This window comes from Mytilus trossulus, chromosome 9 (genome assembly GCF_036588685.1).
Source record: "Mytilus trossulus isolate FHL-02 chromosome 9, PNRI_Mtr1.1.1.hap1, whole genome shotgun sequence".
Lineage (NCBI taxonomy): Eukaryota > Metazoa > Mollusca > Bivalvia > Mytilida > Mytilidae > Mytilus > Mytilus trossulus.
Window position 1 is genome coordinate 11166670 of NC_086381.1, and position 72089 is coordinate 11238758.

Genomic DNA, 72089 nt, shown 5'->3' on the forward strand with positions numbered 1-72089 from the left:
TTATGTATGCAACATTTTGTCATGACGAATGTTTGAAATTAAATGTTTGAAGGGTAACAATTTATTTTTGCTTTTAACGACTATGCCACTTTTACCAGAAGTCCGTATTTAAGTGGCATCAAGCTGTTGAGCTAAATTAGAACAAGGTGTCATGTTAGCTTATGTTATTACTTTGCGTCCGTCGTGTTCGTCTGTAAACTTTTCACATTTCAAATCAATACTAATAAACACTTGAAAATAAGAACAGAAAAACAAACACAATATAAATTTCAAAAATACAAAGATAGTGAGTTGTACAAGTTATTATCTAAGATTCTTTTTCTCCACAAAATTTGTACAGGTAATTACTTGTACAATTATATGTATACAAGTTATAACCTAAATGATGGCATCTTACAAGTTATTACTTGTATAAAGTTTGTGTACAAGTAATAACCTGTACAAAATGATAAAATGTACACAACATATATATTTTTTTATCTTGTTGTACGTGTATTATTCTTCTAATAATTTGTAGGACAATGTAATCGTAAAATCTACATTGTTTACATCTTAGATATTGCGATGTACACTATACCGAGTCAGCATCATGTTTATATTGTATAACAAGTCCAAAACTTTGTGTTTGCATCGTTCACATCATAGACATTACGATGTTGAAAATAGGGAGTGAATATCGTGCTTAAATCCTATACCGATTTACCTTTGTGTTTATATCGTTCTCATCGTCAGTCAACATCGAGATATTATATTGGTAGAGAACGACGAACAAAGGAAATAAGCTGATGCAAAACAAAATACAATATTCACGTATGAAAGCATGTCAAGCAGGTAAATTTTGCAATGTATGGCAGATATATTTTTAACTATGGTATTTAAAAAAGGGTCTCAGTGAAGTTATCTTAATTGTTGCAATTGGAATCGCGACAAGTCAGAAACAGCTTCTCGTCTCCTATACGTCTACATATTTTTGATTATAATAATAAGATATTTTTAATCAAATCTTTCTTAAATCATTTCAGATTTTCAAGACTTGACAATTTTTCTATGTTTTGGAATATTAACGTTATCTTTTTTGGTGCTAGTTACATCTGTCATATGCAATATATGCATTCATCTACACTGCAAGACACTATCAAAACTATCACCCCAAACAGTCAACAACGATGACTCAATAGTAAATATAGAGATGACAGACATGTTCAACGGATACCATACTATCAATGAAGAAGCCACCAGACAAGCGGACAATGGAGTTCAAACCAATGCTGAAATACGAAATACTAATGACTCGTTGTCATATGACTCTGGTGATCAATCTGCTGAATCAGATGCGGATGAAATAGGGCTGATGGAATCGGATGATTATGTAAATCCTTACTGTACAATGATTCACAATACAGTTGAGGTTGACAATTATAAAACTTTGGGGGGAGCAAATAATGAAAGTGATACTACTGCTATTAATGTGAACATGAAATTACACAGATCGTATGAAAATTTGAAATTTTGAAATGTGCAAAAGAAGGTCTTTAAGTGTTAAATTCTCTTTTAATTATATGTGTTTTACACACACAAACGAAATGAAACGATAAAGGTTAGGAATTTGATAAAACTTTTACAACCAAGACTGATATCGATTATATGACTCTAATTATAGAGAGAATTTGGGTTGATAAAGATGGGTCCGGATATGGGTCCGTCAATTTTGTAATGATTAAATTATTATGTCGTTTTCTCTATTCTTTGTATATCTCATCTAATATTCTCTGTTCTTTATCTTTAAGCACCCCATTTTTCTCTATTATAAATTGTTTTGCCTACATTTCTCTATTCTGCTTTTATTTTTATTTGATACGTTATTCGGTAGTAAATTAAATATAATACTGCATTATTCTCTATTCTGTAAACCCCATCCCTACCCTAATAAAGCGTTAAAACATAGACTGCTATCGATTACACGACGTCATACACAAACATTGATTCAAATAGAAAACTATTAATCAACACCTTTTCTCACAACAATACTAATTTATCAGAATAATAGCCTTATAGAAATCATTGTATATACTATAACTTTTTTTTGAAGAACATTTTATACCCCCACCCCTGTTTCTATTTTCAAAGGATTTGAGAACAATACTTTAATTATTATCAGCTTACCATATGTGCATGTTTTCTGACAGGTTATTTCAAGAACCTGTTTGAAACTATTCTTATAACAAATTAAAAGCATTTAAGAAAACTAAAAAGGTAAAGATGCCTTATTAATCATTCCAACATTCAAGATTATACAAAGTATCCAATCATGCCTTTGTCTCCAGTCCACATCATACTTTATGCCTATTTGTCACTTAAAATTAACAATTTCTACCTCAAATGGTCAATGTAGAAATGTTGGTACAACAATATCATATCTAACCTTATATCTAACATAATTCAGCTAAGATATGAGTTGGAAAAAGTTGTATGAATGAAGTTACCAGTCTAATAATGACGAGGCTAAAAGATTAATAGAACTGACTGTCTGTTTTTTGCAAAATTTCAAAGCAAGTTTATGTTTTCTATATAAAAGGCCTTTATCATAATAAAATCATAGAATTTTCTGGTAAAACTATCTATTTTGTGACCCATGGGGTAGGCATTTTTCTGCCTTTGTAGCCACTGGGGCCTCACATTATTCTAAATCATTCTGTGTTTACTGTTAATATGGATAATTCTATACATATTATGGATAGAACACACTTTTGTTAGTTTCATTGAGAAATGTTTGTATTTCTAGCTTGTAATTTTATATGCCGCGGTCACAAAAAAGCACATTCATGTTTTACCCTCACCGAAAAATAAGCCCTGCAAGTTTGCAGCAAATATTATCTGCAAACTTGCAGCAACCATTTCACCATGCACATAAAAGTTGCGGCAAGCTTGTTGCAAAAAATTATGCAAATTAGATTTGCCGCAAGTTTGCGGCAAACGTGCAGCAATTGTTTGTTGCCAACTTGCAGCAAACTTGTAGGAACTACATATATACCAATGTCATATGTGTAGACACATTCAATTTATTTATTTCAAATTACTCAGCAAAATTTAAAAAAATATATTGCTGTATACAAACAGTCATTGCAATAATTCATATTGCAAACTTATGAGATTTAAGGAAATACTGCATGCATTTGAGTTTTGAAAAAGGGGACAGGGGTCATTCTCAAATGGCATCATATACCCGTATTAAGAAATGAGAAAGCATAAATCTCAAATGTGTATTGAGTATAAAGCTAGCTAATAATTGCATTACAGAATTCAATACTTTGATAAAACATGGTACAGTACACATTTATTCAGTTACAAAATTGTGGGTTAGTTCATGTTGCAAAATTTAAGCTTATAACTGCTGAAGTTTTTTCAAACACATAGTTGATTACTTGATTAGGTATGATGGTGACATTAAGTATTTTATTAAAACATGCAGTTCTATAAAATGATTTGTACTTACAAAATTACATATCATATATCCTATATTATTGAACCAAAATGCCTCCTTAATCTCTTATATGTGAAATGTATTTATCAAACACAATCAACATGACCTACCCAAAATTTCAAATTGTTGTTTCCAAGAAATGCCAACTAGGCATGCCCAATCAATATTGTGTAATTCTTGCAATGTTTTGGTAAACATGTAGAATTGTCAAAGTTTTTCTGTAATCTTTCGGCAAGCATATAGAATTGTCAAAGTTTTCTACAATCTTGTGGCAAGCATTCTTGTGGCAAGCATTCACCTCAGAAACTATCAAAACCTTTAAATAGACTTATTAAGGAGGTAAATAGTTACGATACTGTTGTCAGGTCATTAAAGATTGCATATTTTCGCGTCAATATTGATTCACTTATAGGGTTTTTGCATCGGAACTAAACACATTTATTCAAAAACCAGTTGTTGGCATGACACGGGTTATGTTCTTCTCATATATGTTATGATGGTATGATACTAAACCCCTAACGGGAAGGATTGTGCCTGATATTCATATGATGAAATCATAATCTTTCAATCAGTTTAATCGAAGTCTGGAGCTGGCATGTCAGTTAACTGCTAGTAGTCTGTTGTTATTTATGTATTATTGTCATTTTGTTTATTTTCTTTGTATACATCTTCTGACATCAGGCTCGGACTTCTCCTGAATTGAATTTTAATGTGCGTATTGTTATGCGTTTACTTTTCTACACTGGCTAGAGGTATAGGGGGAGGGTTGAGATCTCATAAACATGTTTAACCCTGCCGCATTTTTGCGCCTGTCCCAAGTCAGGAGCCTCTGGCCTTTGTTAGTCTTGTATTATTTTAATTTTAGTTTACAATTTGGAAATTGGTATGGCGTTCATTATCACTGAACTAGTATATATTTGTTTAGGAGCCAGCTGAAGGACGCCTCCGTATGCGGGAATTTCTCGCTACATTGAAGACCTGTTGGTGACCTTCTGTTGTTGTTTTTTCTATGGTCGGGTTGTTGTCTCTTTGACACATTCCCAATTTCCATTCTCAATTTTATTTATTATCTTAACTTTCTGGCAATCTTACGGCAAACATTGATGTTTCTACAAACTTGCTGCAAGCTTGCAGCAAAAAAGCTGCAATGTTTGCGGGAAGTTTGCAGCTAGCGCGACAAACATCTGCAAACACTATTTTATGTGTTCCTGCAATCTTTGTGTTTGCCGAAAGATTGCAGCAGGTTTGCGGTAAACATTTCAGTTACATAAAAGGTACGGCTTATTTTTGTGTTATCGACAAAACAAAAACACCACAAAACAATATTCATGAAGGATCTATGAGTTTCAATGACTGCCAATCGTAAATATAAGCACTTCTGAACAATTCAAATCACAATTATGCATACATTAAGAATTTATTTTGAATTCAGGTCTTTAAGTAAACTATGCATATTGTAAATTGTGAATGTATGCTGAGTCATCATAGTTAAGGCCCATAATTTTCTCAATCTTCATAAAAAATTTATCAAACTTTGCATTTGAGTTAATTTTATTTGAATGTCTGAGATAAACCAGATTTGGTGAAATTCTTCACGTTCTCCTTTTTCACCCTATATAGGTTGCAATTCTGAAATTATGAACAATATAATTTTCCATAGGAACTCCCTTTGCAGCTAAAGCTGTGCCACTTTTACTATGAAATGTTATTAAAAATTATATAACCAGACCGGAAAGATGATCTGCCCTTCTATTTTATTCAAAGGTCAAAATATAGGGCTGTGTGGCATATTTTCAACATGTATATGCCCTGAACTTCGACGAGTTAAAACTTATACTATAATTATAAACTACCCCTACCTCATCTTTTTGACCTCCTAAGAACTATATTTTAGGCGCTACTATGATTTTCTATACTGGTTACATTCCTAAGTGATGTCTCTATGAGATGATATACAGAAATCATATCTGGGAATCAGTATGTTAAAAAAATAACATATCTAGGAATATAATAGATCTCCCCAAAAGAGGCGTGCCTTACAACAGCTGTATTTACAAAGTCCAACCTACAGATAAGTGATTTTAACAAGTCTCCTTTCCAACGTAACTGCCATCGATTGCCATTAATTATTCTATACATGCAGTTGTAGTTACTATTAGTATGATAAAAGACATCTGTAGAGTTCTTTTGTATGACGCATGACAATCCCATCATAAAAGAGGGATAAGAAAAAACAGTACCATCATTATCAAACCGATCAATCCCGTCCGATTATGTACATGTAGTTTGTATCAGCGGAACACAGTTTGGTGGTATTAATTCTTCCTTCATTTGCGTTAAATGTAAATGATGATCACAATTATGTTTGAATATTATGCTTATCTTTATCAATTTTGTGAATTCTTCAAAAGAATCTGCACACGCTGCCATTCATTATATCGAATAACAATTATTGACAATTTTTTATAGAATAAGTTATGTAAGTCAAGTATTGCGATTGGATTGTGAAGAATGTGCTATTGTTGATTCTCCTTTTTCTGCATGAAGATTTGTGTTTCTTGAAAATGAAAATATATTAGATAGATAAAACATCTAATACAAAAAAAATGATAAGCAACATAATTTTAAAGCAATCTTCAAAAATATTAAAACTACTAAAACCATGTTTCCACTTTATCTGTGAGGCCTTGTTCTTCGTGAATATAACTTAAGGGTTAAAATATAAATAAGAAGATATGATATGAGTGCACATGCGTAAACTCCCCATCCAAGTCACAATGTGAAAAAGTCGACAATACTTTTGAAAACTATAAAGATAGTAGAAGAAAACCGTAACCTCCAAAGCATTCAAACGTACAATTCAAGATGGACAAACATTGAAATTGAATCCTTATAGGAGTTATAATCTTTACATGAAGAATTTTAAACCTTTTAGTGTTTCTAACTATTATATTAAACACTAAAACAGGTAAACATATTGGATTGGTATGATTTATGTTTGTATGTATGTGCATGTTAATATCAATATAAAATAAATAGTTTGCTCTTTTCTTTGACGAGTAGTAGCATATTATTTGATGAAGTATATAAGTTTCGGTATTTCGGTTTATAATTTATTTCAATTTGTCCTCTCGCCGACGATTATCCTACATCTTTTTCTGCTCACAAGGAAGATATTAAACGAATAGTTCCAAATGGTGAAATTGGGATCATCCATTCATAAAATTTTACATATACCATAAAGAGTTGGTTGACCGTTATGGAATAACCGTTTAAATAATGATATCGGATATGTTCCTAATGTCGTAACTACAATCCCCTTCCATGTCATGATTGTGACCTACCGAATTAGACTATTGATATGTGTTTGTGATAACATGAGCAACACGAAGGGTGGGTGACACATGTGGAGCAGGGTCTGCTTACCCTTCCGGAGCATCTTGGATCACCCCCAGTTTTTGGTGGGGTTCGTGTTGCTAAGTCTTTAGTTTTCTGTGTTTTTGTTGCGTACTATTATTTGTCTTTTTGTCTTTTAGCCATGGGTTACAAGGAAAAAACATGAAACACATTAAATCTGCAGTTAATGGCGAGTGATGCATGCATATCATGAGATGCAGTCCTAATTGACACATCTGGTTCGCACTGTTTTGATTTCATGCTATTATTTCGTGGTACAAAAATGTAGAATGCTGCTTCATTTTTTTGTATGAGCGTCACTGATGAGTCTTATGTAGCCTAAACGCGCGTCTGGCGTACTAAATTATAATCCTGGTACATTTGATAACTTTTTACACCACTGGGTCGATGCCACTGCTGGTGAACGTTTCGTCCCCGAGGATATCACCAGCCCAGTAGTCAGCACTTCGGTGTTGTCATGAATATCAATTATGTCATCACTTTTACAAATTTTCTGTTTACAAAACTTTGAATTTTTCGAAAACTTAAGGATTTTCTTATCCCAGGAATTACTAGTACCTTAGCCGTATTTGGCACAACTTTTTGGAATTTTGGATCCTCAATGCTCTTCAGTTTTGTATTTGTTTGGCTATATAACTATTTTGATATGAGCGTCACTGATGAGTCTTATGTAGACGAAAAGCGAGTCTGGCGTACTAAATTATAATCCTGGTACTTTTGATAACTTTTTGTAGGCTTATTCAAATAAACAAGTTCTATATTTATTTATTGGGAAAAATATATATATAAAAAATACAAGCTAATAGATACCCACCGGAATATATTTGTTTTTCTTCAAAAACTGAACTTTATTCAAAAGTCTAGGAACGGTAAAAAATGGCAGAGCAAAAATATGTAGAAAAAAACTTTCACCAGTACAGAAAAACTATAAAGAAAATCAATCATAAGAGAACAAAGAAAAACAAATATCTAGTTAAAGGTTTACCATAACATAGTCAAACTAATTTACGCTTATATGGAAAGGAGTGAGTAAGTTTAAAAAAAAAATTGGAATCCCTTTTCTAATAAATTTAAAATTTGTAAAAAGCAACAAGGCAAAATTTCCGAACTCAAGGGAAACGTCAAATCTGAAAGTCTTTTATCATATGGTAGAAGCATAAGCTTAAAAACACCAAACGAATGGTGAATATGCATATGAAGAATATTCATCAGTGATAGCGTGCTCGAAAAAAAATATGAATCTTATAAATTATTTTAGCTTTATTCGAAACTATTGGCTCTGATTCAAACGCTTAAAAACTCCCCAACTTGAATAATGCAGATCTAAACTAAACTACAAAATGAACAGGTTTATTATCAACACTTCACCACATTTGTCTTTTCTTGGAAAAATGGTAATTGCTTTAAGTTTCTTCATATTAAAAGTTCAATCAATTTTTGGAAGTGTACAAGTATCATCGGAAATATATTAATATTTGAAGATATCTTTCTTTACTATAACATACTATTTCTGTAAATAACATAAAACGATGAATTAATTGCAATATTTAAACATTATAATATTAATTGAAAATATTGAATCTGACTAACGATTCAATGTTTGATATCACACTTTTTTTAATGAAAAATCACAGATATTTAAGATACTGAGTGAACACTGAAAAAATATTAAAAACAGATCTAAATAAAATATAACCAATAGTAACAATATTCTAAATAACCGGTATATTCCATAAACATTCAACATGAAAATATTGATATTTATCAAACATAAAGCATTTGATACTGTTTTAATATCAATAACAAACTTAATGTATCTTAATAAAAACGCCATAAAAACACAATATTTTAAATTAATGAAGTGTTTTAACAGTATATAAAATATATGCATCTGTAGATCTCTTCTTTATTTACCTTCCAAGTTTACTACACCAGATGTAAATTTCGACAATAAATTTATTTTCAGTGCTGCTCATATCCGAAAGAATTGAAAAGCTAAAAGAGGACAATCATTCAAGAGCTGATAAAACTAAAGGAACGAAATAAAAGCAGAACCCGAATAATGAATGAGGGATATACATTCCTTCCTTGATTTTAACTGATTAACAAAATAATACAACCCGTACAAGGAAACCAAGCCTCGTATGAGGGAGATTCGTTTCTTAATGTTTAAATGATTTATAATATTATTATAGCAAAGTTTGATAAAACTCTGTAAATACCTCAACGGTAGGACTTGATCACGAAATAGGACATACAAATAAAAAATCCTATTTCATATCCTGGTTTATAAAATAATCATCTATTCCGTTAACAAATCATTTCAACTCTACACGCAGCTAACATAATTGTAAAGCAATATGACAATATAAAAAAGGAAGGGCACAAGTAGAATTTTTTTTCAAAAATAAACTGTCAAAAAAATGAAAACAATACGTTTAATAATTTCATAGGTCCGAAGCGCTTTTGTGGATTTACCTTTATTAGGAACGCTCAAAGCCAAACATTTGAAATCCGAGAATGTATAAGTACCGAAAAAGGCAACTTTGCCTGAGGAAGTGAAACCAAATTTTCTTAATAATTTCAAAATTTATAAACGGACAATTTTAGAAAGGTTTGTCAAATTACGAATACATTTTCGAAACAATATGACGCTGGTATCCTTTTTTCATTAAATAATTATCAGTTTCCGTATGGAAATGTGTATGAAATGTTAACCCCTTTGCTATAGCTATATCAAACGTGTGTCCTAATTAGCAAATATCATATAGGAATATGTATGTAATGCAAAATCCTTTTTAAAGAAATGCAAATAATCAATGTTGAAATAAAAAATGTATTAGATAGTCTTTCTTGTGATAAAGTATAGATTATAAGATTTCATTACCACTTATTTTGTTTCCAAATAAATGTACTTAGATAGTACAATATTCCATATAACATAAATAAATAAAGATAAAAATATAGAAGTTAGTTCAATAAAGAATACTATTACTATATAGTTCAGCAATATCATGGTTTTACTATATATTTGGTCAAACCATGATCTTCCGAGTACAAATATTGATATTTGTAGAAACTAGAATTTTGATTTGTTCTGAATTTGAAAAAGTATAAATCAGAATTCAAATTAAAAAATTACATGTAGATATTAGAATTTCACTTTAGATTTGGAAGATTCTGGATTTGAGTGATTTTCAATTTAAATTGTATAATACTCAAAGTATATCTCATTGTAATAAAATAAATGTCTAAATAAAAAGTTTAGGATTGTATACAGAATGAAAATGGAATTCAAACCAGCATCATAGTTTTATACATTACTAAAATATAGTTTATGTCGTGTTATTCAAACAAATACATAATAAAAGTGTATAACATGTATAAGGCATCATATTAATGTGCAAGCTACTTAATTTTGTGTAAAGATGGAATGTGAAAACAAGCTCTTTCATGTGAATAGAAAAAAAATATCAAATAAGAACAAATAAAAATGGTTAATATCTTTTACAATAATTTTTAAGGAGGGACTTTAATTTAATATACAATTTTGTATTCAAGTCTTTATTATTTTCTACAATTTACTTCTGCAGCAAACCATGACGAACAAACAATGTAATATAACAATACACGACACATAAATAACAAAGTACAGGCACAAAATTGATTTGATTATATGCCATAAAGGCAAATCATACTATAAAAAGAAATGTACTTTTTAAGCTACAAAAAGGTTAAACTATAGAAATAAAAGACAGCATATAATTTGGACAACTGCTAGTTTAATGCTATTGCCTAATAACATAAGTATAAAATAAAACTCAAAGCACGTTTCGTGAAATCCAATCATATACTGTTAATATGTGATAGAAAATGTAATTCGTATAACTGGAGCCGTTTGTAAGGTAAACATGTCAGTATAAGTTAATGTATATCTTGAACTTTAGTTTTAAATCAAAACAAAAGAATTTGTATATTTTATTTAAGCGTTGTATTTCACCTTGAAAGGACATGGGTTTTGTATCGTATAATCATCGTTTATATACGAGGGGGTTTTCTTCTTAAATCGATGCGAAACTGAAATAATTTACCTTGATCATAAACGCGTTAGGGCAAACGATTTTAAGTATCATGTATGAATACAAACGGTATAAATAGACTAATTGTTGAGAAATTATTGATAAGACAACTGCATGTATCATCAAAGACCAACATACAAGGATTTAGATATAGGTCTCAGAGCAGCATTCAATAATGAGTAAAACTCAATACAGCAACCTATAAAAGACACCGGGATAACGAAAAATGATTCTATTCAAAAGAGAAAAACAACATACTGATTTATGCCTAAAACAATAAACGCAAAATATTTAAGGTGGACGGACAAAACAACATCCACTTGCTTAAGGCTCCTGGCTTAGGACAGGCACATACAAGATGTGGCGGGGTTAAACATGTGTATCAGCGCATAAACCCTCCCCCTTAACTGGAACAGTGGTGTTACAGTACGGAAAATGGAACTGTAGAAATAAAATAAAATTAGTCTAAACCAACCAGATAGGTACAAAGCAAAACAAAACAAAAATAGACACAAAATAAAAAAAGAGAGACAAAATAAAAATAAATAAATAATAAATTGACTAACCGTAGAGAACTAACAGACGTTTTAAAAGAAAAGACAAAACAAAGGAATAACAAAAAGAAGGAGTTGAAACATTAGAATGCGCACAAATTGCAGAAAACTAACCGAGCTGGGAGATACCATTGGATAAAACGTTTAGCTACAGGGTTATTACAGCAGCAGTGATGTTTGTACAGTAGAGGCAGATAAAATATAATGGTCGGATTTGGAATGTTCTGCTTGAACACTCAGAAATTTCATTTTTAGAACATAATGAAACACAAAGTAAATAATTTGGTAACTCCTGAATATATAAATATATAGGTTCTCTTGTTATTTTACAGAATGAATATTTAAAAAACAAATCCATTGAGATGACAAATTTTAGTGTTTTAAATCACCATTTTCTATCACAAGACTTTAGATTAAATAAGCGGACCTAAGAAATGTTCTTTATGTGTGAGAATGTTTTTTCTGTATTATGATGATATTTATGTTTTACTATTACCCCAAAATGTGTTTAGAAAATATGTCAATTTTGCATAAATTGAAGCTTTAACATATTATGTGTATATTGACCTTTTATTATATTTTTGAAAATTGCACGATATAAACTACGTAATGAGGTATGTACAATTTTGTTATTTTTGTTGCTACCAACGTACATTCTTAAAATGTACGTCTTCAAAAAAGGACGAATCAAAATAATTGTATACCTTTTAAAGTTTTAAGACAGTACAGCACAAATAAACAATCCCGCAAACATATTTTTTGAAACAATACTGGCACTGCTCTAGTAAATGTGTAAAAAAAACGACGCAAATATTAACAAATATTCAGTATATATGAGAAGACTAGAACCATTAAATAAACATTATTAAACAAAATTTCAACAAGATAACATTCATACATCTTAATTCAGGTTACTTTAAATAGCATCATCTTCGAGCCTCGAGTCTCGGCAATGTAATGTATGTCAAATATTCCGGCTCGGATTGTTTCTGTTGCTAGACTGACATTCCCTTTTCAATTTGTAGTTATTTGAAGACTTTCTTCATCTACTAAACCAAATTTAACGATTAGAAGAGAACTGCTTTCCTTGTTCTAAATAAAACATATGTTTAATCGTTATCAAATACCTCACTACTATTGATGGGGTTCGTGTTGCTTATTCTTTAGTTTTCTATGTTGTGTCATGTGTTCTATTGCTTGTCTGTTTGTCTTTTTCATTTTTAGCCATGGCGTTGTCAGTTTATTTTCGATTTATGAGTTTGACTGTTCCTCTGGTATCTTTAGTCCCTCTTTTATTACCATTAAAGAAATGATATGCTTAAAGTTTAAAAATTAACAACATTAACAAATAAAACCAGTTTCCTGTTTGAATTGAAATACATCACTTGCAATAATGAATGCACTTAGCAGAGCGTTCATTTCGCTGAAGTAGTATACATTAATGATAAAATGCCAGCTGAAGCCCGCCTCCGGATTGGAGATTTTCTCGCTGCATAAAAGAACCATTTTTGGTCTTAGTCTGTTTTCTTCTCTTTTGTTGGGTTGTTGTCTCTTTGACATATTTCCGATTTTTTTTTTTTTCTATTAAGCATATAGATATACACTTGACAGTGTAATGCACAATTTACAAGTAATCTTTCTCAGGGTTTAATTGACTAAACCTGCCATAATTAAAGGTATTGCTTTCGATATGCAATGAGGAAGCAATATATTTATTACAGGTATGTCTTGCATAATACGGTGGTATTTTATTTTAAGATTTGTACAGTGGAACATAGTAATGGAGGTACGTCTTATATAGTAACAAGATTAAGGCTTTTGACATTACAAGAGCATGTAGTTTTAAATATTTTTTGGGGTTTTTGGTGTATATCAACGCTTTTACAGCATTTAGGCCGACAATCAAAACCAAGGAGTAAACAAAGACTCCCAATTAAGTTGAAAATATTACTCAGTGCATAAAGATTTCATAAGCAGTATGAGAACAACATGGCTTTGTTCAATCGCAAAATATGGGGATGGACAGGATGTTGGAGCGAAAGTGTCCATTACTGTATGGAAATATATTCTTAGTTATGCTTATTATATTATTAATAAAATCTTAAGCAATGAGATCAATATTCCAAGATTTTATACTAGCCTCTTATTGATAATCCTTTAAGTACTTAGAGAAATCCCTGACTTAGTAGTTTGCCTATGATGAATATACTTGAATCTCGTATTTCCATTTTAAATATATATATAGTTGTAATGACATAAGAAAAATTTCTGTTTTCAAAGAATTTCATATCAACTGATGCGACAGGAAAGACGTAAATGGAAAATGATTTTATTTATATTTCATCCCGTGAGCTACTTCAAATATCTAGTCATTTACATTTTATATGGCAAGTCCAGACGTCAGTGTTACACCATTTGAATAACACTTCTTGTAAATGAAAAAGACGTTATTTATCGTTTATTTATTGCAAGACAAGAGGTCGACAATACACGTGATCTGGCCTACCCCCAAAGCCCTTTAACATTTACAAGGAGAAAGAAGGGACCAATAAAAGCATAAATATAGTAAACCAGGCTACACAGTTGCCAACAAGAAAATGGCGAAAAGACAATGTACGGATTGAAAGATTGATACTACTACTAGCAATGCATCAAATAACGAACTTACTCTGCCAAGTTCTTGAGTATTTAACTTGTTTTCGCAAAACGTGTTTTGCCTCTTCTCCAATACCTGAAACAGAAAAATAAAATATGTTCTTCATATTCCTTATTTAGCCATTGACCATTACACACTGTCGTTTATATAGAGCTGATAATTCTGGGGTGAAAGAATATACATGAATGAATAACTTGAGTTACAATAAAGGCAGACCACAACAACCCAGCCTGTTATGTGCCATTGTTGTATTTCAACAAAAAAATACATTCTTATTCATATCTCCAAATTTTCCTAATATTATTGATACAAATTAAGTTTTTTTCTATAATTACACCTTATGTAAGAATCCTTGGTTTTGATTGGTTGATAGCCAGTGTATTTTTCACCAATGTACTGTTATCAACATCTTCACTAGCCAAGGGTTACTTTCCAATCGTAACCCAATCGTAACCCTTGGCTAGCGAAGATGTGTTATCAAATGAATATCGTTCATTTTTAATGCCGCCGGGGTATATTCAAAAAGGATATGCCTTTTTTACCCTCTCTGCCGTAGTATTTGCCAAAAAATACTCTATCCGAATGGACGCTTGTATTCTTGATCATCAATGCGTTTTTGAATGTTAACATTCCGTGTAATTAAACAGATATGGCATGTTATTGCGGGGTATTTGCGAAAAAGTACCTGTCTTCAGAATGAGTTTCCCTCGGCTTACGGCTCGCGCGTAATTTAACATTCCCTCGACTGGTATTTTTCGCAAATATCCCTCCTTAACATGATATATCTGTTCATAATTCAATACATTGCATCTCAGCATGGTTAACTTCAGTATAAACGCAATTATACCAGAAATTGAAAAGGATTCACTTAGAAATTCGTCGGTCGCAGTTGGTTATCACTTAAGACAAAAAGACATCATTTGTAAAAAAAACAACTGGCAACCACGATTTTAATACTATAAGTGAGGTTTAACACAACCATCAATCAATAAATCTTGGAATTGGTAGAGTTAATTCTTTTCTAAATTCTAAATATACCAAATGTAGATTATGAAAGTTTGTAGGTATTGATACTTAGTCTTCCGCAAACGTAAACTTGGGCAACACATACCAAACAATCAATCATGAACTGTTATAGATGTAATCATATTTCAAAGCGTTTCAAATTTCTTCAACAACAGTTTTTTTTAATAATTGGTAACACAATTGGCCATGGTCCAGGTATGAGCACTTGTTAACATTTTAAACTCAGTCAGTAACATTTTCGTTAAGTAATCTAAACTGGGTATGGTCCAAGGTCTTACTGTATTGTAAGAACCAAAAAGACAGGCACTAAACTGAATTTTGAAGAGGGGAAATATTTCAGGGATTGAGCATAGACTCTTAATCACTAGTAATTTCCAGATAAGTAATTTGAGATAAAAAAAAAAAAAAAAAAAACAATTTATTAACAAACGCGATGACCATTAATATTTGGGTAACAGGTTTTCTAAAAACTGCAAGTAGTCAGTACAGATAGACACTACAGGCTGTGTAGTTCCATTGACCAGATTTTTGTTCTCAGGAAATTGAAATATACTCTTACAGAAACAAATTTCCTAATAAGATATACTTCGAATACAAACTTCTCCTTTTAGAATATGCATGCAAGCTATGGGATGGGTTCTTTGATAGAGATTCGTAAATAATAGAGCGCTTGCATCTTGAGGCAGACAGAAATATCACTGTACTTCCACAATTTACTAGCAAAGAATCTCTTCTATTTAAACTGGATTGGAAACTTTGAGTTCCAAGAAATATACGTAAAGTATGTGTATTTCATAAATTACATAATAATAATGTTTAAAAATATCTTATGAATTGTATTTCAGTTGATGAAAATAATAATTGTCATAATACTATAAACTGTTCTAACTATAGAGTACCGAGATGTCGATTGAACACATTTTCTAAATCATGCATGAAATTGTTTGCTGTCATATATTATATCAATTTAATCATCTCAAATTTTATAAAATACAAACCAGCGAAATAATTTGTGGTACCTAAATATTACCTTATTGGAAATAGGGTGGAAAATATATGGCATACAAAATTACGACACAGATGTAGTCTTTTAACTTTTAATAGGTGAATAATACAGACTGTTAATTTAATAAATGACCCAAGTTGTGAATGTGTGTGTCCATTCGATTCATCGTTTTTTAGAATGTCCACTCTACAAAAGTTTTAGAAATCAGCTCTTTTAAAATATCTGATGCTTAGTTGCTATTTCAAAGACCATATTTTAGTAGGAACATATTAAGTTATCCTTTTCAGAAATATGAGTAGTTATAAACACCGTGCAAAATGATTCTTTGATTGATATTGCTGTACTCGTATCAAACTGTTTCCGTTTGAACATAATAATTTTTGTTCTTATCTTTTTTTCTTTTTTTCTTTTTTTGTGTATTTAGTGCTACCTAAGCTTACATCCATCCAACATATTTAAGATTGCCTAACAATTTAATTTTAACACACTATTTAGTATGAAAATACAAGAATGTTAAAAATATTTAAAAAATGATGAAAATAAACGCAATATTTCGCTAGACCAACTAGCTTTATCAAGCGTGCATCTATCCAGGTGAAATCGGATGTAGATGATAAGAAACTTTTGCAGCTCAATGTATATGTTGCACTTGAATTTAGCTGCCTTGAAAATAATAAAATTTTGCAGCTCAATGTATATGTTGCACTTGGATTTAGCTGCCTTGAAAATGCATAAGTGATAGTTGAAGTTAGCAACGTCCATTGGCCAATATTACGGGATAAAAAGGACGATGCTTTGTATTAAATTATTCTTTATCTTTCCTGTATCTTTTCTAGTCTTTTTTGTTAAGACCATCAGATTCTCAAGTGTGGAGTTAGGGGATCCAAAAGTTTTCTCTTCTCCTTCTCGCCGTGGTGTCCCACTCGGTGTTGACTTCTTCCAACATATTTAATATATAGATTGTTCTTATGTACGATCTTAATACGATCTTTTATTCCTTTTTTTAAACGATAGCAAATATTTGTATTCAAACATTTCATAATACATTATACCTTAGTGGCTGAGGTCGAAAACTTAGGGACCCCCTTATTTTTAACAGCCTCACCAGGGAAAAATTCAAATGACTTTAAACTCCCATAGTTTTACATACATATATTTAACTACCCAGTATAATTGTTTTTAACAGATAAGTATCATTGTGATACATAATTGTTGTGAATTAGTTGTGTTCAGTTCAATCTATTTTATACTCTTTTAGTTGGTTAACGTTTTACCGCGATTTTACGTCACAATGGGCCCGCAACGTCTTCATTTGCCGACGGCTCTATGTATATCATTGACTCCAAGTAAAGCATAAGAAACATTGAACACGTCTTACGATTACGATATCCGGTTTCGTTGAATCCAACAAGAAGGTTGGAAATCTACAAATTGCTACTATCTATCTAAAAGGTCTGCCGAACACGCTTATTCCTATTGAAGTTCTTCTGGTACCACATAATGCTTATCCAATTCATACATACGCAAGGAACCAATCGAGTTTTCCGCATTTGAATGGATTGAAATAGCCCACCCAGCTTTACAGGACGAAGATTTTGAGGTATCAGTCTTCGTTGGCGCGGATTATTATTGGGATATAGTTGGAGACAGAGTTGTTAGAGGACCAGGACCAACCGCTGTACAGTCCTAAGTAGGATACTTGCTATCAGGACCTCTACAATTAAATTCTAACAGTACTAGTCAATCAAAGTCATCGATCATGAATATTATGACCTCGCACAGATTAGAAGAATGTGAACTACATTTATTTTGGGAAATCGAATCCATAGAAAGAGAAAAGACAGCGAAGTGAAAGCGAAAACTGACTTACAAGAAATGTCCACTATCCAAGAATATAACATTCATTTGAAAGACAATAGGTACATCGCCAAGTTTCCAAGGAAACCGGAACATCCGGAGTTGCCTAGCAACGAGATGATCGCCAGAAAGAGAACATAAAACGTGATAAACCGACTCTCTAAAGAACCAGTGATGCTTAAGATAAACGGTGACATTATCAACGACCATGAAAATAGAGGTTTTATCGAGAAGGTTGAGACCCCGGATGTGAATACTAATCGAGTGCATTATAATCAAGTAACTTCTTGAATGACGAGAATCTGGATAAATCAATTGTTTTCGAAATTCCATTAAATATACGCAATTTTATCTTTTCGCTGTCATCTGTTGTCGTTAACAAATGAGCTTCTTGTTTCACTTGCTTTGACGAAATAATTGTATTCGAATACGATAAATAATTACATCTTTTCTTCAAAATATTTATATTTCTTACCTTTATTTTTGTTAACATTTTTAGACTTGGGAATATGTATCGTTAATAGTTCCAACTTACTTTTATATATGTAAAACATAATCCAAATAACTCCGATAACTAATAAAACTATTACCATAACCATGCTAACTACAATTATTGCTACAACTGGAATTCCTCCATGAAAGCTGCCTATTCCTTCAAGGGTCTTTGTGTCTGCAACAAGTATTATTTAATTAGAATGGTTGGCCAAAAAAAGAACTTACATATTTTTCGGAGATAAATATCGTAGTTATCACATTAAGAGTTCAAACTATACAATTAGATTTTTTAGCTATGATGGTAACAACTTATTTGATTTGATATATTTTTTGATATAATATTCTATATTTAATCATTTTGAGTAAAAGAAAAAAAGATAGATTATTAATTTTATTTGTTTTGTTCAACTATTGAGTTTTTAAACATTCATATATGTGTGTTTTTTTATATTTGATATTCTCCTTTTGTATGTAAAAAAAAACCTTTTTGGGAGGCATTCAATGTCCACTAAGAGTTTCGATTTAACATCATTTATTCAGTAATCCATTTGATTTTTCTGCACTTATCATTACTATTTCACACTCATTCAGGTATCTATTACGGTTTTGCGCTTTGACACTGTTCTTTTCCAGCTATGATTCGGTCTACACAATCGTATTTTGCACATGCATGTCGTATTAAATCATAATCCTGGTATCTTTGATAACTATTTACACCACTGGGTCGATGCCACTGCTAGTGGACGTTTCGTCCCCGAGTGTTTCACCAGCCCAGTAGTTTGCACTTCGAATTCGGTGTTGACATGAATATCAATTATATGGTAATTTTTATAAATTTCCTGTTTACAAAACTTTGAATTTTTCGAAAAACTAAGGATTTTCTTCTCCCAGGAATAGATTACTAGTACCTTAGCCGTATTTGGCACAACTTTTTAGAATTTTGGGTCCGCAATGCTCTTCAAGTTTGTACAGGTTTGGTTTTTGTAATTATTTTGATCTGAGTGTCACTGATGAGTCTTATCTAGACAAAACGCGCGTCTGACGTATTAAGTTATAATCCTGCTAATTTTGATAACTATCATAACATTTACACTCCCATTTTATCTCATTTACATGTCGATTTTTCACTTAAATGTTCAATATTTTTTTATAATTTATTTTAAAATTAATTTTGGTTTTTAAATAGCATTCATATTTTTTTTTTTAAACGGTCAGGAATAAAAAAAAAAAATATATTTGATTTTCCTTCTTAGATGATTTAAATTTACAGTTGGTTCTTCCATATTTAAATTTCAATAAAACAGGTAAAGGGCAAGTGTCGTTATTTTTCCCTTTCGTTTAAAGAATATGAAATAAGATGGAGTGAATACTATCCTCGAATTCTTTCGTAACATTACATCTTTCTATGTTTTAAACATTTCCAGGCTCAAACAACCGTTTACCATCACAGCTGTTAGAATATTGATTTAGGCCTCATGTGAGCCAGATTTTGCGTTATCGTGTTCACTAGAACATAAATACTTTTCTTGTCTTTAGCTGCATTTTGTAGAAGTTTTATTTCGTTTCATCAACTTTTGACGATACTTGGTTTCAGTCTGTCTTTTTTATAATCCTTGTCATAACCTTATTTGTACTCTGGTGGGGAACTTGTATGATTTGCACTCGTGTCACGGCATCCTTTTTTTATTATTCTAGCGTGGTTACAATTATTGACAGGTTTGTCAAATCTGTTGACTGCTTGTCAATCAATTCATGTTTACAAGAATTTTCGGTATTTCCATAATGGTTCGTCTTGGTAAGATTTCCTTATACTGTTTACCACATTTACATTGTAGGAGAGACACATTAGCATTGCTAAACATGGTGCTCTCTGTGCCAGTAGAGTGATGGTCTGGGTATTCTGTATTTGGTTACCAGTCAGACATCGCTTGCAAAAGCCCACCGATGAAGAGGATAAATCAGCTATCACCAGCAACCTATTAAGTCTTTAAGGCTTTTAAGCCTACTAATGGTCAGTGCGGGTACCTCATGAATTATCTTGGATCGCTTTTCTATTTCTTTTCAATTTTCGAGGTTAAGATGTGAATTTAGGATGGTAAGTCAGCACGCACAAGTCTTTTCGGTTGACCTTTTTTTCTAATTTTATTGTAAAGTTTATCTCGGCTGATGTTGTCAGCATGTAAGAAATCTTTATCAATGTATTTTCTTCTGTATAGCTCTCATCTTTAAGGTAACCTTGAAATTTTTGAAATCGCCTTCTAGCAGTATCATTGATGGAGCAAATCGGATGGCCATGAAAATGAAGTGAAGGTTATGTGAACCCTGCCAGACAGACATGTCAACTTCCAAATCATACCATACACAAAATATAGTTAGCCTATTGCTTTGAGAAACAGACCTTACAACGACAACTAAACATAGTCCCATCTATCCAATGCAACCAATTCATACACTAACTAAATAACACCTATTTCCTTAAGTATCTGAGAAAGAACAATAACCACAACAAACATGTGCAAGGTCAGATAAACTCTGCCAGACAGACATAAACAACGTATAAAAAGGGCAAAAAATACCAGAGGGAAAGTCAAACTCATAGATCTAAAATAAGCTGACAACGCCATGGCTGAAAAAAAGACAAACAGAAAAATTATAGTACACAAGAAACAACATAGAAAACTTAAGACTAGGCAACACGAACCCCACCAAAAACTTGGGGTAATATCAGGTGCTCCGGCATGGTAAGCAGATCCTGTTCTACATGTAAAATCATTCTATACACTAATCATAGCTGTCCGTTTGCTGACAGAATCAGATAATGGAATGTCTACATTTCATTACATGTATGACAAGGTATATCTGACTATGAGGTATCAGAGGCAGGTGAAACATAACAGACGGAAATGTTCACCTTGCAATCATTACAGACACCAAATACAGCTGATATATTGCTGATAGTATCTGAGGAACAGACCAAACAGAAAAGGTTAAATGAAACCTGTCAGTCTAGTCGGAGATGTACACTTTAAAATCATTCAATACACCAAAAATACTCGAAGTTGACCTATTGCATTTGATATCTTAAATGCATTCTTCACTACGGAAAAATAACCATTATCCTAATATATGAAATGAGAACAAGGTCAGATGACCGCTGTTCTACGTACATGTACACCATGTAAGGACACCATACACCAAATATAGTTCTCCTTTTTCTCATAATAAGCGAAAAAAAAAACACTATATTTTCTTTGTCAATATGATAAAAAGCACATATAAAATATAAACGTAATGACAAATCGGGATTATCAAATATCTATTTTGTACTCAAAATCAAATTACAAAAACAATGTAAAAAAGATTATGTAGTTGTAACTGTTTAAACGTCACGGTTCAACAAGCGAATATCGAATGCTGAAATAAACAACTAGTAAGATAATAGAAAAAGTATCAACGTATTAACATAGAACAAAGTGGTAAAACTATTGAATGTATAAGCTTTTTCTGTAGACATCTATTAAAAAAATTTCTTCGTACTTTTGCATTCTACATGTGAATTTCGCCCAGTTGAACAACATTTTAACCGATGGTCGGCCTTTTGCTATTTTTTGGAAAACGGAAGTTTATTTATGATCTCCATGTACAGTATGAACGGAGTTGTGCCATAATTGTATGGGACATTTCGATTCTATTACGTTTATGCTTTAATTTGGTTGACATAAGGCATATAAAACTTCATTGAAAACTGTACATGTTCCTTCTTGTTTTTAGTTATTATTAAAACTATTGCAGGGAATTGATTAAATAAGGCAACAGTAGTATGTCGCTGTTCGAAAGCCATAAATCAATTGACAGAAAACAAAACCGAGTTACAAACTAAAAATGAGAGAAACACATCAACAAAACGAGGAAAACAACGAAACAACAGAAACACTGAAGTGCAACAAAAAACCAAACAACAATGCAACACACATAGAAACGAACTATAAGATAACAACTGTCATTTTCTTGACTTACTACAGGACATTTTAAGAAAAATGGTGGGTTGAACCTGGTTTTGTGGCAAGCAAAACCCCGCGCTTTTATGGCAATGTTACATATCACAGTAAAAGGACAACCTCACACGACACGACTACAATACAAATAAATGCAAGAATATTCAGGACAAATAAAAACACAAATAAACAATACAATAGTACATTTCGACATGTTAATAGTTATCAAAGGTTCCAGGCTTATAATTTAATTCGCCAGACGCGCGTTCCGTCTACATAAGACTCATCAGTGACGCTCAGGACCTTGCTTTTTTAATTTTTGACAAAATAGGTTTAAATTTTCATGCTTCCTGTTCAACTCGGCGAATGTCTCCAAAGACCAGTATAAAATGTTTTTACAGTTTTGTTTTCTTTCAAATTCCACATCACCATTATATGCTGGTTTAAATATAAGAAAATAATATTAATTATGATTGTCAAACAATTATATCCAGTATGATACACATGGTCCCATGAACTTATTGTTTTAGTTGAGAAAATTATGGGTTTTCTTTAAATTTGTTCACTTTTAAATTTAATCTTCTCAAATGGCTTCAAAGATTCCATTAACATTGTTACATTTATATCGCATACATAAAGATTTTGTTTAAAGGTCAGTTAATTTATAAAACGGACTTACCTTTTTTCTCATCTGTTTCCATTGATAGGTTTTCTAGTCTGACATTTGCTATGAACACAGTATCACTATAATTGAGTTTGTATATCATATTGACGTCCCCTGTAGAAACATTTTTTATCGTTAAACTTAACCCATCGTCTTCTTCTTTTTCTAGGAACTTGTCTTTATTTGACAGGATTTCGTCTTCGGTACTTTTATCAACCAAATGTCTAGACCAGAAATATTGACCATATGTATTGTTAACAGGAACTGCAGATATATTTGCGAAAATTCTTGCGTCTCTCATTAGTTTTGGCTTCTCCACTTTTAAACTATAAACCGCTGAAATAGACACTTCTGTACAATTTGTTTTCTTTGTAACACGAAAAATGCGTTTTATATTAGTAAACATACTAGTTCATGCCTTGAAGTCAAAATATTTACCAAATGTTTAACTGAAAGGTATGTGTATTTATAATGTAGTAAAAGAATTCTAACATGCGAAAGCATATGAAAAGTTATTGTTTTAGAATATGTTTGGGTAGTAATTTGTACAACAACATCCCTATTTGACCAGAATTTGTACTTCCATCATAAAGCTGTTGACAAAAATAGCATGTGTATGTATACGTCTATAAAAGAGACTGTAGAAAAAATAGTAGTCCATATCCTTTTTTGTGACAGTCGTACAATAAGCAACATGATGGGTGAAACTGACTACTCTTTACATGATATATATGTTGAGTGTACTAACATAAAAAGAAACCATGCCGCAATTTAAATGCAACTTAATGACAACTGACCGAATTCTGTAAGTAACATGCGAAGATTTGTTTGTTCCGATTTTATAAAAAAAAAAAAAAATCTCGGCTCCTAAGGTAAGATTTTACAATTCTATGCAGATTCATATCATTCTACGGGAAAATAATTAATGCCACGCACTTCAATTAAATTTTGCTAATATTTTGCTAATTTTTCAATCTAATTTGGTATTAAGGTGATTTGCATAAATAGTTGCCTTTTAAATCTACACTAAGAACTTACGCTTTTTATCCTTTAAGATTTCTGCATATTTGCTAAATCTGACATGACACACAAATTGACTGTTTAGATGTTCCTTCGTAATACTTAGAATCTTTAGTGTGTATTTACCAGGAGAACTGGATATTTCATACTTTTTGTTATCAAATACAGTGTTACCAATTGATATAATCTGATGTTCAGGTCCACCTTCCCATCTTGGAGTCCCAGGGCAGAGATTTTCATCTTTTATGTCACATTGCAACTGTACAGCCTTGTCTAACTCAATAGGTTTAGTCAAAATATTCCAATCAACTGAAAGATTTATAAAAGTATTGTATTTAAGGAAAATAAATTGAATTGTTAAAGCAATAGTTTGTTTTTTTTCAAATCATTGTTTTTTAACTACTGTACTTTTTGACGGTTTGTACTTTTTGCAAAAAGATTTATATGTTGTTTTTGATAAGCCAGTAAGTCCTTGTATTATGACTTCTCTTCCAAAATTTTTTTTTTTAAGAAACATAGATATTATGTAGATGTATAATTCTTTCTTATAAATCAAAGGCTTACATTTTTTATGCTTGATATTAACAGTTGCTAGAAGGCATCCAATGAAAACTAAAAGTTCTATATCAAACACAACTAAAAATGTGAAAATATGAAAATACGTCTTCTTTATGAAAAACAAAAATATTCAATTTTCAATATAAATTTCGAAGATTCAACAAAATCAGGATGTCTTTTGACGTTCTGTATGCATCCTTTTGGTTGTTTTCTGAATGCAGATGCCTTTAATTTCATTTCATTCATAATTTTCAGGACATAGCACTTTACTTAACACTGAACACTAAAAAACCTCTGTGATACTCACTTTTACAAGTATCTGCCCCGGTTGAAATGCATTGATCAAGAAGAATCATGTGTATAATTATAATCAACAGACTAAGACGTGGACCTTAAAAATATTTATGTATTGTCAATATAAAAAGGTTACAAACTAGATTTCGATTACACATACCCCTAAAAATAACAATTGTAATATATCCTAGGATATATATATTTATTATTGGTATATCAACTTTCGTCTGTGGTCTGTACTGTATTTCTATTTCTCCTTTTTCGTTTCTTTTCTATTTAAGAATGTACGAAAATCAACAATTCAACAGAGATGAAAATTCAACAAAATTGCCAAATGATTAGTCGAAATTTAGTTATGACGTCTAAATGTTTGGTTTTCTTCTGAATTTTCCTATTGTGTCGTCATAAAAAAAGGCGACAATGCCGTATGACATCGCATATATAAAGAACACAAGTTTCTAAAAATCTTTGAAAAAGAAGGATAAAAATCATTAGAGAAACAGATTCCGACACTATAACTCGTGTATTACGATATTTCTCCACTCGACAAGCCTCGCGCTTTAAATAATAAAATTTAACTGTCTCGAGTGCAGAAATATTGTAATACACTTGTTGCAGTGTAGGAATTTATATGTAATGTGTTTTTTTAGGTTTTACACCATGAAAATGAAGTTTGAGAAAATTTTGACGTTTTACATTTGTAACAATAATAAGAATCGACAGGATGTAGAACGAAAGGTTTAAATATACCATATAGAAAAGCGTTGTACATGCAATTGAGAATGGAAAATGTGAATATATCAAAAGGAGAACAACCCGAACATTAAGCAGATAACAGCCGAAGGCCATCAATTACTATACAGTACTTGACCTAAAATGGTTAAATTTCATAAATTGTGACTTGGATGGAGAGTTGTCTCATTGGCCACTTATATCTCTCGAAAATCACGCACCCAGGGTTTGGCCTCTACTGGTTAATATTAACTGAATATGCTTCATGGAAGAAAAACAAACATGTTACAAATGTACCCATAAAAGCAATATGCAAAGACTACAATTAAAAATAAAGAATAAATGTATTCAAAGGAGTGTAAAAATAGTGATATACTCTTTGATATCTAAACTCACAAAACAAGAGTTTCCACAGTTCACCTTCTCTTGCGATTATGATTAAAGACTATTTTGGTTGGATTGATTATTATCAGCATATTAGGCATAAAGTAAATCTTTTGCACCTACTCTTTTCCGGAAAAAAATAATTTTTGTTTGAGAAGTTCAAAAATGTTCTTACCTTTGTTGTTCCCCGAAGAAATACGAACAGGTTTCATCACATTTCTTCAATTGCATGCAGGTTGCCTTCAAAAGAATTTTTCTATCTTCTCTGAAAAGATATTTACATATTTTGTATGAAGTAAATTGAAGTATCGTTGGTTATTCATAAACTAACTTTTTTTTTGGTGCTTATATTGATTCACTCATACATGCAGGGTCTTGGTATCGGAAATAAAAACATTTACTAGTATTCTAAAAAAAAAAAAAAAAGTGTTGACATAATACGGGTTATGGTCTTCACATATATTTTATAATGGCATGATACTAAACCTGTAATAGGAGGATTGAGCTTGACTTTTATATGATGGAGACAATATTGTTATCAGTTAAATTGAGGTCTGGAGCTGGCATGTAAGTAACTGATTGTAGTCCTTTTTAATTTTTGTATCATAGCCATTTAGATGTTAATGTAAGTAATGATGTGCGTTTGTTTATTCTTAAATGGCTATAATAGGAGGGTTGAGATCTCACAGACTCCGTAGCATTGATACACCTGTTAAAAGTCAGGAGCCTCTGGCATTTGTTAGTCTTGAAAAACAAATTTAGTTCATCTGCAGGTTTGGAAAAAAAATATAACAAAAACACCGACCTTTAAAATTTATTTTGTTAGTGGTTTCAAATAATAAATCATCAAAATAATTAGGTCGTTCCACTTTTTCGTGTAAAAACCTATTGATTTTGTTCTGATTATGATTTTTTTCTTTCGCCTATTTTTTTCTCTCCGCTGTATTGTTGTTTCCAAATATGGTATATGATATTGTACAGTTAATATTCTTTTGTGACTGACACCGCGAAACAAAAGAACTTTACTTGATATTAGTGATAGTTATGTGAAACTTGTAAAGTCCTTGGTTTAAAAAAAAAAACCCACACAGGTCAATGTCATATTCTAAATTTTGATTTTGTCATATTTTCACTTCTTTTAAAAAAACGTATGATATCGACAATATATTTTCACTCAATTGTTAGTGGCGACTTGTCGTAAATTACTTTTCGGTACGCTTTCATTAAATTGAAGTTTCCTTCACCTTTATATTTGAAATAACACGTATAGTGAAATAACTCATTAGTAATATATAATTAAAACCTAGGGTCTTTTGATTTGAGGTTCTTGGGCATTGATATTGAGTTCAGGGTCATTTGTAAATTAGACGTTCTGGATTTTTACCTCTGCTTTGACGTCATATGTATACACAGAGACATGTATACTAAAGAGATTAGCGACTTGTAAATCTCGCTGACTTCACGCGTGTAAACTCGTACCCAGCATCCTCTAATCATATGATAACGAGATTAGCGGTAGTCTAATAATCGATAATAATCACTCGGAAGACCCTTTTGTATTTCTTTGTATTAAGGACCAGGACAAAGACTCTCAGAATTAAAATCTTGTATTGTAAACAAATTCGCAGGTGAATAATAATGAGACTGTTTACATGTAGCATCAATCGGTCTGTTAATTAGAGGGTCTCATGATTTATAGGTGTGTATGTGGAAAATTATTACCTTTGCAGGAAATAACTGTGTAATGTCGAAGATGTCAGCAAGCTAAATTTCCCCTTTTAAAATTGAATTTCATATCAATATTTATATCTATATTAAAATTGATGATTGGTGGTTATTGTGATATTCACGATGTCCAAGACAGATTTTTTATCATGGGACGAGGCTATTTAGATTTAGATATATTGTTAGGGGAATACACAGACACTAACCTAATTGTAGATAGTGACGACGACTTTGTTCTAGCGACAGGTGTGCACTAGAAAAAAAAAGGGTCCGTAAAAAGACTAGCTACATCGTAGACTTATATGCACGTGTAGTAAATTAAAAAAAACTGTTATAAAACAGACACACATCTATCTATGATTCTAGATTCGAAATAAATATATTTAGGTCGACCTCTGATGAGGGTTTACCTGGGATAATTCCCGAAAGATCCCGAAACATTGCATATTAAATTCAAAAGAATTAAGCAATACAAAGTACGTAGTGTCAGGTCAGAAATATTGATACCATACCATGAATAAGTGGGTTTATGATCAATTTATAAAACTATATGTCTTAGGCCGTGTTCACATTGACCTAAATTCGGTGTTGTGTTAGTGTAAATCACACGTAAACTAAACACAATTGCGTTCCCATTGATAAAACTCAATGTTTACATGTAGTTTAAATCATGTTTTATCTACACACAGTCGATAGTCAATGTAGGCCTTGTTTAGGTTAAGTGTACACAAAACTAGGCATTAAGGACATTAGTTGTATCGTGTATATATTTAAGGAGGAAACTATTTTTGAGTAAAATTGATATTTTTTGATAAGTATTAGTATAGTTCTTTACAGAAATTGTTGTCTTAATTTTACAGATATTTTTTTTGTTAAATTTTTTTAACGTACTTTATTAACCCCTGATCAAGACTCTAAGCAGCATCATTGCCAAACCCATAATTGACTTTCGGCGGGGGGGGGGGGGGGGGGGGGGGTGCTATTATAGTTGAAAACAAAACATAAAGGCAGGGGAGTGGGGTGGTGGTGGGCCGTGGATTTGTTTAAAAAAAAAATGTTTCCAGTTTTTGGCCATGATTTTTTTTTGGTTTCTTTCACCCTCAGTTGCCACTTTATACAATGCTAAATTTGATTTCGACTTGTCATCAAATTTTTTCGTGAAAAGATCTATAGCCCACGCCCCCTATCCCTCGACACCCCCCCCAAAAAAAAATGAAATAAATAGTTGCTGCCTAATTCATTTGAAAAGGTCTTCCGGAATCGACTTGACGTACACAGAAATATTCGCGACTGGTCTTTTCTCAAACAACGATTCACGCATAAATGCATGACTAAAAAAAGTGTGGGGTAAATGATATGTTTGTCTAGTATCTCAGATCCATAAAATAACACTTGAAATAAAATAAAAACGTTACCCTATTCCTTAACCAAATACTCCTTGGAGAAGAAATACCATTTGAAACAAACAGAAAAGATAAAAATGTAGTGATCCCTAATATCTTTTTTTCGGCTGTAAGCACGCTGCTGCAGCTAACGTTTTTTGATGCGTAATCGAGACATCACTAGTTTATTCAAAGTACTACAAATTATAAAAATGGCTGTCATAAAGTAGCAACATCTTAACTCAAAAAAGGGGGACAGTTATTTTTTTATCTGAGTCAGATTTTTTTTCCGCGCGTACGTTTTTATTCCGGTTTTTGTTCGATGCTGGTGAACAAATACTTTTTTCAGTATTAACCACTATAATGTATGGGAAAACTCTTGATTCAGAATATTTTTTTTATCATCTGTATGAACAGATTTTTTTTTTATCAAATTGGGGATCGGAATATTTCCATCCCCCCTTTTGAAGTCAAATGATCGTTCTCTAACCGCTAGAAAAAATGTCAAAAAACTTTGAATTCAGTTCTACGTATTTAACATTTAAATGACATATAGTTTACAAGTGTGAACAAATCTTATGTACAGGTAGCTAAACAAGGTGTATAGATGTGAACAAATGTAATGTAAAACCAGTGTATATTACGGTAAACTAATTGTAAACATGTTTACTGTACACGGCGTTTGGTGTGAACACGGCCTTATTAAGCATAACAACTTGACAAGATATGTTGGGCTACTTTACACTGTGGTAAAAAGTTTCAAGTTTTAACACCAGGGGTTCACACTACCTTGTTTATGATGTTAATAATTAATCTAGAAAGACTTCATCAATTTGTTAACAACAGGTGACATTTCTTCATGTCCAAGTGGTTTAATTACATGAGTTACTAACTTATTAAGAGGAAGAATTATACAGCTACTGTTAACATAACATGTTTGATCTTTACTTCACGTACCTTACAGGATGTTTACTTATTAATAGGTGTCAAATTATAAACAGTTTTATTACCATGATCAAGATTTTTAATTAGCAACACTAAAACCTGAATCAATGGAGCTTACTATAAGAGAGCCGTGGTGTAGTGGTTAGGACATCGGACTACTAACAGGCAAAGGTTCCTGGTTCGATTCCCATTCGGGATGAAAATTTCAGGAACTCAATTTTCGACTCTCCCTTGACACCATTTGCGAGTATGGTCTTGAGGAAACGATGATAGTCCTTCGGAAGGGGACGATAAATGGCGGACCCGTGTTAAGAGAGAGCCATATCTCTTGCACGTTAAAGACACCCTTGTAGATTTCGAAAAAGAGTAGGCTAATGCCGCTACAAGGCAGCACTCGCACCTGCAAAGTGGAAAGGGATTAATATAAGTTGCAAAACTTGTTTCCCAATCCACTATAAATAAATATGTTTAAACAATGGAGCTTAACAACAAGAACATTAGCATGTGTTTAGTAATTTAATTATCATTGCTTTAATTTTCAAGTCAAAGAACATTATGACTCTGAAGCCATTTTGAGACCATTCAAGTAGTGTTGTTATCCAACGATCATTTTATTCAGGATTATCCTAGTCGAACTATGATAGAAGAAACCGTTTTAAAGACCTTATATGTCATTGATTAAACAAGCACAACCTCGAAATATTGCTTAGTTTTATTTATTTTTGTTCCAAAACTCGGGAGCTTTTAATATCGAGTACTGAATCTAAAATTTGGGCTTCTTGAATCGGGATATAAATTCGCCTATAATTTTATTAACTATTACTAAAGAAAGCTTAAAATTACAAATAAACTATGCCTCTACATAAATGCAAGTTATTCTTAACTGAATTGTGTTTATATAGATTGTATTTTATTATAATTTGGTTGTTTTCTGTACGTTAAAGCTGTTTGTAAATAATCAATATGGCGGATTGTTTGACGAATTTTCTACTCTCGAGAAATCTCGTGCACACGCGTGAAGTTGACCGCTGGTTAATAGCCGCAACGATAAGTTGCCGATCTCTGTATTTATATGTCTCTGGTATACATGATAAAGTCATGGAACTTTTTGAATTATCATTAGAAGTTGGAAAGCCAACCGGAAGTTACCTTGACAATGTGTAAACCAGAAGCTATTTTTGTACATATGTTATGTAAAAGTATATAGAACCATATATTATTGGAATCAGTGTCAAGCAAACTATCAAAGTAAACCGAAAGTGTCAGTTTTCAAACCGGAAGTCGCAAATTATCTCCCTTATTAAACAAAATTGTATAGAAACCATATATTTTTTAAATTAGCATACAACAAGCCATCATTTGACGCTGTAACTGGCATTTCAAACCGAATTTGAATATTTTCATAGAAAGACCTTGATTTATTCGCTATACAATTGGTTTTTAATAATGTTATTACAATTCTTTTCGAAAAGCATTGATCAAATTATTGTGTCCGCTCCTGTACTGAAACCACATGCCCAATTGACCCAAACTTTGCAGCCACTAGAGTAAAAGATGTTCATCTAGTTGTGCAGTTACCTCCCAAGAATTTTCGTAGCAAAAAGAAATTTTCATGCCGTAAAATTCGCTTGCTAGCTCAGTAATTATCAGTGAATTTCTACAATAAAATGTCTGCTCCTAGATTAAAATACAAGCTAGTCTGTATTACAAGCTGCTGCTGAGAAATGTACATTGTATGGAATTATTCATTAACATGTTTTAAATTTACACAGGATCAATTTAATCAAAAGAATGCAGTGCTCGTGAGCTGTGATCAAAACATCAAGTATCTACAATTACAAAAGCAATACATTGTCTGTCGTTTTGCATGTTGTCTGTCCTTCTCCACATAAAAAGGAATAAATATACTTTTCGCTATTATCTTCCCGCGTCACGTGATATTTAAATCTGGCATGAGAGACGCGCTCGGGACCTGAAATAGAACAAAAGCTTTCTTCACTAAATATGGAAACTAAACCAACACAATAATATTGACCCTTGTCTGAAAATGAACACTTTGATCCTTCCCCTCTTTTATTTTTTTTAAACCGGTTTCTTTCTATTACTTGTGTGGGTTTTTTTCTTTCTTTCTCTCTCTCGCTCGTTATGTGAACAATTGATTGGTAGACGGTAAAATATTCATTGAACAAATGAAATAAACAAACAAACAAACAAACAAATAAATCATGTTTTGGAGGGGATAGACCTTTTAAACAAATGTTTTATATTTGTAATTTATTATACTTGTAAATAAACGCACGCTAGTCACAAACTACGGACTATAACAGCAGAGACAAATAAGATATTCACCGTCTACTACTACGTTACCATATCACGTGGTTGTATAATCTAAAAATAAAACCATGTAATGGGAAATGTATGATATACTTGGCAGAAAATCAAAAATGTAACATTGTAAGTGGTACATCATAAGGTTAAATGTTAAGGCTAGAAAACAGATTGTTAGTTGATTTTATTGTCTAGTGACATGAAATTAAATTAGTATTGTGACAAAAAGGTATTTATAGATACTCGTAAGTAAACAGATGAAGTTTGACGTTAGCATATAATGGGTGGAAGTAATAGTTATACACCTAGGGTAAGGTATGTCTGGATAAGAAACCCCGTCGGCCGGAGGCCGTAGGGGTTTCTTATCCAGACATGCCGTATCCCGAGGTGTATAACTAACTTACACCCCTTTTAAAACTCTATATTGTTAACATTGATTATCAAATGAAAAAAAACAACGAAAGCATATATTTTATTGACAATATCAAACCATGATTTATAAGTTTTTTTTGTTATTACATGAAAACCCACTAGTAGCCTTTTATGGTTATCTTCGTTCACACTTTGACAAGTGAGTATGTTTTACCAATGTCAAGGCTGTTTTGCATATTCCAAATAAATCCTTGGGTTGATATGGATCAGCAGGTCAAGGTTGACCGTATCGTGTATTCATATTAAAAACAAAAAATACGTCATGCTCCTTGTATGCAGTTGTCAATATGGAAGGGTATGAGACGGACGACATTTCTTAGCAAGCGTTGGATTTGGTAGATGAGACTAATTTAAAAGATAAAGGTAATATTATAACCCAAAGTACTTACCTGTATCAGTTTAATAAAGGTAATCATAACTATATTTTCAATTTTACGGTTTTATGGGGGGGGGGAAGGCCCCCCACTACTCGAGAATGAATAAACATTCATATACGGACCTACGAAGGGATAAGTGTGTCTGCAATAGAAACCCGACTTCCAGCCACGCTCAGCATACAAAGATACAGATGTAATATTTCGTAACTCTCTCTTCTGCGGAAGAGGGGCTGATCCAGCTGGGGTTCCCAACTCAAAAGAAAGGGGCGGGGGTTCATATAAGTCAAATGCATTGATCTTTTAAATCTGGTCCAACCCGCGGAACCCCTACCCCGGATCGGCCACTGGATAACGGGGGGGGGGGGGGGGCGAGAATTCGAATTCCACCCCTTTTTTTTTTATAATAGTAACATATGACTGGGATAAAAAAAAACTATTACTTTCAGCAAAGGAGTAATTGAAGGATTTTTTTAATTTAAAATAAATGCTTAATTTTTTTTTCGCTATTGGAATTTCCTTAAATGTTTTTTTTTATATCTTGAAACAATTTGTAGTGAACACTGTAAGTAATTTCTTGTGTTCATTCTATTTAAAGAATAATCAATTTCTATTGTTACTAATAACAATGGACTTTGTTTGTGGGATGTAGAAGCAGGGGTTTCCAGAAACCCCGCTTGTCACAGCCTGTGGTCAAAATCCATTGTTATTTGTAACAATAGATCTATTCAATTTACACGTGTTTCAAAAATAGAAACTATGAAGTATAACAATAGAGCTGGGGTGTAAATGAAAATATATTGATTCATGGTTGAACTTTATTTAATAAATTCATTGATTTTTGTTTGCATAACGTTGTTAATAGTATATGAATGTTCAGGACGAGCTTCATGTAAGAGAATAGGGACTGCAAATTTGTAATACTTTGTACAAATTGTAAATTATAATTTGTACAGATTTTTTGTACAAGTTTTTGTATTGCTGTAATTCTTAGTGTTTTATTAACTGCTTAACACAAATAGTTGATGCAAGCATTCAGTCTTTTGTTTCGCATATTTCTGACATATTTTTACAACTACATGATACAGACTATAAAACTGAGCATTGATACAAAAACATTATAAGACCAAAAAGACTGTTTATGGATATTAATATGGTATAAGGAGAAAATTAAATTAGAATTTAAACCATTTAGAGATATCCTCAATTCCATCTTGAGGAATAGGAGAATAGCATAAAATATTAGGTTGAAGTATATAAATTGGAATTTAAAACATGAAACTGATACACTTCAGAATTTAGTCACCTGGTGCAAGAACTTGTAAGTGTCAAACAAACTTATGACTTGTACAAAAATCCTGTTCAATTTATAATTTGTACAAACTTACATCTTGTACACAACATATATATATATATATATATATAATTCGTATACATAAAGCCTAACAATGTTAGATCTGTAAATTTGCGGAAGCAAATTGTTGTTCTTCCCTGGCCGGAATTCGAACTCATGCTCTGTGATATCGTGGCACCAAATCGACCTGCACAGTGCCCAGTGCTAGACCACACGACCACCTTTTTTTAGGTTCGACTAAAAAATCAAGCTTTCAGTGGCCGCGTGTTACATTTCCTCGTCAGTTTTTATCTAGCATCGTAACACAGTACATGCTATATAAGCCATGAAGATGGAATATTACAGATTAGCTGAATTATCTACTGTAGAGGATCACACAAATTAATGACCAATATTTTCCTTCGGAAATCCGGTTTAAAATCAGTTTGTGGCTCTTTTTCCTAAACGGTTATGGCAATCCTTTTTTGGTATGGAACCTTGTGGGACAATGTTATAGAGATCCATAGACTTTTATTGAAGTTATTGTCTGGAAACCAGAAAATCCTAGTTTCACAGACACTGACCCCTGTTTGTCCTATTCAGGAAAAATAAATCATTTCAAAATTATACCGAACGGCAAGTGAAATTTCATGAAAAATAAATAGCTCAAAAACTTCCGTCCGCTTTATTTCTTCATTCTCTTTAAAACAAAACAAAAGAGAGAAAGTATGTCTAAAGAATAAACATCCTAACATGCTTCATGGTTGATTGCACCTTTCCAAACGCAAAGTATTGCTGACTTTTTTCGGCAATTGTCCCAATCTAGCTACTGCAACGACATTTTTTGTGTCTCTCATTTTAAATTTATTTTTTAAATAATATTAGTTCATTCTTTCATACTTCGTACAATTACAGCATTTTCAACATTGATAACACCGTATACAATAACTAATTTTAACGTGTTGCTGCAAATATATTAGAAAACATCGTTTTTCAACTACAAAAAAACATTCCTATCGTTTAATACATTGTTTTGGATCGAGGTTTATCTTTTACACTTTGAGAAAGCCCAAGATTTATATGCTACCTGTAAGTGTAATTGTAATCCTAATCGTTGGTGTATGACAGTTTCCGTAGGTGTCTATTGGTAGTATTAAGTATCATTTTTATTGTTTCTCAAATGTATGAAGTTGATAGGTTATCGAAAAAGGTGTATGCATGCGTTAAATATGTATTAATAACTTACTGAATCAAGTAATAGTCGTCAAACACGGTTCGCAATGAAAAATATACGATTTTATTATACCTTACTTATCATTTTCTATATACAATAAGTATACAATAGTTTTACTATTTTTTGTAATCGCAAGCGTTAATATTTTTGATAGGTCAATAGTTTCCAACTATTTGAACTCAATGAAACTATTTGACCGCAAGTTTCATAATATTTCGCGGAATTTCAAATGCAGCCACTGGATTGGACGATTTTTAAAATACCGCGGGAGTAACGATGTCGCGTTTTACATTGAATCACGGATTTTCGTCAGTGCAAGACGTAGTCTTTGCATGTAAGAGTATTTATGAAGTACAAGTTAAACACTTTGGTTGGATTTCTGCTTTTTATATTACGAATTTACGATAGTTGATTTGTCCCCACCATTTTCTGTCAGTTGTCTTTTTTTTTTAATTAAACACTAATCTTACTGACTGGATATTCGTTGAATAGTAAGTTTATTGTCCCCTCGGATGCAACTATTGCCCTGAGGCGTATAATAAACAATAATGGACAATAAACTTACTAGTCCACTCATACCCAGCCAATAAGAATACAAAATTACATCGTGACAGCCATATTACTTTTTTAACCCTGCCGTATCGTACGTCTGCACGTCTCGAAATTGCTTTCCGTTCTAACTTTAGTTTGCTTCAGGTATCACTCCAGAGTTGGACAAAAATAAAAATTGAACCACAAAATGTTTAATCTTCTATTCCTGTTTTTCTAATTCATTCAGTCAACTGTTTGTGTCATACATGTGCATATGTGTATAATCAGTATCTTCCGTAGATTTGAGGTTCAAAATTTGAAATAATAATTTCTATTTTGTGTATCAATTATGGCAAAATTCCACGTTAGTTTACCATAAAATATTGTCAAAAGAAGCATGGAAATGTCACTTCTATAAAATTAATAATTTGTGATGTCTAATTGAAAACCTGTTATATCAAATTGATAATCTGTTATATCAAATTGATAATCTGTTATATCAAATTGATAATATATTATAACAAATGAATAATTTGTTATATCAAATTAATAATGTGTTAGATCAAATATATAATCTGTTATATCAGATTAATAATTTGTTATATCAAATTAATAATCTGTTTTATCAAATTAATAATCAGTCAGGGGCATTACTTAAACAAGTATTTTTTTAAAGTTACTTTTATAAGTAATTTTTGTTTTTGAAAATAAAAAAATTACTTAATAGAGTTATTTTAAATTTCAATAAAACATAGACTAAATGTAGTTTTGGTGAGTTTTTACATAATCTCATATCATAAAGTTAAGAATTTATTATATTTGAGAGGATTATAGAGATGAAGGGTTACTTTAAAACTTATGACAAAAATATTACTCGAATAAGTTATTTGATACATTTTTAATAAAATTAGTATTAAAACTTGTTTAAGGAACATGTGTACTTGGTTTGGGTTACAAATTATAAATAACTTTAAGTCTTAATCAATTCACAAGTATCTATCTATTTATATCAGTCTATTTTCAAGATTTTGGAGGAAAATGAGATGACCAAGAAGCGTCGGTATGAAAGATAAGTGCGTCAGGAAGTTAATTAGTGTTTCAGAAGGATTAGATTTAATATGTGAGGGGGAAAATAACCAGATGACTGTGAAAAATTGTTAAACCTAGTAAAATCTGTATTATTGGACACCTATAAAAATAATATTCAGAAAAGTAACTTATATAAGTAATATTAAAAATAGCCTCGTTTTCAACATTACTTGAATAGGTAATTTTAATTGTTACTTGTTTAAGTAATGCCCCTGACTGATAATTTGTTTTATCATATGTTTAGTAGTAAATACAGTAGTTTTGCATATGTGATAAATAGCCTGCTGTTTAATCCATATCGCGCAACTTTGATGCGCACCCTTTATCGCATACCCTTTATCACACCCTTACCCTTTATCGCATACCCTTTATCGCACCCCTACCCTTTATCACACCACTACTTTTTTTTTTTTTTTTTTTTTTTTTTTACATAAAGTCAGTTTTTGTTTTATTTTGCTTATGAAAAATTTTCCTCAATTTTTTTTATGACGTCATTGTTTGGTATGTGACGTCACGAACGTCGTTTTCATATTGTATGTGACGTCAAGAACGTCAATTTTTTTCTTAATTTTTTGGCACACTAAATGCAACTATAAAAAATACAAAAATAAACAAAATATTTTTAAAACAACAGCACGTAAATTGTAAGGTAACCAAGGTGCTTCGGATTAGTAATTGAGCAGTTCTTTTTTAAGGCCTTTAAAACAAGACAAAAGTAGAACTGAAGGTAACCCGGTGCTATGAACCAGAAAACAGTTCATATAATACTCTTCTGTTGAAACATATGATAAAGCGTATAATACATGGCAAAATCCGTATCACATGCCGTATCACCCTCGACCAATATCATCCCTCGGGCCTAAAGGCCCTTGGGCTGATATTGATGTCTCGGGATGATACGACATATGATACGGATTCTGCCATGTATTATTCTCTATATATCAAATTAACATTTTGTTATATCAAATTAAAAAATATGCAAGCTCGTGCAATATAATATTCTACAATTTTCCCCAATATTCATGCAATAACCCTATATTATTGAATAGCAATATAATATTTCCCACAGAAAGTAACCAAAAGTAAGGGTGTAATAAATTCTAATATTGCACTAGTGCAATAAATCTTCAAAATTTATGACGTCATCAACGACAAAATCTTAGTTTAAACCAATTTTTACTTTCAAATATTATATTGCTATACAATAAAAGGGTTATTGCATGAATATTGGGGAATATTGTCCCTCGTAGAACATGTATTGCACTTGCAAGCTCGTGCAATATAAAATTCTACTCGGGACAATATTCCCCAATATTCATGCAATAACCCTATAATATAAAATTTATATTCTGTTATATCAAATTGTAAAGAGTAAATTATCATGGCCCTTAAAGGCTTCCGTAACTTTGGTTAATATGTGATACTGACTTCATATACCATATCATATGTTAATTTATGTATCATTGTCATTAAGGTCTTTCCCCTACGTGAGGAAAGACCTTATTGTTTTTCTAATGTTTTTTTTTCTTTTTCTTTTTTTTCTTCCAACATTTGTTTGACAAGGCATCATCCCCTTTCTGTTGAAGTTATCAAGACCAAATATGGATCATTGATAGACCTCATCATGAACTTTTACCAGATGAACTTTTGTAGGATTTCATCATCCCCTTTAGAAGTTATCTCCCTTTTATTGATTTTTTTCAACATGGCCCCCCTTAAATGTTTTAAAAGATATCATGACCTTATTTGGACAAAAGTTAGATCTCATCATGATGTGTTACCATATGAGGCTGCTAAGGATTTCATCATTCCCTATGAGAGTTACGTCCCCTTGAAGCAATTTCTTTCTTTTACATTTTTCTCAAAAAGTATTCAAGATAGAATCGATTTGATTACGGCAACATGTACAAGACCAAATGGCAATGATAATAAACATATACAATCATTTTGTTGTTAACCCTTATAAGGAGTTATTTCCCTTGAAAAAATATACACAATTTTTGAAAAATTGTATCTCGAGAACCGGAAGTCGTAAAGACTTGGGACCTACACCAATAATCTTAAGTTCATGTGACCTTTAATTTGCACCCAAGGTCAAAGGTCACCAAGTGCAAAAAAAAATTACGCTGCAATTTCAAGCTTGCATATTAAGAAAACGATAAGAGTTTGCTGCATACTTACAGTGTATAAAATGTTCCTCTCGACGAGCTCTACATTTTATACACTAAGTTCAAAAGATTCCGACTGTCTGTTCAAAAGTTACGACGGGATGATTCTTAAAAGTATAGTATTGTGTTTTTATCTTTTTAAAGGTAACAGATATCAACCTACTATAAACTGCAAAGATGATCAGTAGTTCAAGACCTTCAATTTGAGGTCAATGTCAGGTCATAATGAAATTTCACCTTGACCTTCACATTATACTATGACCTTGACCTTGTGATATTTGAAAGGTCAAGTGGTCCTGAGTTGAATGGTGATAGTCCCATGTCTCTACGACTTCCGGTTCTCAAGTTTTGTATTGCATCATATATTTGATGATAAATTGTGACCTTGGTGAACTTTGAAATTGTCCCAATTCTTTTTCTATAATGTTGTCCTTCAACTGTAGATCATTTATCATTTAACAGATTTGAGATATCTATTGTCGTTTTAGAGATAATGCAGTTTGAAGTTTTGCGAGCGGAGGCATGTATTTCTGAATCATCAAGAGCTTACCACGAAAAATGTTTTAGAAATTGAAGAGGTTGACATAGTTATGTGTTTGACCAAATACCAAAAACATTCCATGGAAAAAAACACCAAAAAATCAATTTGAAATTTTCATGTTTTGCATTGACTTTGTAAGTTTCATAACTTCTATTAATATAGTTGATATTGCATCATTATTTGCACTTTGTCAAATGGGGTCATCTGATATATCAAATTGAAGGTCTTAATAAACTCTACTTAAAAAATGAAAATTTTAAACCCCCTTTTCATCCCAGGGGGAAGGGTGGGGTCATTTAGTGCAAATATTCAAATTTCTCAGATGGTAAGGTTGTCGCATATCAAATGAAAGAACATAAAGCGTACATTTCAAATTTCAAATTGACGTCCCCCAAAAATTGGTTGGATGGGGTCATTGAGTGCAAAAAATAAATTTTCTTTTACGATAGGGTTGTTGTATATCAAATGAAAGGTCATGATGTATACATTTGAAATATCAAATTCCCAACCTCCAAAAATTGGTTGGATGAGGTTATTAAGTGCAAAAATCAAACTTTTTAAAACATGGCGTTGTCGCATATCAAATGAAAGCTCATCTACCCTGTGTTACATATATCATACTTCCGATCTAAAAAATGTAGGCGGATGAGGTCATTAAGTGTAAAAAGCGAAAAGTTACAGAAGGTATGCTTGTCGTATATCGAACGAAAGGTCGTACAAAGAACATTACGAAAACATCACTTTTACAGGAAAGACCTTTCAATTGTTTTACAAACAATTGAGATACTAGTTTTGTTTAGTTTCTTTTGTTACCTATTTATCGGACTCGGACTTCTTTTGAACTGAGTTTTACTGTGCGTATCGTTTTTTCTACATTGGCTAGAGGAATAGGGGGAGGGTTCAGATCTGAAAGAAAAAAACACGTTTAACCCCGCCGCATGTTTTTTCTTTTATGATTAACTTGATAGATACTTACTGCTCTACAAGAGAAAGCTATAAACACACGGATTCTCATTCTTAATGTAGAAATCATTTTGAAAAGTAAGTCAAAGGTTACCAAATATTTCATTAAAGACGCCAGAATCCTGTCATCTTTTGCCTAGATTGTACCGAATTAAAGTTAATTACCAGGTTTGTACATATAAAGCCAACACTCCAGGTGCCACATGTCGAGCATGGTTTGCTAACCCTTTTTTTCTAATAATGATTTTGAATGTCCCTTTTGTCAACAATGTCCCGTGTCTAAGATTTGATGAATTATTGTCTTGTTCTAATATTTTTGTGAGTCGTTGGATTCATTTGTCAATAAAAAATAAAAGTCAAAATATATATTTTTCTCTCATTTAAGGTGTATTTTAAATTCATTAGGCTATTGTATCCTCGATATTGTATCTATCATCAGATAAAGAATGTATTTTTGATACTCAATAGCTGTCTTAGTATGACATCATCTAATTAATCTTAAGATAGGGATCATAATTTGTTCTCCTTTTCATTTTCTATAATTTCTCTTGATTTCGAAGCCCAAATAATGGGTACTATCAAATATCTACATGTTTACACATCTTTGATTTGACTTAAAGGGGCACTAGCTGTCAAGTTCTTGTTCAACGATTTTAATAAAATTCTCATAAAATTATCTGATTTATAACAATGTTAAACATTTATCCAAACTTTTAAAAGTCTAAAATAAACAAGTAACAGGACACCGGACACAGGCATGGAAATACGTAGTTTTGTTTCGTGTGTATTTCAGTCAAGACGCCATCTAATCAACTATCGAGTTGACCTCTAAAATCATTCGATGACCATATAAGCGATGTAAACATAAATATAGATATAAATAGATTAAGCAAACTCGTGCTGTTAAATTTTTGTAGGTCTATTTCGTTTCATAAAAAAAGATGAAATATAAATGTTTATCATCGTTTTTACCTGTATAAGAAAGATTTTTGTGGATCGAATCAGTCAATCAAATGATTTACCTTTGTTTCACTTTCAATGTTGACATTCGTTTCCTTTAAATAACTTTACACATATTATTCACGTGTTATCAATCTCAAGCTGAGGGGTTAACTTGAAGGTCACATGAATATGGATTCAATGAATTCGAACTATGCACTTGCAAGTGAATAACTCATAATCAATTTTTTTTAGCTTATTTTGACAAAATTGAAACATTCTGGTTGCTAAAAGCAAATTATTATTTCACTATTTGCATTTCGTTAATGATTGAACAAAACAAATTATATATTAGATTTTTCATATATCTCGTAGCTAGTGCCCCTTTAGAATGTATGTTAACTATTTTAGGCAATTATGAAAGCACAAGAGTTCATTAATCTAACATCGAATAACATTAATGTATTTTGTAAATGTTTACTCAGCTCTTAACTGAAGATACAACAGTCATTTTACCACACAGAATTTTGTAACAGTAATAAAAATGTTCAAAATAGATTAACATTCTCAATTTTATAGATTATTATGTAATGAAAGTAATACCTACACTGTAACACTATATCCTTTACCTATATACATATGTGTCCATGACTTTCTATCTTTAGAAATAATATATTAGGACAAACGCGATCACTAAAACAAAAAGATGCTGGTAACAGAATTTACTGTCCACAATAAAAAAAAAATATCTGCTTCACTTTCTGTTTCTGTGGAATGTACACTAATCTCTTTTCCGTAATACAAGGAATACATATTATAATATCTATTTCAAGGGGAAATGATATAAAATGTATTTATAACAGAGCTATGGTTATTACTCGTATCTGTTACTTCGATTAATACTGGTCCCGAAATCGAAATTACGAAAGGAAGGCGTTAATTTGAAATCATATAAACATGTGCCGAATTTTTTTTACACTGTAAAACCAAAGCAATGAACACACGAAACAATTACCATTATATGATGAAACATCTTATGCCTGCTTAAACATCTCTTGGTTCAAGTCAACATATTATCCTTTACTTATATTGTGTCATAAGTCAGCTAGGAATAGTATATAATACATTATCTGGTGATGTCGTTAAATACTTTGCCAACAGTTAAAAATTATCTGTATGCGGATTTTTTTTTATATCGAAAAAAAAAGAAAAAAATTGATATTTTTTATCTTCTGTGGGATTTTCCATATAAGAATTATGAAATACAAACAGTGTATTGACGTGTCACAATTATTATTATAAAACATAACACACAGTCACATGAATCCATAGAATGATATAAAATAGTAATGTCATTATAAAAGAATTAAGAGAAACGGGATACAAATATAGAAAAAACGTATAAGGTCGGATGGTTACACAACATTATTCAGTCCATTTCGCAGGTCATTGTACAACTGTTAAATGGACACTTAAAATTTTCAACGATGTTTCTACATGTTTCACAAGCTATTAGTTAAACGAAACTGAAAACACGAATTTTTCCGGGTTTTTCTTTCATATTGTAATTTTAAGAACAATGGTAGTTGTCATCACCTACGAAATAACTTAAAACCAGGAACAAATTAATGTTTTGACCGATTAAAACAAGGTGGTTTTGAGAATAACGGAAACTCTTTAAACAACTGATTCATTTGATTCATTCAGATTTGTATCATTTAAGTGTTTCCTTATAACATTAATATCCTTTTTCACTATGTATAGATATTTAATCTGGAATATTAAGCACAGTTATTGTAAGTACATGTTTTAATTGTTTTCTTTTCCTACTATCAGCAAAATAATCAAATGATTTCCAAATTTGAAATTAAATTTGCTTGATAAAAGGAAAGCATTCATATTAAGCAGATTTTTATTATTTCAATAATACATTTGTAGTTCTTAATATAAAAAAAAGAATGGAAAACAGGGCAACCAATAGATCATGTTAATTAAAGGAAATAAATGTCGGAATTACAGGCAAATGCTACGTTCAATTTTATGGAAAAACGAGCTAAAATGCATATGATTTTTTTAGCCTCTTGATAGGTAAATGTCTATAGTTTCAGGAAAGGTATCACTCTAATTGATTGGAATTTTCCTTTGGACCAAATTTTAGAGCTTGTTTGACATTTCACCCCCTTTTTGCAATATTTTGTATCAAATAAATGCAGATTTTTGCCATGCTTACACCAAAATGAGATTATATTTCACCATTATAACTATTGGAAATCAAATCTACTGAAGATTCTCTTTCTATAAATATACACATGCATAACACTAGTATTAAGCCATATTTGTTAGAAATGAAGGGAAAGAGGGTGTCTAAAAATTATGAGTGTCAAATTAATTTTTGTTTCACCAACTGTGTATTGCTACCTAAGCACATCGAGATACATGAATACACGGAACACTTGTTTCCGCCGATTCATCCCTTCACATTTTGAAAACTGAGAATAAGAAATACAGTATCAGAACACATGAAATCACTTTGGATACGAGCATCACTGAAGAGACATGTATTGTCGAAATGCGCATCTGGTGCAGAAAAATTGGTACCGTTAATGTTATTCAAAACGAAATTTTAAGGGTCATCCGTCTTCCTCGCTTTTGTTGGGAAAATGTAAGGACTTGTAAAAATCTGATATATATATATATTTCTCTAATTTTCGCTGTTTCATATTTTCTAGACGATTATAGAAAATTTAAAACGGAAAGTCTGTAATTGAATGGCAAAATCAAAAGCTCAAACACATTAAACGAATGGATAACGAGTGTATCTCGCAAACGAGCTCGGTGATCTATATACAATTTTGTGTTTATTCCTTCCACAACATTTTTTTATAACATCATATAAACATTTTCCTGGTCCTAATTTCATACAACTCCAATACATCAATTGGAACTCTAACTTCAAAATGACTATGTCATTGAGGACTACGCCAGAACATGAGCTAACGAGAAGAAGTTGATCTAGAAGCATTGTCAGAATAGGGTTAATAAACAATCAGGACTCTGATAAAACGTCAAATTCATAAGTTGACATCTTTGTGAATGATTGAAAAGTAGTTGCAGAAAAAAAGAAGCTTTGAAGTATCTATATATCATCTCTATACGATACATATATATGTTATTGATCCATTGGACAAAGCTTCAAATAATATTGTTTTCGTATGTATATCGTACTACTATGAGTGTCTAGTAAATGAATTGGGAATAAATGAGCACTCAGGTAATCCCACATAAAAAATTAACATATCATTTGACAAAGTTGAGATTTTGGCGAATCAGAGGTCCTTCATGGTTTCTATGAATATTACATTGAACAGCAAGTCTGAGGACTTATCTTGTTTGTAGTAGATGACTAAGCTTCATTTAAAATGAACAAAATACTGTGAATTCAGTTATTAAAGGTATCAGTATTATAATTTCATACATCAGACGCGCGCTTCGTCACTCATCAGTGACGCTCAGATCAAAATAGTTATAAAGCCAAACAAGTACAAAGTTAAAGAGCATTGAGGACCCAAAATTCCAAAAAGTTGTGCCATATACGACTACGGTAATCTATGACAGGGATAATAAAATACTTAGTTTTTCGAACAATTCTATTAATCGCATATTTATATTAATCATATGTGGATTTAAAAAAAAATGGAAAGAACTTCTTGATAATTTTTAATCTCGATTTCTTTTGAACTGAACTTTTTTTCAAAATTTAATGTTTCAACCCTGTATCCCACCAGTCCTCATGTAATCCAGGTTTAATCCATCATTTTCTACAAAAGGAAATACCTGTAGTCAGGAATATGACAGCTATTTTCTATTCGTTAGATGTGTTTCAGATTTACATTTTGCCTTTTTTTAAAGGACTTTCCGTTTTCAATTTCCCTTGGTTTGATATTTTTGTTATTTTACTTTTCTGTAAAAGAAGATAATATCCTTCGGGGCCATACGTATGAACCCCTTCAATTGCTATGTTTTTGAACTGGTGAACAGTTAATATTATTCTTAATCCTTTGTTAATTCAGAAAATAAAACTTTTCTTTTTCAGAATTAACAGAACTATGAACATATTAGCACTGCTATTGCCATTAGTGCTGTCAGAAAAGTCGTCAGGTAAGCATTTTTTTAAAGCATATTCCAGAAAATCTATCGGTTTTAGTGATTAAAGAATTTTTATTCATCAATTAAATAATTGGAACAAAACAATCAAGAGCCCGAAAAAAAGTTTGTTTGAAGCAATCTATTTTGACATATATTCTACCAGTTTTATGTCATAGAGCAGTCAAACAGAAAGTTTAATAAAGATATTAACTGTGAGCACTGTCAATTTTAATATGGTGTCTGTGTCGCCATGCAGAGGTAATGGCATCCACCTGTTTAACCTAACATTCCATATTTTTAAGTTTCATTAAAGAATCTGTCCAAGATCGTTACACCAGGGTCTACAACTACTTAGACAATATACGTATAGTGTCTTGAAATATGAAATTTATTTGTATGAGGCTTAGAAACGGGAAAATGCGAGGTTCTACCGAGCATTTTCCCGTTTCGTGCCGAATACAAATAAATTTCATATTTCAAGACACTATACGTATATTGTTTTTATACTGAAATCGAAAAAAAAAATAAAAATGAAAAAAAAAGCATATAACAAAAATTGTTAAAAAAAGTGTTTGGAATTTCCCTCTTGGGGTACCATTTTGGGGTATTCCCCTATGAGCGTAGTCTCCAGGCGATAAAACATTGACATATTAAGGAATTAGAAAGGGAAAATGAACTTAATTAATAACATTTGATAATCATGGTATATAAATAACCAATTTGAAGACATGAAAGTTTAAATTCATAAAAGTTTGACCATTGTTACTTTACGTTGCCATGGTCATGACGTGTCGTTGTTGATGAAATACAATAAGGAGGCGGGGCTTATAGGTTAGTTGGGGTCATTGACGTATAAAGCTAACGTTTATACGTATAGCTTTATCTGTATAGTAAAATAGCTGATTGCAGTATAAACTGGAATGTCTTACCGATAAAAACTTTGAAATGTTTTGGATATATCAAAGGAATAACAACGATGCCGAAATTACATTAACAGAAGATACGGATGTCAATCCATCATTTCAAATCAGATTTCAGTTGACTGGAAACACATCTCTTGGTGAATATTGTCTTAAAATCATCAATGTTTCAAGTATAGATGAAGGAACATACAAATGCTATCACGGAAAGTATATTTCTGTAGTCGAAATAAATTTCGAAATAGAGGGTAAGTATCTGTGTGTATTAGAATATAAATATCTTTTTCTGTAAGAATTAGAAGATCACCATGAAAAAGTCACGCAACAAGAATTAATGATAGTAGACAAAAAGATTTGAAAGGGAATGTGGTGCATTATATTAAGGCACAAATTATCATTTAAAATAAATTACCGTATTATTTTTTTTTTTTTTATTATTTTTTTTTTTATTTTATTTTTATTTTTTTTATTTTTTTTTTTTTTTTGGGGGGGGCTTCAAAATGAATTGATTGCGCATACTTCACTCTAATTTTAAGAACCCCGAATGAATCCTTAGCGGTATTTAAACAGAAGCAGCACTCAAGCAGCTGGAATTGGATAATATCAATTAAAACTGTCGAGGATTTAAAAATAATATTGTGAAAGATTGACTTACAATCTCCTTGTAAAATACAGAATCAATACAAAATCAATTTTGAAATTTATGGGTTCAAGTCAAGGTTCAATCTTTCAGATTGTGGTTGAAAAGTATATTTCGAATTGATTTTAAAGTGCTTGCGTTGGTTATGAAACCTTACATAATTTATATATTAAAATGGTTGATTACTTGAGTATAGTAAAAAGTAAAATCACAAAAATACTGAAAGTAAGTGATAAAGATTGAATCTTTAATAATGGTCATGGGACCAGACTTCTTATTTGGCCTTTTTAACCTTCTTGGATTCGAGTGTCACTGATGAGTCTTTTGTAGACGAAACGCGCGTCTGGCGTAAATTCAAAATTTAATCCTGGTATCTATCATGAGTTTTACTTGAAGGTCATAAAACAAAAAAATGGTCACCTGTTACATATGTTTACCTTTCTTTTAGTTGCTCCGAAGGATGTTATCATTTTAAACAAACATACAGATGGAATCATTAGCCAAACCGAGGGTCAAATGTTAAATATCACATGTCAAGCAATAGGAGGAAATACAAAGGGAAACATTTCCTGGATTAACGTATCAGATATTTCATCAAACTTTACCGAACTTATTAAATGGCCGTTTGTATACTTGAGTTTTACAACAGATTATAAGCATCATCGAAAGAAATTAGCATGTGGTGTGGCACATGCTTTGCTTAGTGGTCACATGGAAGAATCAGTAACAATAAATGTACTATGTAAGTAACAGCTAGTCATATACTGTTAGGATTTCAAAAAAGTTCAAGAAATATTAAATCCTTTCAGCAGTAGCGGATACAGGAATTTTCGAAAGGGGGGGTGCTAGCCCAGGGCAAAGGGGGGGGGGGGTGCAAAACATATGTCCCGATTCAAATGCATTGATCGGCCAAAATAAAGGGGGGGTGCGCACCCCCGGAACCCCCCCCCCCCCCCCCCCTCTGGATCCGCCACTGTTCAGGTATTGATGATTAAACTATTTTATGTCAATTTTCAATTATAAACATAATCCAAATTCGAATTATATCATTTATATGCAGGCAGGTATGTATGTTATCAATTTTCACACTTAAGTAGCAGTTTTCATGCATGTTTTATGCAATTAGTGTTTAATATAATGTATAGATCATTTTGTGTGATGTATGTTTACGATATTTTGTACTTTATTTGAATATATTAACTTATCAGGTCTTTCAGATTTTTGGTTGCCATTTCATTTAACTGAGGGGGGAAATCAAAGTTATGCAATAGTTCAAGGATTAAAAGATAAAATGTTACTAAAGAAGTCTGGAGCTGGCATGTCAGTTAACTGCTAGAAGTCTGTTGTTATTTATGTATTATTGTCATTTTGTTTATTTTCTATGGTTTCATCTTCTGACATCAGACTCGGTCTTCTCTTGAACTGAATTTTAAATGTGCGTATTGTTATGCGTTTACTTTTCTACATTGGCTAGAGGTATATAGGGAGGGTTGAGATCTCATAAACATGTTTAACCCCGCCGCATTTTTGCGCCTGTCCTAAGTCAGGAGCCTCTGGCCTTTGTTAGTCTTGTTTTATTTTAATTTTAGTTTCTTGTGTACAATTTAGAAATTAGTATGGCGTTCATTATCACTGAACTAGTATATATTTGTTTAGGGGCCAGCTGAAGGACGCCTCCGGGTGCGGGAATTTCTCGCTACATTGAAGACCTGTCGGTGACATTCTGCTGTTGTTTTTTCTATGGTCGGGTTGTTGTCTCTTTGACACATTCCCCATTTCCATTCTCAATTTTAACATAATTGTGATTAACAAAATCTCTTTTTTGAAAAATAGGCTCTTCTTGGTTCATTTGTGGCACTTGTGTTTCTCGTGCAAGTAAAAATTGGATGATAAGTCGAAAACAGGTGTGTAAACATCATGAACATCGATGAAAATGGACGGGATTGTCGCTTTGACAAGTGGAACATTTTCATTCTATATCCAATGATGTAATGTTTTCTTTTATTTTCGCATACGTACAACGCTGTCGAATGTAATGTATATTTATCATTGTATCAGCGATATAATGCTTAACATTTAACTTTACAGACAGACCGAAGATATCAATTAAAAGACATCCAGTTAATGAATTAACAGAAGGTCAGCAAATTAAATTGGAATGTCTAGATACAAGCAATCCCTCAAAGACGAATATAACATGGGAAAAAAGTGGTATAATATTGTCGTCGAAACCAATTTACGAGAAAAATAACATAGATACAAACGACAGTGGTATTTATATTTGTATCGTTTTTAACAGTTTAGGACATGAGCAAGAGAATATATCTATATTGGTCAACAAACGTAAAGACACATACAATAGCGGTAAGGTTAAACAGCGGTATACTACTGCTGCCTTTATTTATGTGTTAATTAATGTAATAAATAATCTAAATTTAAATTGCACATTTCCATTACTGTTTTACAGGGGTATAGGAATGTAAAATTTGTTGTAATATATAAGTTAAGTTTACAAACAGATGGATCTTCGTGCAAGATTGTTTGATTTTGAAGAAACTTTGATTTGATTAAAACTGAATACTTATTTCAACTTTTTTAGACTCCTATTTCGATCTCCTTTCTACTTTGACATTTGGAGGAGGCCTTTTGATGTAAAAAGTTCACATAATTCATAAACAATCATAATTATAAATCATTTTTAATAACACCTTATGAAAGTATTCTGCTTTCTGTTTTAATAGCTAGTGTTATATCAAGGATTTGTATAGTTAGATAGATCTAACTATACAAATCCTTGGTTATATCAAGTTATTTCTTTCACTTGATTATATTTTCTATTCAACCATACTAGGAAATATGAACAATCCTTCAATCAATTGCAAAGTCTATTTGGCATTCTCTAAACTTTTCTTATCTATTTGTGCTCTTTCGTAAATGCGGATGTTTTGTTGACGTTGACATATCAAAACAGTAATCGAAAAAAAAATTGAATGTTTAACTTAATTATTTTTATTGATATTTGGTGTACTTATATATGTTTATACTCATGCTGTTGTCCGAATGTAGAAGGATTTACTTCCCATCAAAAAGTTATAGTTCCATGGCTAGGCTGGATTTTACATAAATTAGCTTTTCATCTGATAAGGAGCTGCTATTCTATATTTTTTTATACAAATAGAAACGTCAGAAACACGAGAAAATATACATGAAGGATGTATTTAGAAAAGGCTACGTTTATTGTTTACTAAAAAACATCCACATTTTAACTCCCACACATTGAGGTCTTGTAAAACCTTCCACAGGAAATGGAAGAAAAACCTGTTCAAGTTCTTTCGCCCCCCTTTTTTTTGCTGATGTGCTGTGATACAACAAAAAAACTGAATTATAATCTTTGCTCCATCTCTGAATATTTTCATGAAATGAGCACATGTAAATGACTTCAAACAAAGATCTTTGATAAAAACGACTATTTAAGGGTTCCTATTTATTAGCAGTAACATACCTTCATATGCCCCATCGTTAGGCATTTAGATATCTAATTTGATTCATGTTAATAGCCAGTACGCAAGTTTTACAGGCACATTCGAGATTTTAGGTTAATTAGTAAATTTTAAATGGATTGCGAAATACTGGTATTCTAGAGTGGGCTATATTTTCTTAAAAACAAAACTAGTACTATTAGTTTATTACCACACTGACTTCGAACATAGTATTGATGAATTAATCATAAACCTATTTTGGAATTCGAAACAGTAAAAGTTGTGTCTGTTTTTGCGACTTTCCATCCTTCCGCTTGTATTACATTTCTGTTAATTGATTGAAATGAAACTTATACGTATACGGATTGAATGTATAGGGGATAGAGAGAAGACAATTGATTAAAGGGTCGATAGTTAGGTTCACCGTAACCAAAGATAGAAGAAAAACAGATGAACAATGGTTCCGAGGTAGTTACCAGAGATTCCTTTGCTTAATTAGAGAAATATTTATAAAGAAAAATAATATAGAAGAAGGATAGAAGACTTTCTGGTTTAGGGTCAACTTGTCAAAGGTTGGAATACCGTTACTTAAGATCAAAAACAAATGTACAATAATTTGTAGAAAGATGGCAAGTGGATTTTTACATGAAACTAAAACAAATGCAAGGTATGGGAGGGAGAAAATAGTCAATTTCTTTTGGCCTAAATTGAAATGATTTCTTTTGTCATATTAATACATAAAACAGTTTACTATTTTATCCAAAGGAAAACTATGGCGTCATGGCCTATGACGCTTCCTCTCTGTCAGAATTCCTATGTTTGATTTCGGACTCCTGAATAAATCTTTTTCATAGAAAAAACATGATCCGTTGTTTCAAAACAAGTTTAGTAAAATCGAAACAGTAAGAGCTTATTTGAAGTCATAAAACTTGTCAAAACATATCCCACAAAAGAATATAAATGTGGTATAGCAAGTCATTATCCGAAGAGTATACTGGTTGTAATCTTTTCTTCACTTTTCTTCAGTATATGTTCATGTTTATTATCTTCGGTAAATAGTAATCAAAGGTACCAGGTTTATAATTCAATACGTCAGACGCGCGTTTCCTCTACATAAATATAAATGTGTTTATGTACTGTCAATGTTGAACATGCTAAAATGAACAATTTACATAAGTTCAAATTTTCCTTATATCGAATAATAAATATATCGATGTATACAATTGTTATTAATATTTTCGCATTGATTGATCACAACAATTATCATATTTCATTCTTCGACAGATTCGTCAACTGGAATCGGACCATTAGAGGTAGTCATGATATATGTGTGTGTATGCTCCTGTGGAACGCTTTTATTTTGTTTAGCAGCATTTGTTCTTCCCAAATGTAGGAGAGGTAAAATTAAATCATATATTTTTTCGGTGCTCTAAACAGTGCCCAATTGAATGATTCGTACTTTACATTAATTTCCGTCATCTTTATCAAACTAGGCAAAATATTGTTTTCAGTCACATATAGTTTGCGCTTCTTTTATGATTTGGCATTAGGTCGTTGAAGATCACATAGTCTCATTTAAACATTGCAACATCTTATTTGATCATTATTCATTAGAAATAAGCTGGTATATCCTTAAAGCTTACATTTTATGGCTATGTAGAAAATCAGGAAAGCTTATACATGTCCGCATATCAGTTTTGCTATCCCCTAAAAGACGTCCAGGGAATCAAAAAGATAATACTTTCTGTCTATTTTTCTGTGACAGACATGTTCGTTCAGAAATATCCAATGCCTTCAATAGGGTTGCCAATCACTAACGGTTGTGTCGCGATAAAGATTGGATATTTTAATGCCTCATAGCATGTTCATTAAATTTGTTGCTGCTTTCATTTATTACTAGGCATTGATTGTGCCTCTAAAAGGTACAGGTCTCTGACATTGACAATGTCCTCACCATAATTTCAAACGAATTGATAAAGGCTGTAAATTTACTGACTTAGTACAGGAATTTTCTAAAGTATACAAAGGAGGAATAACCCTGTTTATAGCTAGCTAAACATGTATGCCTGTAGAATGAAATTCCATTATATTGGCAACGATGTGTGGATAAATCAAATAGGTAAATATGAAAGTAACCTCTTCATTCACCTAGGTCAAGCTTTACACCCCGGTCAGTTATCAAGGGACTGCGTCACCGAGGCAAATATATATAGTAACTGACTTTATTTATTGATAATATAATAATTTGGTTGTCTTCACAAAAGAAAGTAATTTTTAATATGTTGTTTTTTCAGTTAGCCGGAAACCAACTGCGCTTGGTAAATGAACTAAAAATGGATAAATCAAAAGGACAAACATTGAACAGCCTGCTCAAAAGTGAAATATATAATAGTGTCATCCTTAAATTTGTGTCTAGCAACCTTGAGATGGAGATAATAAGTTACAAAGTGAACAAAAACTTGCCTACCTTATATCACTGACGCAGTACGTGTGAATTATACAAAGAAGTGTATTCCGGAAAACTGTTTCCTAGTTTCCTCATATTTGAGTAACACTTTAGTCTTTTCCTTTCTAGCAACAACATAGATAGGAAGGTCGACTTCCTTTTTTGGTAGATGTGCATGCATTCGATAAAAAAACCATTATAAAATAAATAGATATGGTATGAGTGAGAATGAGATAACTATCTATCAACAAAGAGGGAGAAAAGATACCAGAGAAACAGACACTCATAAAATGATTAAACTGATAACGCCATGGCTTAAAATGGAAAAGACAAACAGACAAGTGACACCTGTCGTGTTGCAATTATTATTACAAACCCGGTAAATAGTCTAATATGGTAGGTCACATTCGTGGTGAAAAGGGAAATGGATTGTAATATGACAAAAGGAACACATGCGATATCATCTGTGAAACGGTATTTCATAACGGTCAACCGACTCATTATGGCGTCCGTAAGTTATACGACAGTGATGATTTCAACTTCACCATTTGAAATTCTTGGTTAAATATTCATAATTTTTATGAAAATTCAACCATTATAGCTCAAAAACGGCCTCCAATATATATGTCATTCGTAGTACTGTGACAAACCAACACCAGTGTTGAAGTAATTTATCTGTTATCAAATAACATCATTTTTTTTTATTAAGTGTATTTTAAGGATTTGCTAATTTTCTATGAATTTAAACAGCTTATAATCAGTTTGATTTCATATTTTTAACGTATCCTTAAAAGGAGGGGCGAAAGATACGAGAGGGACAGTCACACTCATAGGTAAAAAATAAACTGAGATCGCTATGGCTAGAAATAAAAAAAGACAAACAGACAAATAATAATACCCATGACACAACATAGAAAACTAAAGACTTAGCAACACGAACCCAACCAAAAACTGGTACAGTATTCGAACATCGATTGATTGATACGTAAACAGTTTATTTAAACAGCTGTCTTCTCAACCGATCTAACTTATGGAAAACTGTATTTCGTATTCTAATCAAACACGACTGCAGGTAACTGCCAGCTCAATTACCTCAGTAAAATAAAATGCAAATATTATAACAAAACGACAAAATCGATTTATTTCAATTGAAAATCAAGTGGCATTTCTGTCAACTTTTTTTTCAATTTTAGAGTTGTAAGTTCGAAACACACTCGAATTCCACTCTAATCCTTATTGACTAAGATTGTCATTTATCCCTAGTTGAGATCGATGCTTTGCTGCGTGCACTCCGGCTTCCTTTACCAATAAAAACTGTCCGCCTCGAAAAAATCCAAAAGCGGCGTTCAAAATTGGCGTTTAAACACCAATAAGAATTAAATCATTTCGTCTCTTAAGAGAAGTTATAGCGTAAAGGACAATCAACGTATACGTGGTTTTCAAATTCTGCCATGCACAATTTGTACAACTGTGTGTGATAAACTACTAAAAATCTATTAAACTAGAACTTGTAACTACTAAAAGTATTAATATCATCTGTATAAAACATTTAGCACATGCAAATCAGGTTCATAGAAATGTATAGTTAGTAAAAATAAACCCCATCATAGAAACCAGGACTAAATTTAATATATACACCAGATGCGCGTTTCATCTACAACAGACACATCAATGACGCTCGATTCCAAAAAAGTTAAAAAGGCCAAATAAAGTACGAAGTTGAAGAGCATTGAGGACCAAAATTCCTAAAAGTTGCCAAATACAACTAAGGTTATCTATGCCTGAGGTAGAAGGTAGAAAAGCCTTAGTATTTCAAACAATTCAAAATTTGGTAAACAGTTAATTTATAAATATAACCATATCATGATAATTCATGGCAGCACAAAACGTGCTGACTACTGGGCTTGTGATACCCTCGAGGAAATAAATCACCACCAGCAGTGGCATTGACGTGGTCGGCAAAGTAATTTTCCGTGGTTATAAATATCGTGACTGTGTTGAATCATTAAATTTATGTGCATAAACGCTTTATCATTACTTTAAAGGATTTTGAACGTATAAAGCAAACTTTTTATCCATCATCAATCGGAATAACCATAATATCGTGTATATAATTTTCTTTGGAAAAGTTATTTCCCCTAATGAATTGCTAACAGAATTGTATATTTCTTCTTTTTTTTCTTTTTTTTGAACGACATTATATATTTATTCACAAAATACGTTTGTTGCATTGCTAAACCAGAAAACCAAGCTTTTCATGATGCATCCTGTAATATTCCACTGATTGTCCAGGTTAGCAATCAGCTGCTGGTATATATGTATATTTTAATTCATTACGTTTTATTTTATCAATCGTCTAAACATCTTTTTAGTGACTTCAGTAATGGATTAAATTTCATTTTTCTTTTTTGTTTTATCTTTTAATGTATTTTTGAACAAAAATTTGACAAAAATTTACATTTGTCAATTTCTTATTTGATAGAATTATATATTTCTTGATCTCCTATCCGATGATGACTTTTTATCAAACATGATTCAACATCTTTACTGCTTTTTTTGGGGTAAAGGTTTTCATTACTGGTTCAACCATTATTTACTCCATGTATCTGGGATATGTTTTTATCTAAAGTTGTATAAGTACTCTCATTTGTATCATATAATGTAAAGATGTCCCATGAATGATTTGATTGCTATTGTAGGTTCGTTAAGCTCCCTCTTATTTCAAGTGATTTTTCATTAGAATTTTTTAGAAAAACAACTTATCTTGGTTTTATATTTCAAATTGAGAATGTCCTCAACGATCACATTATCATCTACGTCGGCATGATATTTCCTTGTTTTTGTTTTAATTTAAGGATTACCGCTCCCAAACTTTCGGAAATGTCTTATACCTTCTGGGAGGCCCGATAACTCTAACTATTAACGATAGCTCTTTTTACCACAAGAAGGGAATATCAAACTTATCAAATGTGCGCTTTGCTATGTCTTTATTGATGTCCCTCACGTTTGTTGGTCTTGTGTAATTTTGATGACGGATATGTACATCTTTTTAACGCAAGGACTCCATAAATCTCTCTTCTAATTAGAATGGAACAGGAACATTATGACCTGATTATAATTGCTTGAAATAAATTATGGTATTTGTCTACAATCAAGAAAAAAGGTGAAAAAAACAAAGATTTTTCAAGGGCTGTCACAGAACATAATTTTCCGAAGGAAATACAAATATTTATACAGAAATACTACCGTTTTCTAGACTTATGAAATCCACATGAAATACAATGAATCTACTAGTACCCGACCGTGCGAGGTAAATAAAGCCAGTCAAGGTCGTTAAAAACTTCCATCAGCACCTACAAGTATAATAGCAGAATATTTACAAAAGTCAGTCATTTGCTTTATTCTGTGGTGACAGTTTGAAAACAGAGACAAGCACATTACACAGGTACAAAAAAAATACATTATTGAATATGATCGAATAAAAGAATGCTGGTCTTTTGTGGAGAGTTGTATCATTGGCAATCATACTACATCTTCTTTTTAGCTCACCTGGCCCGAAGGGCCAAGTGAGCTTTTCTAATCACATTGCGTAGGTCGCCTGTCGTCGTCCGTCGTTAACTTTTACAAAAATCTTCTCCTCTGAAACTACTGGGCCAAATTTAACCATACTTAGCCACAATCATCATTGGGGTATCTAGTTTAAAATGTGTCTGATGACCCGGTCAACCAACCAAGATGGCCGCCACGGCAAAAAATAGAACATAGGGGTAAAAAACAGTTTTTGGCTTATAACTCAAAATACAAAGCATTTAGAGCAAATCTGATTGTGCTACAATTGTTCAGCAGGTCAAGATCTATCTGCCCTGAAATTTTCAGATGAATAAGACAACCTGTTGTTTGGTTGCTGCCCCTGAATTGGTAATTTTAAGGAAATTTTGCTGTTTTTGGTTATTATCTTGAATATGATTATAGATAGAGATAAACTGTAAACAGCAATAATGTTCAGCAAAGTAAGATTTATAAATAAATTGACATGACAGAAATGGTCAGTTGACCCCTTTAGGAGTTATTGCCCTTTATAGTCAGTTTTTAACTATTTTTCGTAAATCTTAGTAATCTTTTACAAAAATATTCTCCCCTAAAACTACGGGGCCAAAATAAACCAAACTGGGCCACAATAATCATTGGGGTATCTAGTTTAAAAAATGTGTGGCGTGACCCGGCTAACCAACCAAGATGGCTGCCAACCTAAAAATAGAACATAGAGGTAAACTGCAGTTTTTGGCTTATATCTAAAAAAAAACCCTGAAATTTTCAGATGAATCGGACAACCTGTTGTTGGGTTGCTGCCCCTGAATAGGTAATTTTAAGGAAATTTTGCTGTTTTTTGTTATTATCTTGAATATTAATATAGATAGAGATAAACTGAAAACAGCAATAATTTTCAGCAAAGTAAGATCTACAAATAAGTCTAATGACTGAAATTGTCAGTTGACCCCTTTAGGAGTTATTGCCCTTTTAGTCAATTGTTAACCATTTTTCGTAAATCTTAGCTATCTTTTACAAAAATCTTCTCCTCTGAAACTACGTGTCCAAATTAAACCAAACTTAGCCACAATTATCATTTTGGTATCTACTTTAAAAAAATGTGTCCGATGACCCGGTCAACCAAACAAAATGGTCTCCATAGGTGTAAAATTTAGTTTTTGGCTTATAACTCAAAAACCAAAGCATTTAAAGCAAATCTGACGTGGAGTTAAATTGTTTTTCAGGTCAAGATCTATCTGCCCTGAAATTTTCAGATGAATCGGACAACCCGTTGTTGGGTTGCTGCCCCTGAATTGGTAATTTTAAGGAAATTTTGCTGTTTTTGGTTATTATCTTGAATATTTTATAGATAGAGATAAACTGTAAAAAGCAATAAATGTCAGCAAAGTAAGATCTACAAATGAGTCAACATGACCGAAATGGTCAATTGACCCCTTTAGGAGTTAATGCCCTTTTTAATAAATTTTTAACCATTTTTCGTAAATCTTAGTAATCTTTTACAAAATTTTCTCCTCTTATACTACTGGGCCAAGTTAAATATAGATAGAGATAATTGGAAGCAGCAAGAATGTTCAGTAAAGTAAGATGTACAAACACAATCACCAAAACACAGTTTTGTCACGAATCCATCTGCGTCCTGTGTTTAATATTCACATAGACCAAGGTGAGCGACACAGGCTCTTTAGAACCTCTAGTTTTATATATTTGCAGTAACTGTAAGAAAGAGCAACGTACTTAATTGGATTCTATATAACTGACAATGTACCCTTTGTAGTTTGAAAACGTTAACATAACCAGTGTTTATAAACAATACATACTTAGTGGAAATTTTCTTAAAATATGACTGCAGAAATATTTCAAACTGTGAAATATTAAAATCAATCCTATCTCACTCTGAATTTAAATCAATTTTGCCTAGAGCATCACCGAAAATACTTTAAATGTCAAAATACGCATTTGACAAGTTTGATATAATGCAATTGGTTCTCTTTGTGTTAGAACGCAACATATTGTGTCTCTTCTTCATGATTATACATTGTAGTTTTTGCAAATAAACTTTATTTTTACAGCTTCTTTGAATGTTAAAATTTCTTTATCTTTTATTTTGACTTAACTTTATTGAATTATGTCGCTTTGTACCTAGACATAAATAGCTATGCTCTTAAAATCAAAGCGCTATTTGATCCGTGCTTTTCATTCTAATTGAAACATTTGTTAACATGAAATATTGAAAAAAAGAAAGACAAAAATGCCTTACCTAATTTCTGTTAATAATACACTGATGGCCCTTTGTAGTTAATCACCCAGTCTGCAAATAAACATGATTATATTCCTATAAATTATAAATTTGCTAACAATAAAGTCTACGACATTCAGAAAAAAAATCTTTCACATTTTTTTATCACCAAGAACTGTGTAATGATGATCATAATTGCGTTAACGACTTCAATCGTCGTTAATTGTAATCAAATCAAAATACAAGGAGGGAGAAAATAGCATTCGAACAAAAGAAGACTTAAATTTTAAACTTTTACATAATGTACAATAATAATTCGCAGAATTTGAAAGATAGAGTAACACATATCACACAAAACAGGGCATACACTCAAGTGTTATTTATTGTAAGTTCAATTTGGGTATTAAAAAGTAAAAACAACAAAGGTACCGAACTACAAGGAAAATTCACAACAGAAAGTCCCGAAACAAAATGCAAAACCAAAGATTAAATACAATTTGGTTATCCGTGACAAAATTCAACGTTCAACCAATAGGAATAGAGCCATAAATCTCTCAAATACGTGACCATAGTTTCGCTTTTTGAACTAACAGTTTAATTGCTTCTAATTAAGCACCATGTCTGTTGAGGCATATTGTTTTCGGTAATTTAAGAACAGTATTGGGGTGTGTCTAGATTTTGAATTGAACAACTAAATTATGTTATGTGCAACGCAATCATTCAATTCAATTCAATATTTTTATTGAAGTCTCATCTCTAAATAATATATAATAAAACATTACATTAAATGTAAGAATATATAAATATTAAAAGAGAGCCATTCTATACAGAATTACAAGAGACTGTATAACATTACTAATTATACAAAGAATGCATCTATTATAAAACATATTGACATTAACACTATTTACAGTATAAAACATTTCTACGTCTATTTAAAATAAGATTACAGGCTTTGGCACAGCTACGAATCATATTATTTTCTGTAAATATAATTTAGATAAGATAATTTCAATAAAAGATATACATCGTTTCTTAATGGAATAAATGAAAGAAAATATAGTAGCATTTTATATATCAATTGTAAAAAATAATATTTTAAATAAATAAGCAAATCGACAAAATAAAACAGAAAACAAATGACTGAGCCCCACAAACACTACAAAAGCTTGAATTGGTATCAGCTGCTCTGGAATTATAAGAAGATCCATCACGTTGCTCCTGGGGAGTAGAATTCGGAGATAAGTCTCAATCGGTGATGTTGCTTTCGAGGAAAAGCAGACGGGATTGTTGTAAAAACAATTAGAACAAATGTATGGTCATCTTTTACGCATATTCTCTTTTTGTATGGAATTCGTTTTAGACGAGTTATGCAGTAGTCCGTTTTAAGCTCAGTGACGCTCGAATCCACAAAAGTTAAAAAGGCCAAATAAAGTACGAAGTTGAAGTGCTTCAAGGACCAAAATTCCTAAAAGTGTTGCCAAATACAGCTACGGTAACCTATGCCTGAGGTAGAAAAGCCTTAGTGACATTCACTGATCATATTACATACGTTTTTATGGATAATGTATTTAATAAAACGGGTCGGTGAAGTGGAAATATGTTATGTCTCTATTTTTGCTTCTATGTTTTGAATTATCAAAGCTTTCGACTTTTAAAGGCTTGTTACAAAACAAACTAATTAAGTATGTATCAAGAACTGCTTGCAAATAATAAAAGTATTTACATGTGTTTTACATGCTATGAATCCATATCACTTGTTTCCCACTGCAACGACTTTTTTTAAATGCTTGAAGAAGAGTCTATGAGACAAAACGGTACTGACAAAATTTATAACATGATTATCTAAAAGAGGAACGAAATATGCCAGAGGGAGAGTCAAACTAATAGGTCGAAAATAAACTGACAACGTCATGGCTAAAAATAGACAAACAGACACATAGTAAAACACAACACACAACATAGAAATCTGAAGACTAAGCAACACGAATCCCACCACAAACCCTGTAATATCGTATCAATTGTGATATATATACTCCGTATTACAGACGCACCTGGTGTGTTGCTACATAGAAATGATAAGTTCAAAATTCGGAAGCTGAAATCATCTCTTTTATCGTCAATTTGTTTTCAACCGACCTCATTGCCAATTACATCTAAGCAGACTTAATTGTATCTGTTCTATCCTTAATCTCTTGTTCGATGGGATAGATGCATTCCATATAGTCACCAAATTTTTAGTTATTTAGTTAGAGAACATAATCTATATAGCGAAAAGTATTGTTAAATGATATTGCTAACTTCTTATCTTTCTTCCAACGAAGTTACGGTATGACGTCAGACTCATAATAATAAAGGAATAAGTCGAAAAGAAGAGGGACGAAAAGGGTTCCAATCGGAATGCCGATAGTTTGTTGAAAAACACGTCCTCTTAACGTAACAGATATGTTGTCCATCAAAAAATCAAAAATCTTGATAATGCATGTAAGTTTAAGATAATTTTTTGTTTGAAATAAAGTACTTTTCAAAGTAAGATTTATCCCTCCCTTAGACTTAATGCGACTAAAATCTACGATGGCCATTATTTTTTATGAAACAAACCAGCTCTTTTAGTTTTAATTAGTTAAAAATGGGGAATACTTGTGAAATATAAAACAAGAAAACCTACGGCTACCACATCATTTGTCACATTTGTCAAAGCTGACATCAGACTAATTGAGCTATTCTGTTTTAATAGGTTTCTTTTTTTTCTTATATATAGCTCCTAACATTTTAGTGATGTACGCATCTCTGTCATTTGAATTTTCAGGTTTGATACAGGCTTATTCTGAGAAGCGTCTTGAACGCACTATTTGTTGTTTCATTTCACTATATGAGCTGTATCATATATTAAGATTTTCCGTTAAAACTAATAAGAATGTTCATATCTTAAACTTTTTCAAGAATTTGGTTTCCATTGATACCATCTGAAATAAATGCCATTTCAAAAAAATATATATCCGATAGTCATATCTTATTCACATTTAACTAATATTTATAAAGAGGGTTTGTTGTTCATTGCATGATAAATATCATAATCAAAATTCAGAAGCCTCTTGTTCAGTGGTTTTCGTATGTCTGTGTGGTTCATAGATGTTTCTCGTTTTGAAAATAAAGTAAACCGTAGGTTTTCCTTGTTTGAATTATACGCTAGTCATTTTGGGGGTCTTTCAAAGCTTGATGTTCGTTGTGAGCAATGATTCCGTGTCGAAGGACATACTTTGACCTATACAAGTATTTAAAAAAAAAAAATTTTTTGACTTGGATGGAGAGCCGTCTTATTGACACTCATACCACATCTTTTATATAGGGAAAGGAAATAGTTTCCGCAGATCCATAACTGTATGAGGTAGACAGCTATATGATGAAATAATAAATTCAAACGCAAAATGCCTTCACGGAAACAAGTATCTTGCCAGGATTTTAATTTCTGTAAGCAATTTAAAAAACATGCGGAGTTGGGTTTTTTCCTTGAATTGGAATCTAAAATAGGTGCTATACAGTTCTCGTCCATTCGTTTTTGATGCGTTTTGTTATATGATTTTGCCAAGTGATTTTGGACTTTCCGAATTGATTTTCCTATTAGTTCAGTATTTTTGTGAATTTACTTTTTTCTAATACAATAACCTTTAAACGAAAGTCTGTCTATATCAATATAAATATTTTGAGTTTGTCTTTCAGATTTATTTAGGGCTTTCAATGAAAACATACAAAAACATCTTCAAGAGCTTAAGGCTTTGAATCATACTTAATTGATACATACTTGTGTAAAACGCCTATCAAGGTCATTGCATGTTTATGATGGATAGATACACCATTTCTTTTAAATGTACAGTAATTATCTTCAATCTGCAATGCTCCTTATCCTGGTATATTTTGTATGCAATTTGGAAATTTTGAAATTGTATAAAAATCAAATAAAGATGAGCATTTGAACAGGACAAAGCAATTGCAATATTAATAATTACTAGTAATTCGTCAAAGGTTAACTTGTATTATTGCAAGTCGTAATATTTCTCCTTCTCTTACATGTTAGATTGATTTCGTTCTTTTCACTTTAACGTACATATTTGTTTTTATTGAGAAACCATCTGGTCAGGGCATTAGTTTCTACATTGCATATTGATGTAGAGAAATGATTTACGATTTCAGACATTAATACTTTATTATTGAATATTTCTCCAGAATTTATCAGATGTATTGAACATTATGTATTGATGTTCACTTTCTCACCATAAACAAATGTCTGTTTGAAGTCCGGAATTCAAATATGACAGTAGCAATCCATTCATTTGATGTGTTTGCAATTTTGATTTTGCCATTTGATAAGGGACTTTCCGTTTTGAATTTTCCTTAGAGTTTTTTTTTTATATTTTACTTTTTTTAATGTTGAAATACTCCAAATGCTACGTTTTTCTATCTTCAGGCATATAATTACACACCTGTTTATGTTAATACTTTTCGGAATATTCTGTTTTTCATGATTTAGTGTCTCATATTTGTATGGCTTTCCAACTACATATATTCGAGTACCACTGACATATCTTTTTGTTAAAGAAACGCGTAACGTACGTACCAAGTTAATATAAGGCTAGTTTCTTTGGTTAGTTTTTCCTTTGCCAGTTTCGGTTACATTATAAACAAACAAACGAAATAATAACAGTTATGTTGTTTAATCTTTTTTGTTCTTAACTTTGGACATGTACTTGAAATTGAATCGTACAGTCTATGTAGTCTACGTGCACATAATAACTAGTTTAATACGATAGAGTTACGGCCACCTATGACATAGTCTTTGTGCTTTTCAGAATTAAATTTGAAATGGTGATGTATATATGCCTTTTCTCATCTTTATTTGTTTTTGTATTCTAAATGAAAGTGGGTAAGACCGCCCGTAAAATCAAGCGTTGCCCGTTCGTTAAGATGTGTGAAATGTTTACATTCGCTGCCACGTCTGGTCAGAATGAAAATGTAAACTCAAACGCTACGAGAAGAGAAAATTTCACGCTCTCCTCACAATAAAAATCTGCCTTATGTCTACATTGTTATTTTTCTCGACCTAAACATGCAAGGAATATTTGACACTTACCGTGAACTAATACATCAATTCAAAATTCCAACTAAGTCGTAATGCATGGTGGTCAAAAAGCGTTTACAAATAAATATCACAAACTTCAAGAAAAACTATCATTTGCTTTAGTAGCTTCCTGGAAATTTTAATTAAGGTGCTCATAATAGGAAATGCAAGACTTTGTTTTAACTTTATATGATGGTGTTAAAGGAATATTGCTTAAGCCCCAGTCCCACTAGACCATGATCGCACTACGCTCACCACGATCTAAAATAAAATCATATTGTGGTGAGGTCGCGGTATGAGCGGCATGAAAATATACATTATCGTTGCTTCCACGATGCTACTACGTCCTCATTACGCTTCTACAACGAATCCACTACGATTATACCACGTTCTCACCACGCTTATTCTTCGACCTCACTACTCTAATCAAAACCTTTCTACGCTCTTCACGTTCTCACTACGACCATACCACGATTTATGGGATTGCAACACGATCTTTTCACGCTTCTACTGCGATTATAGCACGCTCGTTCCACGACCTTACTACGACCATACCACGCTCATACCGCGATCTTACTTCGCTCTCCATCTCTTCTGAAATTGGTCTGTTATAGCCCTCGAATCATTTTGGTAAGTTGGACATGAAATCACCTCATCTTTATATTCGTCAACTATTGCAAACCTCGGGTAAAAATTTACTTATAGAATTCCGAGCAACCCTGAAGTCATACTGCAAGGTCGAATACTTGTCACCAGTAGCTAAATGTCTTAAAGTGATGGCGAGTTTAAAACCAGTCGATATGGCTCTTCTAAATAGCGTATCCGTCTTCTTAATTCTTGGGCCAACTCTGTTAAGAAGTTCATCGAACATCACTGGAGGCATTCTTAAAAAAATGAAGAAGGATGGTTCATCCTCAATTATTAACTCGTTCATCAACTGATCATAATGACCAAACTGGAGTCTCCTATCCGTTGCTAACCAAGGACGAATCCAAAAGGACCTACGCCGTCTAAATGTTCTTCAAATCCTTCTTCTTCGCTCTCTCAATAACAACATCATGGCTTGGTCGTTAAGATTTTGTATCTGAGTTATTGATTGAAGAAGCATTACTACATGTACAGGGTCTTGTGTTTACATGGTTCAATTGAAATTGATCTTTCAAACAAAAACTGGAGAGCCTATATACATTTCTGTGCATTCACAATAAGCATGACAAGAATTCGAAATAGTCGAAGTACGAAGGTAGACAGGTCGTAAGAAGAGCGTGATGAGGACAGCATGGGCGTGCTAGAATCGTACTATGGTCTTGAACCGCGTGGTGTAAACGTAGTATGGTCGTAGTGGGGGCGAAGTTGGGTCGCGGTGAGAACGTGATGATCGTAGAGAGGTCGTGATAACGTCGATGTGAGATCGTAGCGTATAGTCTCACCGAAAAGAATCATGCTCTCGCTACGATGGTACAGCGACCTTTGCGTTCTTACCACGACCTTACTGCGCTCTCACTCCGCTTCTACTATGACCTGATTTCGCCACGACCGCACCACGTTTGTTTTGAACATGTTTCAAAGTTGGCCACGCTCATCACGATCTCCAAGACCTCACCACGACCGTATAACGACCTCACGGCGATCTACACGATCGTATCATGCTCGTCAAAATTTGCATTTTTTTCACAGATCATAGTGCGATCGCGGCCTAGTGGGACTGGGGTATTAATTAATATTTTTGTTTGCATCCGTAAGTGATATATAGTATATATGTTAAATATGAAATCGACATTACTAAATTGTGTACCTACCATACAGTAAAAATTCAGGTTAATAATCTATTAAACGATACGTAAAGCTAACGTATAAAGCAAACTTTTTGATTTTTCCAAAATTGTACAAAGTCTTTGACGTCCATTTTTACTGACCTGGTACACGTTTTTGTAAAGGGTCAGATGAAGCCCACTCCGGGTGCAAAATTTGTTGGTAGCGTTGAGCTTTTTCTGCTCTATGGTGGGGTTGTTGTCTCTTTGACACATTCCTTATTGCTATTCTCAATTTAATTTGGGAGGAAATATATAAATCAGTTGGAGAAGGAGCATAGTTGTTTCTAATTGGACGTTGAACTGTCTATTGATTTACACAATCCCAAACGCAACAAACAGATGTAAATCGTATAATGTTATTTGATTTTGTTTAGTCTTCCGTTTTATTGATAGTGCTTGGTACAAAACAAGAGTTGCTCCATCCTCAGAAAAAGCTTAGATATGATAACAGATTCGTTCTTATAATCTGTCTTCATGTTTTCAATTAGTTATAATAATGTAAGTTTGCTAAATGTTAAAAGTTTGAATAATATTTCACGAGGAGAAGGACTTAGATTGTATATTTCATAACAGATCTTTAAAATATTTTGGAATACATATAGGGTTGAACAAAGTTCATCAAATTGGGAGGTTCGCGTTTGCATTTACGCTAAAGCGGTATTTCCAATGAAAATTGAGGTGTATGTGAAAGGATTAAGACTTTAGTTTACCTTTGGACTCCACCAGAATATTTTTGTTTGTTTATAACCTGATATTTGTAGCTATTTTCAGTGTATCTCGATGCTTTTTTATTTTTTTTTATTAATTTGTTGTTGTGCTGATTATTGATCTAAACGGCTAGCTCGCTGGCAGTTTCTACACTTTCTTCTAATTGTGTGCAAGGTTAGTGGTATTGTTGAATGCTCACAATAATGTTCAACCCTGTCATATTTTAATGACCATTTTCATACAGGAAATCTAGTAGTTCATGTTGGTTCCCGTATGTCATAGTTACATTTATAATTGTAGTTTTTTGTTCATTGTAGTAGCATAAACGTTGGTATTCTGTTTCTGCATTGTTTTAAAATGTTATCATTACATGACCTTCTGTATTTAATCAACAAAGTACGGGTACTCCTCATTGCTGAAGATCTTTCGGTGGATAATTTCGATGATTTTATTGTACACAAAGAAATGTTCTAGAACCAAATGCATCAGGAATGCTAAAAGGAATAAAACAAGCTTTATGAAAACCTAATATCTACAGTACCTTTTGAGCTTTAAAAATCTGTCGTATTTCGTTTTGTTTTTTTTGGCAAAATATTATTATGCTAAAAGTTGCACAATCGTTTCCTGCAGTGACAATGAAAATTGATTAATTATAATATTTTGTAAACATCACATTAAACAAAGACCTAACTGCAATGTATGTTGACTTATCGTAAACCCAGTGAACCTTCCCTGTGTGTGAAATAATTGGTTTACTTTCTCACTTTGAACCAGTGTTAATAAAACACAGTCAAATCTTTGTCAATTATAATGCTCTCCTAATTAGAAATGCAATCAGGGCCATCACAACCACTTCGGAATGACTTGTTATTTTATTTGCAATGATCATATCGTCCCTAATTGCTAATTCAAAATTCAAATAGAGTGTACATTAGCGATTAAAATTGTATAATTAAATCGTCCCTAGGTACAGATTTCTTTCAACTTCATATGTGATCTTTAATGCTTTAAAATATATAAAACGTATTTTGCGATGTCTACATTTGATATGCAAAGTTGTAAAATCGACACGTTAGTGTGTAGGAGTATATTTGTATAATTGATTTTTTTACAAATAATTTAAGAAAAGTATGTAAATATTTATCGAGACCCCCTGCATATAAAACATGAATAACCATTGTTTTAGCTTTTTAAAAAGTACATTGCATATTAAACGGTGTTAATTTTCCTTTGCCATTGTTCTAAACATTACTATAGAATATAAGATAAGAATTATTTATAACGAAGGAACACAGTTAATAATGATTATATTTGGACACAAATTTTTGGTACATATATAAAACTGTTACAACTGGACATAGCATTACTTTGATTATTCTGTATATTTGTAACATAGGATTTGTCAACTGATAGAGTTTCTAATGAATGGTTACACGATTTTTATCAAATGCTTTGTTCTGTACTGTGCTGTCTATCATAGATGCATCACTTGCATATTAGAATTTGTACACTTTTCTATGTTAAATAATGTTGGTTTCGAAAGGAAAATGGACTTTCTTTATAGATTAAACATATTTTTTTGCTTAAATGTGCAAAAGGGATGAGCCACAAGTAATAAGTATACTTCGTTATACATATGGAAGGTTTTTCAGTTAATATTAATAGTTCTTGGTTGATTAAAACATTATTTGTGTGCCTGTATCTAATTCAGGAGCCTGTAGTTCAGTGGTTGTCGTTGGTTCATGTCTGACATATCTGTTTTCGTAAATTCTTTTTTTATAGATTAGGCCGTTAGTTTTTCCAGGTTTTTTTTTTAATAGTTTTCATATAGTGATCTTTTATAGCCGATATGGTATAATTATTTTTTTATAGTTGGAGGCGGTACAGTCGCATTTAAATGCTTCAATCCACTTGAACTCTGTTGGGTGTTGACTCATTTGCAATCATACCAAATCGCCTTTTTATATAATGTTACCTCGAACTTATGGATTTTGGATGCCAATTTTTTATCTGTATCAAATTGAAATATCGAAATTGGATAAAGTTAAAATTTACTATATAAAAGAGAAATTGACATCATTTTGCACATTTTGTAGAAGAGTTTTGTTGGATATCAACTTCTATTTTATATATTTTTTTTAATATGTTAGCTCTCTTTCTTAAACCTCATTGTATAGTATATTTCTGATCAATGTTTTGCCCACTTCCTTTCAAATAATATATCGCTTTTCATTCGCTTTAAAAAAATCAAGTTCCCAAAATTCAGGATGCCTGAATTTAATGATGTCCCGACTGTCAGAGAACATAACGATAACAGCAACTAAAACCTCAAAGACTCAACAAACCATCAATGTATACATTTCATGGAACCTTGAAAATGTTGGATTCTATATTAAGATTCTGGTTTCTATTTTCCTCAAATATATAACGTGTTGTGTTATATTCTGCGTGTTATTCGCCTATATAGATTACCTTATCAGTATTTGGTAATCCTTTCGGAATATTTGGCCCTCGATTGTCTTCAGCTTTATACTTTATCTTGCTTTTCAACTTTTTCGGGTTTCACTGGTGCGTCTTTTGTAGACGAAATGTACGCCGTGTGTACAATCATTATTAGCATGGTATCTTTGATGATTTTTTTTTATTATTATTATCTAAATGAGATTAAACTTTTATAAGTATACCAATATATTAGATATAGGAAGATGTGGTGTGAGTGCCATCGAGACAACTCTCCATCCAAAAAAAAAATTCAAAAAAAAGTAAACCATTATAAGTCAATGTACGGCCTTCAACACGGAGCCTTTGCGCACACCGAACAACAAGCTACAAGGGCCCCAAAATTACTGGTTTAAAACCATTCAAACGGTAAACCAACGGTCTAATCTATATAAAAAGAAACGAGAAACGAGAAACACGTATGTTTTTGTATGAAGGGTATACAAGTGTATGAATATTTAAACTTAATGTTATTCATAATGCCAGTTAAAAAGTGAATAATTCACATTATCACTACTGGTCTGTGTCAACCCATCTTAGACTATACCATTTCCGGGTAGCAATGTGTATTTTGGAGGTAAATGTATGGTACAATCAGTCTAGTCAGCAATTGTTGACACTTCCTTACAAGGTTTTAAGTTGCCAATAAACTCCTGATAGATACCAGGATTGAAAGTTTATATTTGCTCCAGACGCAGTGTATAATCTTTTGTAACGCGTTTCATGTTATTTGGCATTATATACGTTAGACCGATGCCATACAGAAGGTTACTTGTAACCCTTGTCGTTTACAGATAATACCTTATTATTTGTTTACTTTGCCATTACCAGATTAGCACTGCTACTTGTAAACTATATGTTGTAAACTGAATCACTCACCCTGTGTAAAGTACTAAAGTGGTGGTATGATTTCATGGTGGTACATTCTAATTGCAAAATGTCGGTTTATAAATAATGTATATGCACTCATAATTGGTTAGACTAGTTTTATCGAAAGATAAGTGTTGATTCTGATCTTACTTTTTCGTAAGATAGTTTGCTTATTTTCAAATTCGAGTATTATTGATGAAAATTAATAAGAAACACGCTATATGGAAATATCTAAAGCATTAGTATGTATAAGTGTATACTGTTTGAACAATACTCGATCCAATTGAATTGTATAAAAGTAAAATGATATATTCATTGGTAACCATGTTCATTTGTTTATCCAAATGTTTGCAATATGCAGTTTTATAGATGTTACTGTTTATGGGAAATGATTACTAGTAGCTGATTTTTCTTTAATCTCTCTTTTACACCTTTCATAAAAGAAATATCTTTTAAAACGCTATACAACAGGTTGAATTCACCGTTTTCTTCATTTGAAAATGACTGTACTAAGACAAGGAATATGACAGTTGTTGTCCATTCGTTTGATGTGTTTTATCTTTTGATTTTGCCATTTGATGAGGGACTTTCCGTTTTGAATTTTCCTCAGAGTTCAGTAGTTTTGTGATTTTACTTTTTACAGCTGGGGCAAGCGCCAGCAGGGCATTGACTCCTTGGTCATCAACATACATTATACACACTCAATATCATATAATAGTAGTTAAAAGTGTAACGAGATATTTACAATCATTATAACTACTATAGCGCTAGAATAGCATTAACACATTCATTGTGTTTTCATAGAACGTGATAACAACCTTATACGTTTAGCATAGTAATACTGAAGTGCATATGCGCTGTTTGTGTAATATATGAAATCAATCTGACAACCATCATAACATTTTAAAATAAAAACTTTTGGACGTAGTCCACAATATTGATTAAACTATATATTAAGCAAAACTGAAAGTTCAAACGTAACACATAGCAAGCACTTCTGTTTTGGCATGCAATATATTAGTAATTGATATGGTCACATTTATTAATTTGCTGTGTAGTTTTTAAATTGCGTTTATTGGAGCGTCACTGGCATGCGTTTATTTACAACCACTGGGTCGATGCCACTGCTGGAGGAGTTTTTATCTCCAAGGTATCACCAGTCCAAAAATCCGCACTTCTTGGTTCACATGAATTATCATTGATTTGTTCATCATTATAAATTAACTGTTTACAAAACTCTATTTTTTTTACTTCTAGAATAGATTACTTTAGCTGTATTTGGCAAAACTTTTAGGAATAGAACCGGTTTCAATCAAAAAGTTACCATTTTTAATTGTATGTGGTCTTACAATTTAACCAATATACTGCTTTACAGTTTACTAACTGAGCCATTGTGTATTTTAACACTAACATACTCAGAATATCCATAGCATCCTCAACAAAAAGCTGTATGTTTATACACAG

At 32.0% G+C, this 72089-nt stretch overlaps 2 protein-coding genes across 2 annotated transcripts; one reads left to right on the forward strand and one right to left on the reverse strand.

Annotated features, from left to right (window-relative positions):
• Positions 1-12545: 12545 nt before the first annotated feature.
• On the reverse strand, positions 12546-36036 carry LOC134684298 (uncharacterized). The gene is made up of 8 exons (XM_063543585.1): positions 35984-36036; positions 26394-26483; positions 25116-25199; positions 24269-24559; positions 23246-23566; positions 18667-18746; positions 14200-14262; positions 12546-12623 (listed from the first exon to the last, which is right to left on the reverse strand). The coding sequence occupies exons 2-8, from the start codon at positions 26428-26430 to the stop codon at positions 12546-12548; spliced, it is 954 nt and encodes a 317-aa protein (XP_063399655.1). The 5' UTR covers positions 26431-26483; positions 35984-36036.
• Positions 32879-54922, forward strand: LOC134684300 (sialic acid-binding Ig-like lectin 11). The gene is made up of 6 exons (XM_063543586.1): positions 32879-32913; positions 46296-46360; positions 48357-48650; positions 49997-50272; positions 52672-52785; positions 53682-54922. Exons 1-6 carry the CDS (start codon positions 32879-32881, stop codon positions 53711-53713), a joined length of 816 nt encoding a protein of 271 aa, XP_063399656.1. The 3' UTR covers positions 53714-54922.
• Positions 54923-72089: the final 17167 nt, after the last annotated feature.

What these genes read in the sequence shown, in the direction of transcription:
- LOC134684298 (XM_063543585.1), bottom strand. Translation starts at nt 26,430, where the DNA reads ATGAAACCTGTTCGTATTTCTTCGGGGAACAACAAAG. An exon ending in TTCTTCGGGGAACAACAAAG is followed by an intron (nt 25,200 to 26,393) that starts GTAAGAACATTT and finishes AATATTTTTAAG; the next exon opens with GTCCACGTCTTAGTCTGTTG. An exon ending in AATCTTAAAGGATAAAAAGC is followed by an intron (nt 23,567 to 24,268) that starts GTAAGTTCTTAG and finishes TGTCTATTTCAG; the next exon opens with CGGTTTATAGTTTAAAAGTG.
- LOC134684300 (XM_063543586.1), top strand. Translation starts at nt 32,879, where the DNA reads ATGGGTGGAAGTAATAGTTATACACCTAGGGTAAG. An exon ending in AGTTATACACCTAGGGTAAG is followed by an intron (nt 32,914 to 46,295) that starts GTATGTCTGGAT and finishes TTTCTTTTTCAG; the next exon opens with AATTAACAGAACTATGAACA. An exon ending in TCTTCCCAAATGTAGGAGAG is followed by an intron (nt 52,786 to 53,681) that starts GTAAAATTAAAT and finishes TTGTTTTTTCAG; the next exon opens with TTAGCCGGAAACCAACTGCG.